Below are 72089 nucleotides of genomic sequence, written 5' to 3'. Positions count from 1 at the left end.
TGCCCCTGGGCCCATGCCTCTCCTGGCCCCAAACTCACACTTCCCTCTACAATCTCTCACCGCTCCTTCGCCCCATTGCTGTGCCTGCCACACTGCAATCAGCGACCTGGCTTCGCAGCCGTCGCCCTCCTGCAGCAGCATGCACTGCTCCCTGCAATGGCCCCAGCCTACATGACAACAGTGACTACATTTGAAAAAGTACTTAATTGGTTGTAAAGTGCTTTGGGACGTCTGGAGGTTGTGAAAGGTGCCATATAAGTGCAAATCCTTTCTTTACTGACTGGGAAACCAGGAGGACAGGACACCGTGAGCATTTCAAGTCTGGCTTATGCATGCGCACTGCGTCACACTGTCTCGATTAAAGAAATACAATGGCGCAGATATGTGTCAAGGCAACAGGCTCATCAATGCACGCTTTTGGTCCAACAGTGAGTGGAATTTTTTCCAACTGACTCTGGAGGAGACATGTCTCAGTTAAAGTGGTGTGAGAGGGTTGTCAGGAATTTTTATGTCATAATAAATATGTTACTGTGAGAACATATGTGCTTAGATTTTCAATGTTATAGAGTACGCTTGTTGTGTATGCATGCCTGTTTACTGTGTGATGTCTGTGACACTGTTATGCCACATTGAATGTACCCTTACACTGTACACACCTTACCTGTACACCAGAGGATGCTGCTGCTGGAGACCTAGGGGTTGCCTGCACACGGCAGGTAACCCAGCATAAAAGGGAACTCACAGCTTGTTGTCATCACTCAGGAGCTGCAAATAAAGGACTACAGGTCTACACAGTTTAAGTATTATACCCTGCCTCGTGGAGTCATTATTAAAGGTGCCTACATACTCAACAACACTGTTGACAGTTTTACAGTTTAATTGCAGTTGTATAGTGCCTTCTATGACCTCAGAACATTCCAAAGCACCAAACAGCCAAGTAGTTACTTTTAAAGTGTAGTCACTATTGTAATGTCGGAAACGCGGCAGCCAATTTGCGCACAGCAAGCTCCCACAAACAATCATGAGATGAATGATCATATTAATTGTTTTTTGGTGGTGCTGGTTGAAAATATGTAAATATTGTCTAGGACACTGGGGATAACTCCCCTGCTCTTCTATGAACAGTGCCATGGGATCTTTTACGCCTTCCTGAGTGTCTCAGAAAGGCTACGGCCTTCTGACATTTAAAATATAGGAGCCCGGCTGCTATGTTAGTACCTTCGAGCTATTCGAATGCTGTGAAGATGCAGATAAAGTTTATATAGCCGGAAATCCGTGGTTTAAAGTCTCATCGGAAAGCTGGCTCCTCTGACAGTGCAGCACTCCCTCAGCACTGCACTGAAGTGTTGACTTAGATTTTTGTGCTCGAGTTTCTGGAGTGGGACTTGAACCCACAACCTTCTGACTCAGATGCCTGAGTGTTACCCAGGATGTCACAGATATAAACAAAATGGCCCTGAAATCCTGGCCTCACAAGAGCCGGTATTTGGTGCGCAATGCGCATGCGCCGAAAACCGTCTTTTCCGATCTGTCAAGATTTCTCTTGACAGATCTTCCGCATTCCCGGGAGAAGGACATCCGCGCAGGGCCATCTCTTGCCCAGCAAATGTTCTTCAAACTCTTACATCTGGTAAAAGCAGGCGCATAGCTTACTTTTACCAGTGTAAAAGTTTTAAAACATAGAAAAATAAAATTTAAATACACATTTTTATAGTAAAAACCCTGTCCACTAAGGTAAGTTTATTTTAAACCCTATTAAAACACATTACAAACAAATCCAAAAAAAAATATTTTTTTCTAAAACATTTAATTAACTTTAATTTCAATTAATTTGAAATATGTGAGGTGTTTTTTTATTATGTTGTGTTTGGGTGTTTTGGGGGGTTATTCTCTTTGATGGTAATGGGAACTGGTAAAATCGGAGTAACTGGTAAAATGAGAATACTGTACCGTGATTGGTTGTCCAGGCCCACGTGACTCCAGCTTTTACTTGCATATCTCCAAGACGGGCGTGCTGCGAAACGTGGGAAACAAAGACCTCCGACCGGAATCAAAGGCACCTCTGGGACCACCAGGTACATTCGTAGAAAAATTTCAGGTCGGAGGCATTCATCCGAAGGAAACCTCCCACCAGAATTTCAGAGCCAATGTCAAAGTTCACAGGGTCAGGAGGTGACCGGCTGAATGGTGCTAGCCACATGCCACTAGGGGCACATCTAGGGTGCTCATCTCCACCAACATGCTCGAAGGTTTGGCGTAACTTGGCGGTTAAAGGCGGTGCGAGGCCACCACCCCTTCCCCCCTGCCCCCACCCCCCCACCCTCCCCTCCCCAGTAGGAACATATAGGTGCCTCCAGTGATCCTCCTTTGTAAGGGGAAATAATTGTAAAATAATTGTTGAAAATCAATATTTTTATTCGGAGGTCTAGGACATGTTTCCGGCCAGGACCCCCAAGAGGACCCCTCTTCTGGGTTCCCCACTGAGGGCTGGGGATGTGGGAATGTCATGCCCGAGGCCCCAGCATTGCTAATGCTGCTGGCTGTGTAAGGGGTGGGTGAAGGGTTAACTTGAAGCTCTACCAGCGACCTCCCACTAGAGTTACACGTCGGGAATTGGGCAGTAGGAGCACAGATTTCTGGCTCTATAGATTTCGGGCTGTAAATGCGCTGGGATAGCCCCCCTTGCGAGGGTTGGAACAGGGGCGGTAAATGTTTGGTGGCCGCGAGTGTCTCTCCGAAACTTCAGCGTGCCGATACTGGCGGTGCCACAGAGTACCGCCCGGGAGCATCGCGCCGGTGTGCCAGGTCCACGGTAACATTCCCGATCTCAAACTTTGTTTCGCGCTGACTCCATAGCGCCCCCTAGTGACCCCGCCAGGGAAAGCGGGCAGTCAGAGGTATACCGGCGGCGGTGGAGGGAAGGAATGTCTGCATGAGGTAAGTGTGATTATTTATTTTTTGTTTTCTTTTTGTGATTTATCTTTATTTGGGATGAGTAATATATTGGGAATGTTGTGTTTATTGTGCTGGTTTTCTTCCCAGCGAGGCCTCTCTTAGGGCGCTACGAATCCGGCTCTTTAGCAACGGATATACAGTTGCTCACCCGGCCTAGCGCCCTGAGATTAGTGAGGAACACTTCGCTTAGTGCCCCGTTGCACTCTCAGGGCGCAGCGGCTGAATTTTGTGGCGCCGATGCAAACCATTTTCCGGCGCTAAATTTATCCCCCGCCCGACATTACCGCCTCTAAAAACCCTCAACCGAATTTCCAGCCTTTCAACTGCATGTTTAAAGCACTCTGATAGTCTGATACTAAAATAGTAGCCAGGCTCCTAACTTTTAAATGTCAGAGGGCCTTTCTGTTTTTCTATGAGGAAACCCTCATTGTGACAAGTAGTGCTTACTCAATATCATCATCATCATCATCGGCAGCCCCTCGTATCGAGGATGACTTGCTTCCACGCCAAAAAAGGATGAGTTCACAGGTGTTTCAATGAAGGACCTAATATTCCAGGTCCTGAACTACATCCTGAAGGGTGGAAGATGCCTGTGCGTGGATTTTTTTAACGTGGGATGGCCGTTGCACACCAGCCACCACACGGGCTTGACAGAGCTAGGTCTTGGTCCAGTGGCAAGGGTTAACCAGGACGACTGGAGACCAGCTCTGTTGCACGGACCTAGTGTGCACACATATTGCAGTGTGGGCTGGCCCGCGCTGCCCCTGTGCCGCTGGTGCTATGATCTGTCGCATTTTTACCTAATAATGTGCTGCGGAGTGTTACATTTTTGTCACATGGGAATGATTACCAAATGATGTTGGACGTTTAGCTGGGCTGCTGAAAGACTTAGATTGATTTTATGGGGCAGTACCAATGTTCTGCACCATCAAGTGTTAGGACATTGGGTCACATCAATGACCTCTTAGCTGAGTTCCCAATCCCAGCTTGGTTGGCTGCAACTCTTCAAATAAACACACAAACATACAAACTTGATGGGCAGGAAAAGACCAGCTGGTCTATCAAAACTCCCCACACTCATGATGTCTGAAGCATTATGAGTAGACTTTCCCTACATCCCCCACCATCCCCCTCCCACCCCCCGTCCCAACCCCACCCCCACAATCCTGTGTCAGCTGTAGTTCAGTGGGCAGCACACTCGCCTCTGAGTCAGAAGGTTGTGGGTTCAAGTCCCCCTCCAGAGACTTGAGTGCAAAAAATCTAGGCTGACACTCCAGTGTAGTGCTGAAGGAGTGCGGTGCTGTCTTTTTGATGAGACATTAAACCGAGGTCCCATCTGTGCTCTCAGTTGGATGTAAAAGATCCCATGGCACTATTTCTAAGAGCAGGAGAGTTATCCCCAGTGTCCGGGCCAATATTTATTCCTCAACCAACATAACCAAAAACAGATTATCTGGTCGTGATCACATTGCTGTATGTGGGAGCTTGCTGTGCGCAAATTGGCTGCTGCGTTTCCCACATTACAACAGTGACTACACTCCAACAGTACTTCATTGGCTGTAAAGTGCTTTGAGATGTTCGGTGGTCGTGAAAGGCGCTATATAAATGCATGTTGTTCTTTCTTTCTTAAACTCCTGGCAAATGCAAGAAACAGAGAAAAGCCCTGGGCCAATAAGGGAAAAATACACTGGAATAAAATCCTGTCCGACCTCCTCAGGTGGTCGAAACAGTGCAGGAGATCGCATGGACCATGCGTTATTGATAACGACACAAACTCTTCTGTACGATGCGGTCTCTGCCTCAATCAGGCTCCTTCTTTATTTTGTAAAGATCTGTTTTCCTTGCAAGTGAACGTGGGGCTATTTTTTGCATTTTCATAGGGCAAGATGTTCTACTATGATTGTTATCGCCCTAAAATGGGTGATATTTCCGGCTTTAGTGATATTTTACTTTTTAGGATCGCTGGAATATCGCCCATTTTTTTTGACCGCTAGTTTTGGCTTTTTATTTTGGGCGATAGCCTTAGCAATGTGAAATGGGCCTTAGCGATATGAAATGGGCCTTAGCGATGTATTCAGTCATGCAAGGCTGGCGTCCATAGCAACGGCCGTTCTGTGCATGCGTTTTTTTTAGCAAATAACTTTCCCCGCGATTCGGGAGGTCAGGGGTCATCTGTGCATGCTCAGCAGCAAAGGGAGGGAGAGAGAGAAGGAAGCTTTTGAAGTATCTAGGCTCGGAGAGGTCACACTGGTAGAATATTAAGCTCATCGGAAAGAAAGAAAGATTTGGATTTATATAGTGCCTTTCATGACCATCGGACGTCTCAAAGCGCTTTTCAGCTAATGAAGTACTTTTTGGAGCGTAGTCACTGTTGTCATGTAGAGTAGAGGACTCTAAGGGAGTGGGGAACTACAAAAGCTGGAAAAAGATAGCATGGGGAGGTGCCACATCCCTGGAGTTACAGATATTGTAGAGAAAGTTCAACCAATTACTGATAAAAAAAGGAACTGATTTCCAAACCTTCTGACTTTTACTCAACACAGTTCTGTTACGGACCACTACATGCTTTATGAGAGATTGTGACACACTTGTTTGATGTCAGTGATGATCTAGAGGTACACTGTATGTTGCCGGGATATTGGATCAGCCTGGCTTGCTGCAGGAGGAGTTGTCAATCTTGTGTGTTTACGTTGATGGGTTTTAATTCAGTGAATCTGTCAGTTTGGAGGTTGATTTTCCAATTTATAGCTGTCCTGTAAATGAGCACAATGCTGTTTGTTTTTCCCACAGTAATGTCACCAGTCCATTGAATGAGAATGAAGCAGCATTAAATCAGTTGGTCCATTCTGATACTTGAATAAATCTCCATGTCATCGAGCTGTCGACTGAGGAGAAGTATTATATATGTGCTCCTGTTACTGACGCTCGAAAATAACTCTTCGAATATCTCTTTTCAAGGACACTCACTCTACACAGTGTTATCGCTGGGGGATCTTCAATTTTACAGCCCCTGCAGAAAGTCTGATATAGATTAATGTGCAGAGTTGTGCTGAAGCACCAAGCTCTGTTCTTACAGCTGGATCTCAGCCAATGGAGCCCAAGAAGGACACAATTGCAGCTCCAGTGGAAAGAAGCTGAGAGCTGGGGGCACTAATAAGTCTCTTGGACATGACAGGCTGTGCAATCGGCTTTGAGCTTTCTGCGAAATGAAATGGTTGCCCCTGGTTAGTTCCTGGCTTCAAAGCGCTGCCCTAAAATGTTTTATTTATGTTCAAAAGGTTTGAGACAAATGACATAAAAGGGATAATGTTCTGAATTCACGCTCCCGGGACAGAGCCTCCCCTCCTGGCTGTGCATAATGAAAGTCCAAGAAGGTGACAGCCTTGAACAGATCTCAGGCTCCATCTCAGACTCTGTCCACCCCCTTTTAACATCCGGCAATTCCGCAATATTTCTCCCTGGCTCCAAAGATAAGCAGGAAAAATCCAAATAGCTATTTAAGGTCTCTGTGACAAAGGTAAACTGCCCCTCCTCGTCCTTCCCGACCTGTCTGCAGGCGAGGGCCCAGGGGCAGCACGGGCCCAGCCCACACTGCGATATGTGTGCACACTAGATCCGTGCAGCAGAGCTGGTCTCCAGCCGTCTTGCTAAACCTTTGACACTGGACCAAGACCTAGCTCTGTCAAGCCCGTGTGGTGGCTGGTGCGCAACGGCCATCACTCGTTAAAAAAATCCACGCACAGGCATCTTCCACCCTTCAGGATGTAGTTCGGGATCTGGAATATTAGGTCCTTCATTGAAACACCTGTGAACTTTTTGGTGTGGAAGCAAGTCATCCTCAACTCAAGGGACTGCCAATGATGATGATGATGATGACGATAATGCAGCCTTTGACACAGTTGACCACTCCATCCTCCTCTAACCCCTCTCCACCGATGTCCAGCTGGGTGGGACTGCACTCGACTGGCTCCATTCTTATCTATCTAATCATAGCCAGGGCATCACCTACAATGGCTCCTCTTCCCGCCCCCGCATCGTTACCTCTGGTGTCCCCCAAGGATCTATCCTTGGGCCCCTCCTATTTCCCATCTACATGCTGCCCCTCGCCGACATCATCTGAAAACACGCCGTCAGTTTCCACATGTACGCTGACGACACCCAGCTCTACCTCACCACCACCTCTCTCGACCCCTCCACTGTCTCTAAATTGTCAGACTGCTTGTCCGACATCCAGAGTCTTCTCCAATTGAATATTGGGAAGACTGAAGCCATTGTTTTCAGTCCCCGCCACAAACTCCGTTCCCTAGCCATCGATCCCATCCCTCTCCCTAACTTCTGTCTGAGGCTGAACCTCACTGTTCACAGCCTTGGTGTCATATTTGACCCGGAAATTAGCTTTCGGCCACATATCCGCAGCATAACTAAGACCGCCTATTTCCACCTTCGTAACATTGCCCTTGCCTCAGTTCATCTGCTGCTGAAACCCTCATTCATGCCTTTGTTACCTCTAGTCTTGACTATTCCAGTGCACTCCTGGCTAGCCTCCCACATTCTACCCTACGTAAGCTAGAGCTGAGCCAAAACTCGGCTGCCCGTGTCCTAACTTGCGCCAAGTCCCACTCACCCATCACCCCTGTGCTCACTGACCTACATTCGTTCCTGGGTAAGCAATGCCTCGATTTCAAAATTCTCATCTGATACATCCTTACTACACAGTATAAATGCACACGAGGCCCATGCTTGAGAGAAGGTCAGTCTGTGACCTGTCCTTTATTCCTTAGCACTCAAGTGATGAAGGTGGGTGGAGCTTCCCCTTTTATACCTGAAGGTCCAGGTTAGGAGTGTCTCCCACCTAGTGGTCAGTGTTCTCACGGTGTACAACTTAGGTCAGTTTATACATGGGTTACAATGCTGGTTGAATACATGACATCACCTCCCCCCCCAAAGTTCTGGTATCACAGATTGAGTCTCTCTGGTGGTTTACGCTCCCTTGTAGAGCGCCTGAGTTGGGGCTCCGGTTGTTGGGCGCTGGCCTGAGTGTCTGCTGTTTGCAGTGCCTCAGGCCTGTCCGGACTGCCCACAGTGACTGGGCTCTCCTCCCTTTGGTTCCGGTGTTCGGTCACCTGTGGTGGAGTGAACTCTATATCGTGTTCTTCCTCTGCTTCTTCTATGGGGTTGCTGAACCTCCTTTTTGTTTGATCCACATGTTTGAGGCAGATTTGTCCATTGGTAAGTTTAACTACCAGAATCCTATTTCCCTCTTTGGCAACCACAGTGCCTGCGAGCCATTTTGGCCCTGCAGCATAGTTGAGGACAAAAACAGGATCATTTACATCAATACATCGCGCCCTCGCATTCCTGTCATGGTAGTGATATTGTGACTGGCGCCTGCTCTCGACAATTTCTTTCATGGTGGGGTGTATAAGGGATAATCGGGTTTTGAGTGTCCTTTTCATTAGTAGCTCTGCGGGTGGAACCCCTGTGAGCGAGTGTGGTCGGGATCTATAGGCCAACAGGAGGCATGATAAGCGGGTTTGTAGGGAACCCCCTTGGAATCTGAGCATCCCCTGTTTGATTATCTGCACTGCTCGTTCTGCCTGGCCGTTTGAGGCCGGCTTGAACGGTGCCGTTCTAACATGGTTAATTCCATTGCCTGCCATGAAGTCCTGGAATTCAGTGCTTGTGAAGCACGGGCCATTGTCGCTGACCAAGATGTCCGGTAGACCGTGGGCGGCGAACATTGCCCGTAGACTTTCTACCGTGGCAGAGGATGTGCTTGAATTTAAAATGTCACACTCGATCCATTTGGAGTAGGCGTCTACTACAACCAAAATCATTTTCCCCATGAAAGGACCTGCGTAGTCCACATGGATGCGTGACCAAGGCTTGGCGGGCCATGGCCAGAGGCTAAGGGGGGCTTCCCTGGGCGCATGGCCCAGCTCGGCACACCTGTTGCATCTGCGAACACAAAGTTCCAGATCTGCGTCTATCCCTGGCCACCAAACGTGTGACCTGGCAATTGCCTTCATCGTGACAATGCCCGGGTGCCCATTGTGGAGTTCTCTGATGCACACCTCTCTGCCCATCTGGGGCATGACTACGCGGTTTCCCCACAGTAGGCAATCGGCCTGAATCGAGAGTTCATCCTTGCGCCTGGGAAATGGTTTAAATTTCTCAGGGCATGCCCTGTACGTGGCTTCCCAGTCCCCATTCAGGACACATTTCTTGACTAGAGACAATAGCGGGTCTCTATTTGTCCAGACTTTAATCTGACGGGCTGTCACGGGTGAGCCTTCGCTTCCGAAAGCTTCAACAGCCATGACCATCTCAGCACCATGCTCGGTAGCCCCCTCAGTGGTGGCTAGTGGGAGCCTGCTGAGTGCATCGGCGCAGTTTTCGGTGCCCGGTCTGTGCCGAATTGTGTAGTCATAGGCGGCTAATGTGAGTGCCCATCTCTGTATGTGGGCCGATGCGTTTGCATTTATGGCCTTGTTGTCGGCCAAAAGGGACATTAGGGGTTTGTGATCTGTCTCCAGCTCAAATTTCCTGCCAAACAGGTACTGGTGCATTTTCTTTACCGCATATACACATGCGAGTGCCTCCTTTTCTACCATCCCGTAGCCCCTTTCTGTCTGGGACAGACTCCTGGAGGCAGAAGCTATTGGCTGTAACTGACCCTTGGCATTGACATGCTGCAACACACACCCGACACCATAGGACGACGCATCGCACATTAACACAAGTTTCTTACATGGGTCATATAGCGTTAACAGATTGTTGGAACATAACAAATTGTGTGCTCTATTAAAAACCCTTTCCTGGCTGTTCCCCCAGACCCATTCGCGACCTTTGCGTAGGAGCACGTGTAGCGGCTCTAGCAGTGTGCTCAATTTGGGAAGAAAGTTACCAAAATAGTTCAGGAGCCCCAGGAACGAACGCAGCTCCGTCGTGTTACAGGGTCTGGGTGCTCTCTGGATCACTTCTGTCTTGGATGCAGTAGGGCTGATCCCGTCTGCTGCTACCCTCATCCCCAGGAATTCTACCTCTGGAGCTAGTAAGATGCACTTCGCCTTTTTCAGTCACAGACCTACCCGGTCCAATCTGCGTAGCACCTCCGCCAGGTTGTGGAGGTGTTCTTCATTATCATAACCCGTAATGAGGATGTCGTCCTGAAAAACCACCGTACCTGGAATCGACTTGAGGAGGCTTTCCATATTTCGTTGGAAGATCGCGGCGGCCGAGCGAATCCCGAACGGACATCTGTTGTACTCAAACAACCCCTTGTGTGTCGTGATGGTGGTCAGCTTCTTCGACTCACTCGCCAGCTCCTGGGTCATGTAAGCTGAGGTCAGGTCCAATTTTGAAAAAAGTTTGCCACCGGATAGCATCGCAAAGAGGTCCTCCACTCTCGGTAGCGGGTACTGGTCTTGGAGTGACACCCGATTGATGGTGGCCTTGTAATCGCCACATATCCTGACCAACCCATCCGCCTTGAGCACCGGCACAATCGGGCTCGCCCAGTCACTGAATTCGACTGGCGAGATGATGCCTTCCCTCAACAGGCGGTCCAATTCACCTTCTATCTTTTCCCACATCACGTATGGCACCGCTCTGGCCTTGTGGTGTACTGGTCTGGCGTCCGGATTTATGTGAATCACTACCTTGGCCCCCATGAAAGTGCCAATGCCGGGTTGAAATAATGAGTCAAATTTGTCCAGGACCTGTGAGCATGATACTCACTCCACAGAGGAAATTGCATTGACATCGCCCCATTTCCAGTTCATGGCAGCAAGCCAACTTCTCCCCAGTAGTGCGGGACCGTCCCCTGGGACAATCCAGAGTGGCAACCTGTTCTCCGAATCTTTGTGGGTCACGACAACTGTGGCGCTGCCTAGCACCGGAATGATCTGCTTTGTGTAAGTCCGTAGCTGTGCGTCAATCGGCGATAATTTTGGCCTCCTGGCCTTGGATGCCCACAACTTTTTGAACTGTTTGATACCCATCAGGGACTGGCTGGCACCCGTGTCTAACTCCATTGATACTGGGATGCCATTGAGGAGCACTTTCATCATTATCGGTGGCGTCCTGGTGTATGAACTGTATACGTGCTCCACATGAACTCGCTGAACTTCAGCTTCCAACGATTTCCCCCAGAGTCCATTTCTGCAATTTCTGCAGGTATTTTGCTCATCTCTGCAAACTCCGGCTGAATGTATGCCTCCACGCCTCCAGCATGAGTTGCGGTTTGAAACAAAAGGTCCCTTGCCAGTCGATCGTCCCTGACTGCCCTTGTTATTGTCCTTGAGTGCACCATTAACAGGCGTTGATGGCCCCATTACTGGCCGCATTGTCCCTTGCAATGGTGTGAATCGCTGTTCAGTTTGCCATTGTCTCTGTCGACTACATGTTGGGGCATGCCTGACTGCCCTTGTCTGCCTGGAGAACTGTGTGCTGCTTTAACAATGTTGAATCTCTGTCTCAACCATTCCTTAACACAGTACCTCTCGTCTGTTCTGCTAGTGGCCATGCTCGCGTGGTTTAAATCCCAGTTTCTTGTCGCTTTGATACGTCCTTACTACACAGTATAAATGCACACGAGGCCCATGCTTGAGAGAAGGTCAGTCTGTGACCTGTCCTGTATTCCTTCGCACTCAAGTGATGAAGGTGGGTGGAGCTTCCCCTTTTATACCTGAAGGTCCAGGTTAGGAGTGTCTCCCACCTAGTGGTCAGTGTTCTCACGGTGTACAACTTAGGTCAGTTTATATATGGGTTACAATGCTGGTTGAATACATGACATCATCCTTGTTGTCAAAACCCTCCATAGCCTCGCCCCTCCCTAACTCTGTAATCTCATTCAGCCCCACAGCCCCCCGAGATGTCTGCGCTCCTCTAATTCTGCCCTCCTGAGCATCCCTGATTATAATCGCTCAACCATTGGTGGCTGTGTCTTCTGTTGCCTGGGTCCCAAGCTCTGGAACTCCCTCCCTAAACCTCTCCGCCTCTCTATCTCTCTTTCCTCCTTCAAGGCGCTCTTTAAAACCTACCTCTTTGACCAAGCTTTGGGTCACCTAATTTCTCCTTATGCGGCTCGGTGCCAATTAAAAAAATCTCATAATACTTAAAGGCGTTATATAAACACAAGTTGCTGTTGTTGTACCTCCCATTGTTCTTTACTGAAGAGAAGGTTATCACAGCGGAGGCGAATCTTGCTAGCAAGGTGAGTAATATTGTGATAGAGAAAAGGGAAATTTAAGGTAAGTTAGTGAAGCTTAAGGGCAGATAAAGAGCCTAACAGGATACATTCTAGGATCCAGAGGGAGATGAGGAAGAAAATTGCAGAGGTGGTAGAAATAATATTCCAGGGCCTCTATTGAATGTGGATGTGTACCGGAGGACGGGAGTGTGGCCAATGTAGTTCCCATTTTTGCCAAGGGAGACCAGAGCTAATCTGGGTAATTAAAAGCCAGTTCATTTAAAACGTGTAAACGGAAAATTTTAGAGTCTATATTAAGGATGAAATTGCCATGTATCGAGAGAAAATAGTTCTCAGCAGCCAGCACAGATTTCAAAAGGGACAATTGTGCTGGTCAAACCTCATAGAATTCTTTGAGGAGGTAACAGACATGGTAGATGAGAGAATGCAGTGGATGTAATGTACATGGACTTCAAGAAAGCCTTTGACAAGGTACTGCACTGGAGATTACTGGAGAAGAATAAAGAGTATGGAATTAGGAGTAAGATAGTAAAATGATTAAAAATTGGTTAGAAGGGAGAAAACAGAGTGTCAGAGTTAAGGACAGCTTTTTTATAATGGTTGGAAGTGGGAACTGGGCTCAGTGCTGGCTCTACTTCTGTTCGTCGTATCTATCATTGATTGGGAAATAGGCCGAGAAGGGGTGGTGTTGACATTTGCAGATGATGCCACAGTAGGAGGTACAGTTAACTCTTTAGTAGATCAAAGAAAACTGGGGCCAAATGGCCTACGCCTGCTCCTATTTCTTATGTTCTTATGCAAGGATAGGGGGTGGGCTAAAATGTGGCAGATGCAATTAAACGTCAGTAAGTGTGAGGTAACACATTTCAGTAAAAAAACAATAATCATATTCTGAATGGAAGCAGGCTCTGTGCTGCGGAACAGCAGAGGGAGTAGGGAGGCAGGTTCACAGGACATTAAAAGGCCACACCTACATAAGAAATAGGAGCAGGAGTAGGCCACCTGGCCCCTTGAGCCTGCTCCACCATTCAATTAGATCATGGCTGATCTGATCATGGACTCAGCTCCACTTCACTGCCCGCACCCCATAACCCTTATTCCCGTATCACTCAAAAATCTGTCTCTCTCCGCCTTAAATATTTCAATGACCCAGCCTCCACAGCTCTCCGGGCAGAAAATTCCAAAGACTCACGACCCTCAGAGAAGAAATTCCTCCTCATCTGAGTTTTAAATGGGCGGTCCCTTATTCTGAGACTATGTCTCCTAGTTTCAGTTTCCCCTATGAGTGAAAATATTCTCTCTGCATCCACCTTGTCGAGCCCCCTCATTATAAGAACATAAGAAATAGGAGCAGGAGTAGATCATACGGCCCCCTCAAGCCTGCTCCGCCATTCAATAAGATCATGGCTGATCTTCTACATCAACTCCAATATCCCGCTCTATCCCCATAGCCCTTGATTCCCTTGACACCCAAAAATCTATCGATCTCTGTCTTGAATAAGCTCAACGACTGAACATCCACAGCCCTCATAGGACAACGCGGCTCCTAGTGTGGGAAGGGATTCACTCAGTCACCCACCCTGCTGAGACACCAGCGAGTTTACAAGTGATTTGGATTCTGCTGTTATTCACATCCGACTGAACTGTTTGTTTCTGCTGATGTTAATAACCCTTCAACTAGGCTGGAGTTTAATATTTTGATATTTCAAATAAAAGTGTGTCGATATTTGATGTCTCCAAGATAAGAGGAGACTAATTGATGTCCTGTTTCTGACTGCTCCATTTTTGATCGGGGCAGAGGAACAGTGAGAGATCGGGGCCCAGGAGCACCGTGATTGGAGCCCAGGAGTGAGGGTTCGGGACTCAGAAGAGGTGAGGGCCCAGGGGTAACACGGGCCAGCCCACACTGCGATCTGTGGATAGCAGGAGCATGTGTGCGCACTAGGTCTGTGCAGCAGAGCTTGGTCTCCAGTCGTCTTGATTAATCCTTGCCACTGGACCAAGACCTAGCTCTGTCAAGCCTGTGTGGTGGCTGGTGTGCAACGGCCACCCCACGTTAAAAAAATCCACGCACAGGCATCTTCAATATGTAGTTCAGGACCTAGAATGTCGGGTCCCTCATTGAAACACCTGTGAACTCATCCCTTTTTTGGTGTGGAAGCAGATCATCCTCGATACAAGGGACTGCCTAATACTATACTACCATACTATGCTATAGGACAACCCTCTTATCCCAGGAATCAATTTAGTGAACCTTCAATGCACCCCCTCTAAGACAAGTATATCCTTCATTAGGGATGGAGAACAAAACTGTGCACAGTACTCCAGGTGTGATCTCACTAAAAGCCCTGTACAATTGCAGCAAGTCTTCCTTATTCCTATACACCAACTCCCTTGCATCAGTTTGCTGGATGCAATGAATTTTGTTGCTGGAAGTTGGGATCGTGTGATGCTGAGCAGCATTGCCAACTATTTTAGCATGCGGGTTTGGTCAGTAAAGGAGCTAACTTGGTGGAGAACTTTGAAGAAATTGAACCTGACCCTGAGCTGCAGAGCGTTTCGGAGCGACTTCAGCAAATAGGACTGATCCATGCTAATGTTCTTCAGTCTGACTGAATCGCCGTTGATGACTCTTTGAGCACCCGAACATCCATTGGAGCTTTCAGCCCACCCGAGCCAGAATTAAATAATGAAATTAGTGAGGATTATCTTACATGTTTTGATATGATCACCTTTCATTCTTCTGAACTGCAATGTGTATAGGCTCAACCTATTCAACCTATCTTCATAAGTCAACTCCCTCATCTCTGGAATCAACCTCGTGAACCTTCTCTGAACAGCGCAAGTATATCCTTCCTTAAATACAGAGACCAAAACTGTACGCAGTACTCCAAGTGTGGTCTCACCAATACCCTGTACAGTTGTAGCAGGACTTCTCTGCTTTTATACTCCATCCCCCTTGCAATAAAGGCCAACATTCCATTTGCCTTCCTGATTACTTGCTGTACCTGCATACTAACTTTTTGTGTTTCATGCACAAGGACTCCCAGGTCCCTCTGTACTGCAGCACTTTGCAATTTTTCTCCATTTAAATTATAATTTGCTTTTCTATTTTTTCTGCCAGGGTGATGAGGTTAGTAAAAAAAGCTAATGGAATTCGAGGCTTTTGTATAGACTACAACAGCCGAGATAATGATGAGCCGATATAAAATCTGAACAAGATCTCAGTTAGAATCCTGCAGTATTGGGCTCCACACTATAGGAAGGACATTGAGGTTTTAGAGAGGTACATCACAGATTCACTCACAGCAAATGCAAATACAAAGAAAGATTTGAAAATGTTTCTTTGTTAGAATGCTGATTCTGGGGTGATCTGATAGAGGTGTTTATAATTAGGAAAGATGGGACAGCGTAGACAGAAGCAACTATTTCCAATAGTTGAGGGGCCGCAGAAACAAGATTCAATGTAAGAGATTTAGAACCGAGAGCAGAAGAGACCTCCTCACACAGAGAGTTGCGAGTTTGTGAAATTCACCTACAGAGTTAGTGGTTGAGCAGAAACGTTAACAACAACACAACTTGCATTTATATAGCACCATTGATAGGGGAGACTAAAACTAGTGGGCATAATCTTAGAATAAGGAGCCGCCCATTTAAAACAGAGATGAGGAGGAATTTCTTTTCTCAGAGAGTTGTAAATCTGTGGAATTCGCTGCCTCAGAGAGCTGTGGAAGCTGGGACATTGAATATATTTAAGACAGAGATAGACAGTTTCTTAACCGATAAGGGATTAAGGGGTTATGGGAGCGGGCAGGGAAGTGGACCTGAGTCCATGATCAAATCAGGCATGATCGTATTAAATGGCGGAGCAGGCTCGAGGGGCCGTATGGCCTACTCCTGCTCCTATTTCTTCTGTTCTTAATGTAGTAAAAAATCCTAAGGCGCTTCACAGGAGCGTTACAAAACAAAATTTGATACCGGTCCGCATAAGGAGATATTGGGACAGATGACCAAAAGCTTGTTCAAAGAAGAAAGGGAGGTAGAGAGGCGAAGAGGTTTAGGGAGGGAATTCCAGAGCTTAGGGCCCAGGCAACTGAAGGCACAGCCGCCAATATATCAACATTCAAGAATAGATTGGATAGGTGGACAAAGAAAAGGGATTGAAAGGATATGGGGAAACCAAAGTTAAATTATAAAAAATGTAAAGAAGAAACTAAAAACTCTGAGATTTGTGTCGTGGACTCATACGCGATCCATTGTTATTGGGCCTATTTTTGGAGTGGACTCTGGCAGTCCCTGGAAGGAACCCTGGTTAGGCTGCTCAAGACCTGGAAATGGCAGTCGAAGTTTGAACATCGCGAACTCCGACTAATGTTAACAAACCGGGGTCAGAAATGAGCGAAGGAACCTTATTTCAGGTCGCAGCTGCCTAAAGCTAAAGGCCCGGACTAAACTATCAGTGGCTCATTGCGCCCATTTTGGGCCGTTTAATAGGTGCAACAATGTTAGATTTCAACCCCGATATTTCATTGATTATGTTTTCACAATACACTCCAGAAAGTCAGTGCTAAATGGAACACTGCAACAGGACATGTGGGCCCACACCTGAGGCTAGTCAGCACAAAGAGCAATATTGGTGCCTGCAGGAAATCCAAACTGAGCTGAGCCAGTCAAGTCAAGTGTGAGCCCATGACACCAAGGTCAGTGTTTGAGGTGCCAATATTTCCAGTTGTTGGATTTTATCATCAAAATGAAACTGAATAGCAAATGTCAGCTGTAGTGCAATGGGTAGCACCCTCATCTCTGAGTCAGAAGATTGTGGGTTCAAGTCCCACTCCAGGGACTTGAGCATAAAAATCTAGGCAGACATTCCAGTGCAGTGCTGAGGGAGTGCTGCACTGTCGGAGGTGCCGTATTTCAGATGTGACGTTAAAACCTCGGCCCCGTCTGCCCTCTCAGGTGGGTGTAAAAGATCCCATGGCGCTATTTTGAAGAAGAGCAGGGGCGTTATCCCCAGTGACCTGACCGATTTTTCTCCCTCAATCAACATAACTAAAAAAACAGATTATCTGGTCATTATCACATTGCTGTTTGTGGGAGCTTGCTGTGCACAAATTGGCTGCTGCATTTCCCACATTACAACAGTGACTGCACCCCAAAAAGTATTTAATTGGGTGTAAAGTGCTTTGGGACGTCCAGTGGTTATGAAAGGCGCTATATAAATGCAAGTCTTTCTTTCTTTAAATGTCTTCCATAGCCGCCCATACCTTGATTTAGGTGATGTTAGATATAAACCACTAAATGCAGAACAAGTCGATTCATCTGTGAAAATCATTAACCTGCCTCTCCCTTCAGTCAGTCATTGTTCTGTGGTCTGTTTTCAGCTATTACTGTTTGTTTCACTGAATTCCCAACGTTGCTGTGTTTAGTTTTGCTCTTTACAATTAATCAGTTTGACCTTGGTCAGCTCCGATTTCATTACAAAATTCCCTGCGATTTCAGCCTAAAACCCGACAGGCAGCCAGAGCACGTTTTCCATCGATTGCCCTCAGATGTATGTGACGTGTATATAATGGGATCTGCTTATAGTGACCTTGGATTGAAGTAAAACTACATTTGTAATGAGAAAATTCAATGTCCCACTTTAAGAATATAATAAAACACAGATGGGCCACTAGACCCAGTCAGTCCACAGACCCTGTGAATTTCTGCTAACATAGAGCACTGGAAATTCGTTTGCGCCTCAGTTGCGCCGGTGTCCCGGGTGGAGTGGTGAATTTTGCGCCTCAGTTGGGCGGTGTCCCGGGTGGAGTGGTGAATTTTGCGCCGGCAAATGGTTTGCGCCTGCCGTCGCAAAATTCATCTCTGGGCCCAGAGTTTGGAGCGGGGCGCTAAGGGAAGTGTTGCACACCTCTTTTAAGGCACTAGGCCGGCCGAGCAAGTGAAAGTCCTGAGCTAAACTGCCCGCCTCGGAGCGCCATAACACAGGCCTGGGGGGTGGGGAATAACCTGAAAAAAACCCACCAAAAACTTTCACTATACATAACTCACGCCACAACAAGATACATCGCAATTTTAAAAAAACAGTCACACTTACTTAAGGTCAGCATTCCTTACCCAACCGCGCCCGCTACAGCTTGGGGCGTCCGTTTTCATACCCATTCGCCCCTCCCGGGCAGTAATGCTCCGCGTCCCGCTGGAACAGGCACCGAAAACCCCGGCAAGGCGCTGGGAGGGGCGGCAGAAGATCAGATTTCCACCCCAGATTGGGGCTGGATCTTCCAGGCAGATGGCCCGTTCCCCGGGGCCCTGCCGGGACTTTAGGCCCAGAAGAGGCGAGCCGGTGTGCAACGCCATCAATTTTTTGGCTGCGGCCCGATCTGTAGCACACTGTACAGTGCAGTGCTGGGGCCGCCTGTGAAAGTGGCCGCAGTGAGGTCAGTAAACTCGACCTCGGGTAAGTGTGATTGGATTTTTTTGTTGTGGTGGCGTGAGGTATTTATTTGGAAGGTTTTTGGTGATTTTCTTCAGGTTTTTTTTCTCCCCAGGCCTCTCTCAGAGCACTCCGAGGCCGGCTGTTTAGCTCGGGATTTTCCCATGCTCAGCTGGCCTAGCACCCTGAAAGATATGTAACGCCCCACACTCAGGGTCCAGCTGCCCAATATTACTTACTGAGGCGCAAACTATTCCCGGGCCCACCGCCATTACCGCCCCGAAATGAGCAAAGCCGAAAATCCAACCTATTGCAACCAGAGCCTCTGCTTCCTCAGGTGCTGAGCGTGTTCTCAGCCCGGATGCGTCACAAAGATGGGATTGTAGACTTGGTAGAATTATTAGAGTCAGTCAATGAGTTATAACTGGGGGCACTGGCTGCCTTTCATCGATGAGGCACATTCCACTGATCTTTATTGGTCAAACAGCAGAAGATTAGTGTGCAAAGGTTAACTATAATTGCTTGGCAACATCCCTGGAATAGGGGTGTAGCGCAAAAGGATGAATAATGTCCGATTGGACAGCAGTTTTACTTGACTTATCTTTTGTGGGAACGAGAAACATACAGAATCATTGGTGCCCTATTCCCTGGGTGAATGAATAGGGCAGGTACAGCTCATCGTACAGCAGATTCACAGGGTCTGTGGGTACAATCCATCGTACAGCAGATTCACAGGGTCTGTGGGTACAGTCCATCGTACAGCAGATTCACAGGGTCTGTGGGTACAGCTCATCGTACAGCAGATTCACAGGGTCTGTGGGTACAGTCCATCGTACAGCAGATTCACAGGGTCTGTGGGTACAGTCCATCGTACAGCAGATTCACAGGGTCTGTGGGTACAGCTCATCGTACAGCAGATTCACAGGGTCTGTGGGTACAGTCCATGGTACAGCAGATTCACAGGGTCTGTGGGTACAGTCCATTGTACAGCAGATTCACAGGGTCTGTGGGTACAGCTCATCGTACAGCAGATTCACAGGGTCTGTGGGTACAGTCCATCGTACAGCAGATTCACAGGGTCTGTGGGTACAGTCCATCGTACAGCAGATTCACAGGGTCTGTGGGTACAGCTCATCGTACAGCAGATTCACAGGGTCTGTGGGTACAGCTCATCGTACAGCAGATTCACAGGGTCTGTGGGTACAGCAGATTCACAGGGTCTGTGGGTACAGCCTATCGTACAGCAGATTCACAGGGTCTGTGGGGACAGCCTATCGTACAGCAGATTCACAGGGTCTGTGGGTACAGTCCATCGTACAGCAGATTCACAGGGTCTTTGGGTACAGCCTATCGTACAGCAGATTCACAGGGTCTGTGGGTACAGTCCATCGTACAGCAGATTCACAGAGTCTGTGGGTACAGTCCATCGTACAGCAGATTCACAGAGTCTGTGGGTACAGTCCATCGTACAGCAGATTCACAGGGGCTGTGGGTACAGCTCATCGTACAGCAGATTCACAGGGTCTGTGTGTACAGTCCATCGTACAGCAGATTCACAGGGTCTGTGGGTACAGCCTATCGTACAGCAGATTCACAGGGTCTTTGGGTACAGTCCATCGTACAGCAGATTCGCAGGGTCTGTGGGTACAGCCTATCGTACAGCAGATTCACAGGGTCTGTGGGTACAATCCATCGTACAGCAGATTCACAGGGTCTGTGGGTACAGTCCATTGTACAGCAGATTCACAGGGTCTGTGGGTACAGCTCATCATACAGCAGATTCAAAGGGTCTATGGGTACAGTCCATCGTACAGCAGATTCACAGGGTCTGTGGGTACAGCTCATCGTACAGCAGATTCACAGGGTCTGTGGGTACAGCCTATCGTACAGCAGATTCACAGGGTCTGTGGGTACACTCCATCGTACAGCAGATTCACAGGGTCTGTGGGTACAGCCTATCGTACAGCAGATTCACAGGGTCCGTGGGAACAGTCAATCGTACAGCAGATTCACAGGGTCTGTGGGTACAGCCTATCGTACAGCAGATTCACAGGGTCTGTGGGTACAGTCCATCGTACAGCAGATTCACAGGGTCTGTCGGTACAGCCTATCGTACAGCAGATTCACAGGGTCTGTGGGTACAGCCTATCGTACAGCAGATTCACAGGGTCTGTGGGTACAGTCCATCATACAGCAGATTCACAGGGTCGGTGGGTACAGTCCATCGTACAGCAGATTCACAGGGTCTGTGGGTGCAGTCCATCGTACAGCAGATTCACAGGGTCTGTGGGTACAGCCTATCGTACAGCAGATTCACAGGGTCTGTGGGTAAAGCTCATCGTACAGCAGATTCACAGGGTCTATGGGTACAGTCCATCGTACAGCAGATTCACAGATTCTGTGCGTTCAGCTCATCGTACAGCAGATTCACAGGGTCTGTGGGTACAGCTCATCGTACAGCAGATTCACAGGGTCTGTGGGTACAGTCCATCGTACAGCAGATTCACAGGGTCTGTGGGTACAGTCCATCGTACAGCAGATTCACAGGGTCTCTGGGTACAGTCCATCGTACAGCAGATTCACAGTGTCTGTGGGTACAGCTCATCATACAGCAGATTCACAGGGTCTGTGGGTACAGCCTATCGTACAGCAGATTCACAGGGTCTGTGGGTACAGTCCATCGTACAGCAGATTCACAGGGTCTGTGGGTACAGCCTATCGTACAGCAGATTCACAGGGTCTGTAGGTACAGCCTATCGTACAGCAGATTCACAGGGTCTGTGGGTACAGCCTATCGTACAGCAGATTCACAGGGTCTGTGGGTACAGTCCATCGTACAGCAGATTCACAGGGTCTGTGGGTACAGCTCATCGTACAGCAGATTCACAGGGTCTCTGGGTACAGTCCATCGTACAGCAGATTCACACGGTCTGTGGGTACAGTCCATCGTACAGCAGATTCACAGGTTCTGTGGGTACAGTCCATCGTACAGCAGATTCACAGGGTCTGTGGGTACAGCTCATCGTACAGCAGATTCACAGGGTCTCTGGGTACAGCTCATCCTACAGCAGATTCACAGGGTCTGTGGGTACAGCTCATCGTACAGCAGATTCACAGGGTCTGTGGGTACAGTCCATCGTACAGCAGATTCACAGGGTCTGTGGGTACAGTCCATCGTACAGCAGATTCACAGGGTCTGTGGGTACAGTCCATCGTACAGCAGATTCACAGGGTTTGTGGGTACAGTCCATCGTACAGCAGATTCAAAGGGTCTGTGGGTACAATCCATCGTACAGCAGATTCACAGGGTCTGTGGGTACAGCCTATCGTACAGCAGATTCACAGGGTCTTTGGGTACAGCTCATCGTACAGCAGACTCACAGGGTCTGTGGGTACAGCAGATTCACAGGGTCTGTGGGTACAGCCTATCGTACAGCAGATTCACAGGGTCTGTGGGTACAGTCCATCGTACAGCAGATTCACAGGGTCTGTGGGTACAATCCATCATACAGCAGATTCACAGGGTCTGTGGGTACAGCTCATCGTACAGCAGATTCACAGGGTCTGTGGGTACAGTCCATCGTACAGCAGATTCACAGGGTCTGTGGGTACAGCCTATCGTACAGCAGATTCACAGGGTCTTTGGGTACAGTCAATCGTACAGCAGATTCACAGGGTCTGTGGGTACAGCCTATCGTACAGCAGATTCGCAGGGTCTGTGGGTACAGTCCATCGTACAGCAGATTCACAGGGTCTGTGGGTACAGCTCATCGTACAGCAGATTCACAGGGTCTGTGGGTACAGCTCATCGTACAGCAGATTCACAGGGTCTGTGGGTACAGCCTATCGTACAGCAGATTCACAGGGTCTGTGGGTACAGCTCATCGTACAGCAGATTCACAGGGTCTGTGGGTACAGTCCATCGTACAGCAGATTCACAGGGTCTGTGGGTACAGTCCATCGTACAGCAGATTCACAGGGTCTCTGGGTACAGTGCATCGTACAGCAGATTCACAGGGTCTCTGGGTACAGTGCATCGTACAGCAGATTTACAGGGTCTGTGGGTACAGCCTATCGTACAGCAGATTCACAGGGTCTGTAGGTACAGTCCATCGTACAGCAGATTCACAGGGTCTGTGGGTACAGTCCATCGTACAGCAGATTCACAGGGTCTGTGGGTACAGTCCATCGTACAGCAGATTCACAGGGTCTGTAGGTACAGCTCATCGTACAGCAGATTCGCAGGGTCTGTGGGTACAGTCCATCGTACAGCAGATTTACAAGGTCTGTGGGTACAGCTCATCGTACAGCAGATTCACAGGGTCTGTGGGTACAGTCCATCGTACAGCAGATTCACAGGGTCTGTGGGTACAGTCCATCGTACAGCAGATTCACAGGGTCTGTGGGTACAGTCCATCGTACAGCGGATTCACAGGGTCTGTGGGTACAGTCCATCGTACAGCAGATTCACAGGGTCTGTGGGTACAGTCCATCATACAGCAGATTCACAGGGTCTGTGGGTACAGTCCATCGTACAGCAGATTCACAGGGTCTGAGGGTACAGTCCATCGTACAGCAGATTCAAAGGGTCTGTGGGTACAATCCATCGTACAGCAGATTCACAGGGTCTGTGGGTACAGCTCATCGTACAGCAGATTCAAAGGGTCTGTGGGTACAGTCCATCGTACAGCAGATTCACAGGGTCTGTGGGTACAGCCTATCGTACAGCAGATTCACAGGGTCTTTGGGTACAGCTCATCGTACAGCAGATTCACAGGGTCTGTGGGTACAGCAGATTCACAGTGTCTGTGGGTACAGCCTATCGTACAGCAGATTCACAGGGTCTGTGGGTACAGTCCAGCGTACAGCAGATTCACAGGGTCTGTGGGTACAATCCATCGTACAGCAGATTCACAGGGTCTGTGGGTACAGTCCATCGTACAGCAGATTCACAGGGTCTGTGGGTGCAGCCTATCGTACAGCAGATTCACAGGGTCTTTGGGTACAGTCCATCGTACAGCAGATTCACAGGGTCTGTGGGTACAGCTCATCGTACAGCAGATTCACAGGGTCTGTGTGTACAGTCCATCGTACAGCAGATTCACAGGGTCTGTGGGTACAGCCTATCGTACAGCAGATTCACAGGGTCTTTGGGTACAGTCCATCGTACAGCAGATTCGCAGGGTCTGTGGGTACAGTCCATTGTACAGCAGATTCACAGGGTCTGTGGGTACAGCCTACCGTACAGCGGATTCGCAGGGTCTGTGGGTACAGTCCATCGTACAGCAGATTCACAGGGTCTGTGGGTACAATCCATCGTACAGCAGATTCACAGGGTCTGTGGGTACAGTCCATTGTACAGCAGATTCACAGGGTCTGTGGGTACAGCTCATCATACAGCAGATTCAAAGGGTCTGTGGGTACAGTCCATCGTACAGCAGATTCACAGGGTCTGTGGGTACAGCTCATCGTACAGCAGATTCACAGGGTCTGTGGGTACAGCCTATCGTACAGCAGATTCACAGGGTCTGTGGGTACACTCCATCGTACAGCAGATTCACAGGGTCTGTGGGTACAGCCTATCGTACAGCAGATTCACAGGGTCTGTGGGTACAGCTCATCGTACAGCAGATTCACAGGGTCCGTGGGAACAGTCAATCGTACAGCAGATTCACAGGGTCTGTGGGTACAGCCTATCGTACAGCAGATTCACAGGGTCTGTGGGTACAGTCCATCGTACAGCAGATTCACAGGGTCTGTGGGTACAGCCTATCGTACAGCAGATTCACCGGGTCTGTCGGTACAGCCTATCGTACAGCAGATTCACAGGGTCTGTGGGTACAGTCCATCGTACAGCAGATTCACAGGGTCGGTGGGTACAGTCCATCGTACAGCAGATTCACAGGGTCTGTGGGTGCAGTCCATCGTACAGCAGATTCACAGATTCTGTGGGTAGAGTCCATCGTACAGCAGATTCACAGGGTCTGTGCGTACAGCTCATCGTACAGCAGATTCACAGGGTCTGTGGGTACAGCTCATCGCACAGCAGATTCACAGGGTCTGTGGGTACAGCTCATCGTACAGCAGATTCACAGGGTCTCTGGGTACAGTCCATCGTACAGCAGATTCACAGTGTCTGTGGGTACAGCTCATCATACAGCAGATTCACAGGGTCTGTGGGTACAGCCTATCGTACAGCAGATTCACAGGGTCTGTGGGTACAGTCCATCGCACAGCAGATTCACAGGGTCTGTGGGTACAGCCTATCGTACAGCAGATTCACAGGGTCTGTAGGTACAGCCTATCGTACAGCAGATTCACAGGGTCTGTGGGTACAGCCTATCGTACAGCAGATTCACAGGGTCTGTGGGTACAGTCCATCGTACAGCAGATTCACAGGGTCTGTGGGTACAGCTCATCGTACAGCAGATTCACAGGGTCTCTGGGTACAGTCCATCGTACAGCAGATTCACACGGTCTGTGGGTACAGTCCATCGTGCAGCAGATTCACAGGGTCTGTGGGTACAGTCCATCGTACAGCAGATTCACAGGGTCTGTGGGTACAGCTCATCGTACAGCAGATTCACAGGGTCTCTGGGTACAGCTCATCCTACAGCAGATTCACAGGGTCTGTGGGTACAGCTCATCGTACAGCAGATTCACAGGGTCTGTGGGTACAGTCCATCGTACAGCAGATTCACAGGGTCTGTGGGTACAGTCCATCGTACAGCAGATTCACAGGGTCTGTGGGTACAGTCCATCGTACAGCAGATTCACAGGGTTTGTGGGTACAGTCCATCGTACAGCAGATTCAAAGGGTCTGTGGGTACAATCCATCGTACAGCAGATTCACAGGGTCTGTGGGTACACCTCATCGTACAGCAGATTCACAGGGTCTGTGGGTACAGTCCATCGTACAGCAGATTCACAGGGTCTGTGGGTACAGCGTATCGTACAGCAGATTCACAGGGTCTTTGGGTACAGCTCATCGTACAGCAGACTCACAGGGTCTGTGGGTACAGCAGATTCACAGGGTCTGTGGGTACAGCCTATCGTACAGCAGATTCACAGGGTCTGTGGGTACAGTCCATCGTACAGCAGATTCACAGGGTCTGTGGGTACAACCCATCATACAGCAGATTCACAGGGTCTGTGGGTACAGCTCATCGTACAGCAGATTCACAGGGTCTGTGGGTACAGTCCATCGTACAGCAGATTCACAGGGTCTGTGGGTACAGCCTATCGTACAGCAGATTCACAGGGTCTTTGGGTACAGTCAATCGTACAGCAGATTCACAGGGTCTGTGGGTACAGCCTATCGTACAGCAGATTCGCAGGGTCTGTGGGTACAGTCCATCGTACAGCAGATTCACAGGGTCTGTGGGTACAGTCCATCGTACAGCAGATTCACAGGGTCTGTGGGTACAATCCATCGTACAGCAGATTCACAGGGTCTATGGGTACAGTCCATTGTACAGCAGATTCACAGGGTCTGTGGGTACAGCTCATCGTACAGCAGATTCACAGGGTCTGTGGGTACAGTCCATCGTACAGCAGATTCACAGGGTCTGTGGGTACAGCTCATCGTACAGCAGATTCACAGGGTCTGTGGGTACAGTCCATCGTACAGCAGATTCACAGGGTCTGTGGGTACAGCCTATCGTACAGCAGATTCACAGGGTCTTTGGGTACAGTCCATCGTACAGCAGATTCACAGGGTCTGTGGGTACAGCCTATCGTACAGCAGATTCACAGGGTCTGTAGGTACAGCCTATCGTACAGCAGATTCACAGGGTCTGTGGGTACAGCCTATCGTCCAGCAGCAGATTCACAGGGTCTGTGGGTACAGTCCATCGTACAGCAGATTCGCAGGGTCTGTGGGTACAGTCCATCGTACAGCAGATTCACAGGGTCTGTGGGGACAGTCCATCGTACAGCAGATTCACAGGGTCTCTGGGTACAGTCCATCGTACAGCAGATTCACAGGGTCTGTGGGTACAGCCTATCGTACACCAGATTCACAGGGTCTTTGGGTACAGCCTATCGTACAGCAGATTCACAGGGTCTTTGGGTACAGCTCATCGTACAGCAGACTCACAGGGTCTGTGGGTACAGCAGATTCACAGGATCTGTGGGTACAGCCTATCGTACAGCAGATTCACAGGGTCTGCGGGTACAGTCCATCGTACAGGAGATTCACAGAGTCTGTGGGTACAGCTCATCGTACAGCAGATTCACAGGGTCTGTGGGTACAGTCCATCGTACAGCAGATTCACAGATTCTGTGGGTACAGTCCATCGTACAGCAGATTCACAGGGTCTGTGGGTACAGCTCATCGTACAGCAGATTCACAGGGTCTGTGGGTACAGTCCATCGGACAGCAGATTCACAGTGTCTGTGGGTACAGCTCATCGTACAGCAGATTCACAGGGTCTGTGGGTACAGTCCATCGTACAGCAGATTCACAGGGTCTGTGGGTACAGCTCATCGTACAGCAGATTCACAGGGTCTGTGGGTACAGCTCATCGTACAGCAGATTCACAGGGTCTGTGGGTACAGCCTATCGTACAGCAGATTCACAGGGTCTGTGGGTACAGCTCATCGTACAGCAGATTCACAGGGTCTGTGGGTACAGTCCATCGTACAGCAGATTCACAGGGTCTGTGGGTACAGTCCATCGTACAGCAGATTCACAGGGTCTCTGGGTACAGTGCATCGTACAGCAGATTCACAGGGTCTCTGGGTACAGTGCATCGTACAGCAGATTTACAGGGTCTGTGGGTACAGCCTATCGTACAGCAGATTCACAGGGTCTGTAGGTACAGTCCATCGTACAGCAGATTCACAGGGTCTGTGGGTACAGTCCATCGTACAGCAGATTCACAGGGTCTGTGGGTACAGTCCATCGTACAGCAGATTCACAGGGTCTGTAGGTACAGCTCATCGTACAGCAGATTCACAGGGTCTGTGGGTACAGTCCATCGTACAGCAGATTCACAGGGTCTGTGGGTACAGTCCATCGTACAGCAGATTCACAGGGTCTGTGGGTACAGTCCATCGTACAGCGGATTCACAGGGTCTGTGGGTACAGTCCATCGTACAGCAGATTCACAGGGTCTGTGGGTACAGTCCATCGTACAACAGATTCACAGGGTCTGTGGGTACAGTCCATCGTACAGCAGATTCACAGGGTCTGAGGGTACAGTCCATCGTACAGCAGATTCAAAGGGTCTGTGGGTACAATCCATCGTACAGCAGATTCAAAGGGTCTGTGGGTACAGCTCATCGTACAGCAGATTCACAGGGTCTGTGGGTACAGTCCATCGTACAGCAGATTCACAGGGTCTGTGGGTACAGCCTATCGTACAGCAGATTCACAGGGTCTTTGGGTACAGCTCATCGTACAGCAGATTCACAGGGTCTGTGGGTACAGCAGATTCACAGTGTCTGTGGGTACAGCCTATCGTACAGCAGATTCACAGGGTCTGTGGGTACAGTCCATCGTACAGCAGATTCACAGGGTCTGTGGGTACAATCCATCGTACAGCAGATTCACAGGGTCTGTGGGTACAGTCCATCGTACAGCAGATTCACAGGGTCTGTGGGTACAGCCTATCGTACAGCAGATTCACAGGGTCTTTGGGTACAGTCCATCGTACAGCAGATTCACAGGGTCTGTGGGTACAGCCTATCGTACAGCAGATTCACAGGGTCTGTGGGTACAGCTCATCGTACAGCAGATTCACAGGGTCTGTGGGTACAGTCCATCGTACAGCAGATTCACAGGGTCTGTGGGTACAGTCCATCGTACAGCAGATTCACAGGGTCTGTGGGTACAGCCTATCGTACAGCAGATTAGCAGGGTCTGTGGGTACAGCTCATCGTACAGCAGATTCACAGGGTCAGTGGGTACAGTCCATTGTACAGCAGATTCACAGGGTCTGTGGGTACAGCTCATCGTACAGCAGATTCACAGGGTCTGTGGGTACAGTCCATCGTACAGCAGATTCACAGGGTCTGTGGGTACAGCCTATCGTACAGCAGATTCACAGGGTCTGTGGGTACAGTCCATCGTACAGCAGATTCACAGGGACTGTGGGTACAGCTCATCGTACAGCAGATTCACAGGGTCTGTGGGTACAGCCTATCGTACAGCAGATTCACAGGGTCTGTGGGTACAGCTCATCGTACAGCAGATTCACAGGGTCTGTGGGTACAGTCCATCGTACAGCAGATTCACAGGGTCTGTGGGTACAGTGCATCGTACAGCAGATTCACAGGGTCTCTGGGTACAGTGCATCGTACAGCAGATTCACAGGGTCTCTGGGTACAGTGCATCATGCAGATTTACAGGGTCTGTGGGTACAGCCTATCGTACAGCAGATTCACAGGGTCTGTAGGTACATTCCATCGTACAGCAGATTCACAGGGTCTGTGGGTACAGTCCATCGTACAGCAGATTCACAGGGTCTGTAGGTACAGCTCATCGTACAGCAGATTCACAGGGTCTGTGGGTACAGCTCATCGTACAGCAGATTCACAGGGTCTGTGGGTACAGTCCATCGTACAGCAGATTCACAGGGTCTGTGGGTACAGTTCATCGTACAGCAGATTCACAGGGTCTGTGGGTACAGCTCATCGTACAGCAGATTCAAAGGGTCTGTGGGTACAGTCCATCGTACAGCAGATTCACATGGTCTGTGGGTACAGCCTATCGTACAGCAGATTCACAGGGTCTTTGGGTACAGCTCATCGTACAGCAGACTCACAGGGTCTGTGGGTACAGCAGATTCACAGGGTCTGTGGGTACAGCCTATCGTACAGCAGATTCACAGGGTCTGTGGGTACAATTCATCGTACAGCAGATTGACAGGGTCTGTGGGTACAGCTCATCGTACAGCAGATTCACAGGGTCTGTGGGTACAGTCCATCGTACAGCAGATTCACAGGGTCTGTGGGTACAGTCCATCGTACAGCAGATTCACAGGGTCTGTGGGTACAGTCCATCGTACAGCAGATTCACAGTGTCTGTGGGTACAGCCTATCGTACAGCAGATTCACAGGGTCTGTGGGTACAGTCCATCGCACAGCAGATTCACAGGGTCTGTGGGTACAATCCATCGTACAGCAGATTCACAGGGTCTGTGGGTACAGCTCATCGTACAGCAGATTCACAGGGTCTGTGGGTACAGTCCATCGTGCAGCAGATTCACAGGGTCTGTGGGTACAGCTCATCGTACAGCAGATTCGCAGGGTCTGTGGGTACAGCCTATCGTACAGCAGATTCACAGGGTCTGTGGGTACAGTCCATTGTACAGCAGATTCACAGGGTCTGTGGGTACAGCTCATCGTACAGCAGATTCACAGGGTCTGTGGGTACAGCAGATTCACAGGGTCTGTGGGTATAGCCTATCGTACAGCAGATTCACCGGGTCTGTGGGTACAGTCCATCGTACAGCAGATTCACAGGGTCTGTGGGTACAGTCCATCGTACAGCAGATTCACAGGGTCTGTGGGTACAGCTCATCGTACAGCAGATTCACAGCGTCTGTGGGTACAGTCCATCGTACAGCAGATTCACAGGGTCTGTGGGTACAGCCTATCGTACAGCAGATTCACCGGGTCTGTGGGTACAGTCCATCGTACAGCAGATTCACAGGGTCTGTGGGTACAGTCCATCGTACAGCAGATTCAAAGGGTCTGTGGGTACAATCCATCGTACAGCAGATTCACAGGGTCTGTGGGTACAGTCCATCGTACAGCATATTCACAGAGTCTGTGGGTACAGTCCATCGTACAGCAGATTCACAGGGTCTGTGGGTACAGCTCATTGTACAGCAGATTCACAGGGTCTGTGGGTACAGTCCATCGTACAGCAGATTCATAGGGTCTGTGGGTACAGCCTATCGTACAGCAGATTCACAGGGTCTTTGGGTACAGCCTATCGTACAGCAGATTCACAGGGTCTTTGGGTACAGCCTATCGTACAGCAGACTCACAGGGTCTGTGGGGACAGCAGATTCACAGGATCTGTGGGTACAGCCTATCGTACAGCAGATTCACAGGGTCTGTGGGTACAGTCCATCGTACAGCAGATTCACAGGGTCTGTGGGTACAGTCCATCGTACAGCAGATTCACATGGTCTATGGGTACAATCCATCATACAGCAGATTCACAGGGTCTGTGGGTACAGCTCATCGTACAGCAGATTCACAGGGTCTGTGTGTACAGCCTATCGTACAGCAGATTCACAGGGTCTGTGGGTACAGCTCATCGTACAGCAGATTCACAGGGTCTGTGGGTACAGCTCATCGTACAGCAGATTCACAGGGTCTGTGGGTACAGCCTATCATACAGCAGATTCACAGGGTCTGTGGGTACAGTCCATCGTACAGCAGATTCACAGGGTCTGTGGGTACAGTCCATTGTACAGCAGATTCACAGGGTCTGTGGGTACAGCTCATCGTACAGCAGATTCACAGGGTCTGTGGGTACAATCCATCGTACAGCAGATTCACAGGGTCTGTGGGTACAGCTCATCGTACAGCAGATTCACAGCGTCTGTGGGTACAGTCCATCGTACAGCAGATTCACAGGGTCTGTGGGTACAGCCTATCGTACAGCAGATTCACAGGGTCTGTGGGTACAGTCCATCGTACAGCAGATTCACAGGGTCTGTGGGTACAGTCCATCGTACAGCAGATTCAAAGGGTCTGTGGGTACAATCCATCGTACAGCAGATTGAAAGGGTCTGTGGGTACAGTCCATCGTACAGCATATTCACAGAGTCTGTGGGTACAGTCCATCGTACAGCAGATTCACAGGGTCTGTGGGTACAGCTCATCGTACAGCAGATTCACAGGGTCTGTGGGTACAGTCCATCGTACAGCAGATTCACAGGGTCTGTGTGTACAGCCTATCGTACAGCAGATTCACAGGGTCTTTGGGTACAGCCTATCGTACAGCAGATTCACAGGGTCTTAGGGTACAGCTCATCGTACAGCAGACTCACAGGGTCTGTGGGGACAGCAGATTCACAGGATCTGTGGGTACAGCCTATCGTACAGCAGATTCACAGGGTCTGTGGGTACAGTCCATCGTACAGCAGATTCACAGGGTCTGTGGGTACAGTCCATCGTACAGCAGATTCACATGGTCTATGGGTACAATCCATCATACAGCAGATTCACAGGGTCTGTGGGTACAGCTCATCGTACAGCAGATTCACAGGGTCTGTGGGTACAGCCTATCGTACAGCAGATTCACAGGGTCTGTGGGTACAGCTTATCGTACAGCAGATTCACAGGGTCTGTGGGTACAGTCCATCGTACAGCAGATTCACAGGGTCTGTGGGTACAGCTCATCGTACAGCAGATTCACAGGGTCTGTGGGTACAGCTCATCGTACAGCAGATTCACAGGGTCTGTGGGTACAGCCTATCATACAGCAGATTCACAGGGTCTGTGGGTACAGTCCATCGTACAGCAGATTCACAGGGTCTGTGGGTACAGTCCATCGCACAGCAGATTCACAGGGTCTGTGGGTACAATCCATCGTACAGCAGATTCACAGGGTCTGTGGGTACAGCTCATCGTACAGCAGATTCACAGGGTCTGTGGGTACAGTCCATCGTACAGCAGATTCACAGGGTCTGTGGGTACAGCCTATCGTACAGCAGATTCACAGGGTCTGTGGGTACAGTCCATTGTACAGCAGATTCACAGGGTCTGTGGGTACAGCTCATCGTACAGCAGATTCACAAGGTCTGTGGGTACAGCCTATCGTACAGCAGATTCACAGGGTCTGTGGGTACAGTCCATCGTACAGCAGATTCACAGGGTCTGTGGGTACAGTCCATCGTACAGCAGATTGAAAGGGTCTGTGGGTACACTCCATCGTACAGCAGATTCACAGGGTCTGTGGGTACAATCCATCATACAGCAGATTCACAGGGTCTGTGGGTACAGTCTATCGTACAGCAGATTCACAGGGTCTGTGGGTACAGCCTATCGTACAGCAGATTCACAGGGTCTGTGGGTACAGTCCATCGTACAGCAGATTCACAGGGTCTGTGGGTACAGCTCATCGTACAGCAGATTCACAGGGTCTCTGGGTACAGTCAATCGTACAGCAGATTCACAGGGTCTGTGGGTACAGTCCATCGTACAGCAGATTCACAGGGTCTGTGGGTACAGCCTATCGTACAGCAGATTCACAGGGTCTGTGGGTACAGTCCATCGTACAGCAGATTCACAGGGTCTGTGGGTACAGTCCATCGTACAGCAGATTCACAGGGTCTGTGGGTACAGTCCATCGTACAGCAGATTCACAGGGTCTGTGGGTACAGCTCATCGTACAGCAGATTCACAGGGTCTGTGGGTACAGTCCATCGTACAGCAGATTCACAGGGTCTGTGGGTACAGTCCATCGTACAGCAGATTCACAGGGTCTGTGGGTACAATCCATCGTACAGCAGATTCACAGGGTCTGTGGGTACAATCCATCGTACAGCAGATTCACAGGGTCTGTGGGTACAGTCCATCGTACAGCAGATTCACAGGGTCTGTGGGTACAATCCATCGTGCAGCAGATTCACAGGGTCTGTGGGTACAATCCATCGTACAGCAGATTCACAGGGACTGTGGGTACAATCTATCATACAGCAGATTCACAGGGTCTGTGGGTACAGCCTATCGTACAGCCGATTCACAGGGTCTGTGGGTACAGTCCATCGTACAGCAGATTCACAGGGTCTGTGGGTACAATCCATCGTAGAGCAGATTCACAGGGTCTGTGGGTACAGATCATCGTACAGCAGATTCACAGGGTCTGTGGGTACAGTCCATCGTACAGCAGATTCACAGGGTCTGTGGGTACAATCCATCGTACAGCAGATTCACAGGGTCTGTGGGTACAGTCCATAGTACAGCAGATTCACAGGGTCTGTGGGTACAGCTCATCGCACAGCAGATTCACAGGGTCTGTGGGTACAGTCCATCGTACAGCAGATTCACAGGGTCTGTTGGTACAGCTCATCGTACAGCAGATTCACAGGGTCTGTGGGTACAGCCTATCGTACAGAAGATTCACAGGGTCTGTGGGTACAGTCCATCGTACAGCAGATTCACAGGGTCTGTGGGTACAGTCCATCGTACAGCAGATTCACAGGGTCTATGGGTACAGTCCATCGTACAGCAGATTCACAGGGTCTGTGGGTACAGTCCATCGTACAGCAGATTCACAGGGTCTGTGGGTACAGTCCATTGTACAGCAGATTCACAGGGTCTGTGGGTACAGTCCATCGTACAGCAGATTCACAGGGTCTGTGGGTACAATCCATCGTACAGCAGATTCACAGGGTCTGTGGGTACAGTCCATTGTACAGCATTTTCACAGGGTCTGTGGGTACAGCTCATCGCACAGCAGATTCACAGGGTCTGTGGGTACAGTCCATCGTACAGCAGATTCACAGGGTCTGTGGGTACAGCTCATCGTACAGCAGATTCACAGGGTCTGTGGGTACAGCCTATCGTACAGCAGATTCACAGGGTTTTTGGGTACAGTCCATCGTACAGCAGATTCACAGGGTCTGTGGGTACAGTCCATCGTACAGCAGATTCACAGGGTCTATGGGTACAGTCCATCGTACAGCAGATTCACAGGGTCTGTGGGTACAGTCCATCGTACAGCAGATTCACAGGGTCTGTGGGTACAGTCCATCGTACAGCAGATTCACAGGGTCTGTGGGTACAGCCCATCGTACAGCAGATTCACAGGGTCTGTGGGTACAATCTATCGTACAGCAGATTCACAGGGTCTGTGGGTACAGCCTATCGTACAGCAGATTCACAGGATCTGTGGGTACAGTCCATCGTACAGCAGATTCACAGGGTCTGTGGGTACAATCCATCGTACAGCAGATTCACAGGGTCTGTGGGTACAGTCCATCGTACAGCAGATTCACAGGGTCTGTGGGTACAATCCATCGTACAGCAGATTCACAGGGTCTGTGGGTACAGTCCATTGTACAGCAGATTCACAGGGTCTGTGGGTACAGCTCATCACACAGCAGATTCACAGGGTCTGTGGGTACAGTCCATCGTACAGCAGATTCACAGGGTCTGTGGGTACAGCTCATCGTACAGCAGATTCACAGGGTCTGTGGGTACAGCCTATAGTACAACAGATTCACAGGGTCTGTGGGTACAGTCCATCGTACAGCAGATTCACAGGGTCTGTGGGTACAGTCCATCGTACAGCAGATTCACAGGGTCTATGGGTACAGTCCATCGTACAGCAGATTCACAGGGTCTGTGGGTACAATCCATCGTACAGCAGATTCACAGGGTCTGTGGGTACAGTCCATCGTACAGCAGATTCACAGGGTCTGTGGGTACAGTCCATCGTACAGCAGATTCACAGGGTCTGTGGGTACAGTCCATCGTACAGCAGATTCACAGGGTCTGTGGGTATAGCCTATCGTACAGCAGATTCACAGGGTCTGTGGGTACAGTCCATCGTACAGCAGATTCACAGGGTCTGTGGGTACAATCCATCGTACAGCAGATTCACAGGGTCTGTGGGTACAGCTCATCGTACAGCACATTCACAGGGTCTGTGGGTACAGCCTATCGTACAGCAGATTCACAGGGTCTGTGGGTACAGCCTATCGTACAGCAGATTCACCGGGTCTGTGGGTACAGTCCATCGTACAGCAGATTCACAGGGTCTGTGGGTACAGTCCATCGTACAGCAGATTCAAAGGGTCTGTGGGTACAATCCATCGTACAGCAGATTCACAGGGTCTGTGGGTACAGTCCATCGTACAGCATATTCACAGAGTCTGTGGGTACAGTCCATCGTACAGCAGATTCACAGGGTCTGTGGGTACAGCTCATCGTACAGCAGATTCACAGGGTCTGTGGGTACAGTCCATCGTACAGCAGATTCACAGGGTCTGTGGGTACAGCCTATCGTACAGCAGATTCACAGGGTCTTTGGGTACAGCCTATCGTACAGCAGATTCACAGGGTCTTTGGGTACAGCTCATCGTACAGCAGACTCACAGGGTCTGTGGGGACAGCAGATTCACAGGATCTGTGGGTACAGCCTATCGTACAGCAGATTCACAGGGTCTGTGGGTACAGTCCATCGTACAGCAGATTCACAGGGTCTGTGGGTACAGTCCATCGTACAGCAGATTCACATGGTCTATGGGTACAATCCATCATACAGCAGATTCACAGGGTCTGTGGGTACAGCTCATCGTACAGCAGATTCACAGGGTCTGTGGGTACAGCCTATCGTACAGCAGATTCACAGGGTCTGTGGGTACAGCTCATCGTACAGCAGATTCACAGGGTCTGTGGGTACAGTCCATCGTACAGCAGATTCACAGGGTCTGTGGGTACAGCTCATCGTACAGCAGATTCACAGGGTCTGTGGGTACAGCTCATCGTACAGCAGATTCACAGGGTCTGTGGGTACAGCCTATCATACAGCAGATTCACAGGGTCTGTGGGTACAGTCCATCGTACAGCAGATTCACAGGGTCTGTGGGTACAGTCCATCGCACAGCAGATTCACAGGGTCTGTGGGTACAATCCATCGTACAGCAGATTCACAGGGTCTGTGGGTACAGCTCATCGTACAGCAGATTCACAGGGTCTGTGGGTACAGTCCATCGTACAGCAGATTCACAGGGTCTGTGGGTACAGCCTATCGTACAGCAGATTCACAGGGTCTGTGGGTACAGTCCATTGTACAGCAGATTCACAGGGTCTGTGGGTACAGCTCATCGTACAGCAGATTCACAAGGTCTGTGGGTACAGCCTATCGTACAGCAGATTCACAGGGTCTGTGGGTACAGTCCATCGTACAGCAGATTCACAGGGTCTGTGGGTACAGTCCATCGTACAGCAGATTGAAAGGGTCTGTGGGTACACTCCATCGTACAGCAGATTCACAGGGTCTGTGGGTACAATCCATCATACAGCAGATTCACAGGGTCTGTGGGTACAGTCTATCGTACAGCAGATTCACAGGGTCTGTGGGTACAGCCTATCGTACAGCAGATTCACAGGGTCTGTGGGTACAGTCCATCGTACAGCAGATTCACAGGGTCTGTGGGTACAGCTCATCGTACAGCAGATTCACAGGGTCTCTGGGTACAGTCAATCGTACAGCAGATTCACAGGGTCTGTGGGTACAGTCCATCGTACAGCAGATTCACAGGGTCTGTGGGTACAGCCTATCGTACAGCAGATTCACAGGGTCTGTGGGTACAGTCCATCGTACAGCAGATTCACAGGGTCTGTGGGTACAGTCCATCGTACAGCAGATTCACAGGGTCTGTGGGTACAGTCCATCGTACAGCAGATTCACAGGGTCTGTGGGTACAGCTCATCGTACAGCAGATTCACAGGGTCTGTGGGTACAGTCCATCGTACAGCAGATTCACAGGGTCTGTGGGTACAGTCCATCGTACAGCAGATTCACAGGGTCTGTGGGTACAATCCATCGTACAGCAGATTCACAGGGTCTGTGGGTACAATCCATCGTACAGCAGATTCACAGGGTCTGTGGGTACAGTCCATCGTACAGCAGATTCACAGGGTCTGTGGGTACAATCCATCGTGCAGCAGATTCACAGGGTCTGTGGGTACAATCCATCGTACAGCAGATTCACAGGGACTGTGGGTACAATCTATCATACAGCAGATTCACAGGGTCTGTGGGTACAGCCTATCGTACAGCCGATTCACAGGGTCTGTGGGTACAGTCCATCGTACAGCAGATTCACAGGGTCTGTGGGTACAATCCATCGTAGAGCAGATTCACAGGGTCTGTGGGTACAGATCATCGTACAGCAGATTCACAGGGTCTGTGGGTACAGTCCATCGTACAGCAGATTCACAGGGTCTGTGGGTACAATCCATCGTACAGCAGATTCACAGGGTCTGTGGGTACAGTCCATAGTACAGCAGATTCACAGGGTCTGTGGGTACAGCTCATCGCACAGCAGATTCACAGGGTCTGTGGGTACAGTCCATCGTACAGCAGATTCACAGGGTCTGTGGGTACAGCTCATCGTACAGCAGATTCACAGGGTCTGTGGGTACAGCCTATCGTACAGAAGATTCACAGGGTCTGTGGGTACAGTCCATCGTACAGCAGATTCACAGGGTCTGTGGGTACAGTCCATCGTACAGCAGATTCACAGGGTCTATGGGTACAGTCCATCGTACAGCAGATTCACAGGGTCTGTGGGTACAGTCCATCGTACAGCAGATTCACAGGGTCTGTGGGTACAGTCCATCGTACAGCAGATTCACAGGGTCTGTGCGTACAGTCCATCGTACAGCAGATTCACAGGGTCTGTGGGTACAATCCATCGTACAGCAGATTCACAGGGTCTGTGGGTACAGTCCATTGTACAGCATTTTCACAGGGTCTGTGGGTACAGCTCATCGCACAGCAGATTCACAGGGTCTGTGGGTACAGTCCATCGTACAGCAGATTCACAGGGTCTGTGGGTACAGCTCATCGTACAGCAGATTCACAGGGTCTGTGGGTACAGCCTATCGTACAGCAGATTCACAGGGTTTTTGGGTACAGACCATCGTACAGCAGATTCACAGGGTCTGTGGGTACAGTCCATCGTACAGCAGATTCACAGGGTCTATGGGTACAGTCCATCGTACAGCAGATTCACAGGGTCTGTGGGTACAGTCCATCGTACAGCAGATTCACAGGGTCTGTGGGTACAGTCCATCGTACAGCAGATTCACAGGGTCTGTGGGTACAGCCCATCGTACAGCAGATTCACAGGGTCTGTGGGTACAATCTATCGTACAGCAGATTCACAGGGTCTGTGGGTACAGCCTATCGTACAGCAGATTCACAGGATCTGTGGGTACAGTCCATCGTACAGCAGATTCACAGGGTCTGTGGGTACAATCCATCGTACAGCAGATTCACAGGGTCTGTGGGTACAGTCCATCGTACAGCAGATTCACAGGGTCTGTGGGTACAATCCATCGTACAGCAGATTCACAGGGTCTGTGGGTACAGTCCATTGTACAGCAGATTCACAGGGTCTGTGGGTACAGCTCATCACACAGCAGATTCACAGGGTCTGTGGGTACAGTCCATCGTACAGCAGATTCACAGGGTCTGTGGGTACAGCTCATCGTACAGCAGATTCACAGGGTCTGTGGGTACAGCCTATAGTACAACAGATTCACAGGGTCTGTGGGTACAGTCCATCGTACAGCAGATTCACAGGGTCTGTGGGTACAGTCCATCGTACAGCAGATTCACAGGTCTATGGGTACAGTCCATCGTACAGCAGATTCACAGGGTCTGTGGGTACAATCCATCGTACAGCAGATTCACAGGGTCTGTGGGTACAGTCCATCGTACAGCAGATTCACAGGGTCTGTGGGTACAGTCCATCGTACAGCAGATTCACAGGGTCTGTGGGTACAGTCCATCGTACAGCAGATTCACAGGGTCTGTGGGTACAGTCAAGTGTACAGCAGATTCACAGGGTCTGTGGGTACAGCTCATCGCACAGCAGATTCACAGGGTCTGTGGGTACAGTCCATCGTACAGCAGATTCACAGGGTCTGTGGGTACAGCTCATCGTACAGCACATTCACAGGGTCTGTGGGTACAGCCTATCGTACAGCAGATTCACAGGGTTTTTGGGTACAGTCCATCGTACAGCAGATTCACAGGGTCTGTGGGTACAGTCCATCGTACAGCAGATTCACAGGGTCTATGGGTACAGTCCATCGTACAGCAGATTCACAGGGTCTGTGGGTACAGTCCATCGTACAGCAGATTCACAGGGTCTGTGGGTACAGTCCATCGTACAGCAGATTCACAGGGTCTGTGGGTACAGCCTATCGTACAGCAGATTCACAGGGTCTGTGGGTACAGTCCATCGTACAGCAGATTCACAGGGTCTGTGGGTACAGCCTATCGTACAGCAGATTCACAGGGTCTGTGGGTACAGTCCATCGTACAGCAGATTCACAGGGTCTGTTGGTACAGCCTATCGTACAGCAGATTCACAGGGTCTGTGGGCACAGCTCATCGTACAGCAGATTCACAGGGTCCGTGGGTACAGTCCATCGTACAGCAGATTCACAGGGTTTGTGGGTACAGCCTATCGTACAGCAGATTCACAGGATCTGTGGGTACAGTCCATCATACAGCAGATTCACAGGGTCTGTGGGTACAGTCCATCATACAGCAGATTCACAGGGTCTTTGGTACAGCCTATCGTACAGCAGATTCACAGGGTCTGTGGGTACAGCCTATCGTACAGCAGATTCACAGGGTCTGTGAGTACAGTCCATCGTACAGCAGATTCACAGGGTCGGTGGGTACAGTCCATCGTACAGCAGATTCACAGGGTCTGTGGGTACAGTCCATCGCACAGCAGATTCAAAGGGTCTGTGGGTACAATCCATCGTACAGCAGATTCACAGGGTCTGTGGGTACAGTGCATCGTACAGCAGATTCACAGGGTCTGTGGGTACAGCTCATCGTACAGGAGATTCACAGGGTCTGTGGGTACAGTCCATCGTACAGCAGATTCACAGGCTCTGTGGGTACAGCCTATCGTACAGCAGATTCACAGGGTCTGTGGGTACAATCCATCGTACAGCAGATTCACAGGGTCTGTGGGTACAATCCATCGTACAGCAGATTCACAGGGTCTGTGGGTACAGTCCATCGTACAGCAGATTCACAGGGTCTGTGGGTACAGCTCATCGTACAGCAGATTCACAGGGTCTGTGGGGACAGCAGATTCACAGGGTCTGTGGGTACAGCCTATCGTACAGCAGATTCACAGGGTCTGTGGATACAGCTCATCGTACAGCAGATTCACAGGGTCTGTGGGTACAGCCTATCGTACAGCAGATTCACAGGGTCTGTGGGTACAGTCCATCGTACAGCAGATTCACAGGGTCTGTGGGTACAATCCATCGTACAGCAGATTCACAGGGTCTGTGGGTACAGTCCATCGTACAGCAGATTCACAGGGTCTGTGGGTACAGTCCATCGTACAGCAGATTCACAGGGTCTATGGGTACAGTCCATCGTACAGCAGATTCACAGGGTCTGTGGGTACAGTCCATCGTACAGCAGATTCACAGGGTCTGTGGGTACAGTCCATCGTACAGCAGATTCACAGGGTCTGTGGGTACAGTCCATCGTACAGCAGATTCACTGGGTCTGTGGGTACAGTCCATCGTACAGCAGATTCACAGGGTCTTGGGTACAGTCCATCGTACAGCAGATTCACAGGGTCTGTGGGTACAGCCCATCGTACAGCAGATTCACAGGGTCTGTGGGTACAGCCTATCGTACAGCAGATTCACAGGGTCTGTGGGTACAGTCCATCGTACAGCAGATTCACAGGGTCTGTGGGTACAGCCTATCGTACAGCAGATTCACAGGGTCTGTGGGTACAGTCCATCGTACAGCAGATTCACAGGGTCTGTTGGTACAGCCTATCGTACAGCAGATTCACAGGATCTGTGGGTACAGTCCATCGTACAGCAGATTCACAGGATCTGTGGGTACAATCCATCGTACAGCAGATTCACAGGGTCTGTGGGTACAGTCCATCGTACAGCAGATTCACAGGGTCTGTGGGTACAGTGCATCGTACAGCAGATTCACAGGGTCTGTGGGTCCAATCCATCGTACAGCAGATTCACAGGGTCTGTGGGTACAGTCCATTGTACAGCAGATTCACAGGGTCTGTGGGTACAGCTCATCACACAGCAGATTCACAGGGTCTGTGGGTACAGTCCATCGTACAGCAGATTCACAGGGTCTGTGGGTACAGCTCATCGTACAGCAGATTCACAGGGTCTGTGGGTACAGCCTATAGTACAGCAGATTCACAGGGTCTGTGGGTACAGTCCATCGTACAGCAGATTCACAGGGTCTGTGGGTACAGTCCATCATACAGCAGATTCACAGGGTCTATGGGTACAGTCCATCGTACAGCAGATTCACAGGGTCTGTGGGTACAATCCATCGTACAGCAGATTCACAGGGTCTGTGGGTACAGTCCATCGTACAGCAGATTCACAGGGTCTGTGGGTACAGTCCATCGTACAGCAGATTCACAGGGTCTGTGGGTGCAGCCTATCGTACAGCAGATTCACAGGGTCTGTGGGTACAGTCAAGTGTACAGCAGATTCACAGGGTCTGTGGGTACAGCTCATCGCACAGCAGATTCACAGGGTCTGTGGGTACAGTCCATCGTACAGCAGATTCACAGGGTCTGTGGGTACAGCTCATCGCACAGCAGATTCACAGGGTCTGTGGGTACAGTCCATCGCACAGCAGATTCACAGGGTCTGTGGGTACAGTCCATCGTACAGCAGATTCACAGGGTCTGTGGGTACAGCTCATCGTACAGCACATTCACAGGGTCTGTGGTTACAGCCTATCGTACAGCAGATTCACAGGGTTTTTGGGTACAGTCCATCGTACAGCAGATTCACAGGGTCTGTGGGTACAGTCCATCGTACAGCAGATTCACAGGGTCTATGGGTACAGTCCATCGTACAGCAGATTCACAGGGTCTGTGGGTACAGTCCATCGTACAGCAGATTCACAGGGTCTGTGGGTACAGTCCATCGTACAGCAGATTCACAGGGTCTGTGGGTACAGTCCATCGTACAGCAGATTCACAGGGTCTGTGGGTACAGCCTATCGTACAGCAGATTCACAGGGTCTGTGGGTACAGTCCATCGTACAGCAGATTCACAGGGTCTGTGGGTACAGCCTATCGTACAGCAGATTCACAGGGTCTGTGGGTACAGTCCATCGTACAGCAGATTCACAGGGTCTGTTGGTACAGCCTATCGTACAGCAGATTCACAGGGTCTGTGGGTACAGCTCATCGTACAGCAGATTCACATGGTCCGTGGGTACAGTCCATCGTACAGCAGATTCACAGGGTTTGTGGGTACAGCCTATCGTACAGCAGATTCACAGGGTCTGTGGGTACAGTCCATCATACAGCAGATTCACAGGGTCTGTGGGTACAGCCTATCGTACAGCAGATTCACAGGGTCTGTGGGTACAGCCTATCGTACAGCAGATTCACAGGGTCTGTGAGTACAGTCCATCGTACAGCAGATTCACAGGGTCGGTGGGTACAGTCCATCGTACAGCAGATTCACAGGGTCTGTGGGTACAGTCCATCGTACAGCAGATTCAAAGGGTCTGTGGGTACAATCCATCGTACAGCAGATTCACAGGGTCTGTGGGTACAGTGCATCGTACAGCAGATTCACAGGGTCTGTGGGTACAGCTCATCGTACAGGAGATTCACAGGGTCTGTGGGTACAGTCCTTCGTACAGCAGATTCACAGGCTCTGTGGGTACAGGCTATCGTACAGCAGATTCACAGGGTCTGTGGGTACAGTCCATCGTACAGCAGATTCACAGGGTCTGTGGGTACAATCCATCGTACAGCAGATTCACAGGGTCTGTGGGTACAGTCCATCGTACAGCAGATTCACAGGGTCTGTGGGTACAGTCCATCGTACAGCAGATTCACAGGGTCTATGGGTACAGTCCATCGTACAGCAGATTCACAGGGTCTGTGGGTACAGTCCATCGTACAGCAGATTCACAGGGTCTGTGGGTACAGTCCATCGTACAGCAGATTCACAGGGTCTGTGGGTACAGTCCATCGTACAGCAGATTCACTGGGTCTGTGGGTACAGTCCATCGTACAGCAGATTCACAGGGTCTTGGGTACAGTCCATCGTACAGCAGATTCACAGGGTCTGTGGGTACAGCCCATCGTACAGCAGATTCACAGGGTCTGTGGGTACAGCCTATCGTACAGCAGATTCACAGGGTCTGTGGGTACAATCCATCGTACAGCAGATTCACAGGGTCTGTGGGTACAGCCTATCGTACAGCAGATTCACAGGGTCTGTGGGTACAGTCCATCGTACAGCAGGTTCACAGGGTCTGTGGGTACAGCCTATCGTACAGCAGATTCACAGGGTCTGTGGGTACAGCTCATCGTACAGCAGATTCACAGGGTCCGTGGGTACAGTCCATCGTACAGCAGATTCACAGGGTTTGTGGGTACAGCCTATCGTACAGCAGATTCACAGGGTCTGTGGGTACAGTCCATCATACAGCAGATTCACAGGGTCTGTGGGTACAGCCTATCATACAGCAGATTCACAGGGTCTGTGGGTACAGCCTATCGTACAGCAGATTCACAGGGTCTGTGAGTACAGTCCATCGTACAGCAGATTCACAGGGTCGGTGGGTACAGTCCATCGTACAGCAGATTCACAGGGTCTGTGGGTACAGTCCATCGTACAGCAGATTCAAAGGGTCTGTGGGTACAATCCATCGTACAGCAGATTCACAGGGTCTGTGGGTACAGTGCATCGTACAGCAGATTCACAGGGTCTGTGGGTACAGCCTATCGTACAGCAGATTCACAGGGTCTGTGGGTACAGTCCATCGTACAGCAGATTCACAGGGTCTGTGGGTACAGTCCATCGTACAGCAGATTCACAGGGTCTGTGGGTACAATCCATCGTACAGCAGATTCACAGGGTCTGTGGGTACAGTCCATTGTACAGCAGATTCACAGGGTCTGTGGGTACAGCTCATCGCACAGCAGATTCACAGGGTCTGTGGGTACAGTCCATCGTACAGCAGATTCACTGGGTCTGTGGGTACAGTCCATCGTACAGCAGATTCACAGGGTCTTGGGTACAGTCCATCGTACAGCAGATTCACAGGGTCTGTGGGTACAGCTCATCGTACAGCAGATTCACAGGGTCTGTGGGTACAGTCCATCGTACAGCAGATTCACAGGGTCTGTGGGTACAGCCTATCGTACAGCAGATTCACAGGGTCTGTGGGTACAGTCCATCGTACAGCAGATTCACAGGGTCTGTGGGTACAGCCTATCTACAGCAGATTCACAGGGTCTGTGGGTACAGTCCATCGAACAGCAGATTCACAGGGTCTGTGGGTACAGTCCATCGTACAGCAGATTCAAAGGGTCTGTGGGTACAGCTCATCGTACAGCAGATTCACAGGGTCCGTGGGTACAGTCCATCGTACAGCAGATTCACAGGGTTTGTGGGTACAGCCTATCGTACAGCAGATTCACAGGGTCTGTGGGTACAGCCTATCGTACAGCAGATTCACAGGGTCTGTGAGTACAGTCCATCGTACAGCAGATTCACAGGGTCGGTGGCTACAGTCCATCGTACAGCAGATTCACAGGGTCTGTGGGTACAGTCCATCGTACAGCAGATTCAAAGGGTCTGTGGGTACAATCCATCGTACAGAAGATTCACAGGGTCTGTGGGTACAGTGCATCGTACAGCAGATTCACAGGGTCTGTGGGTACAGCTCATCGTACAGCACATTCACAGGGTCTGTGGGTACAGCCTATCGTACAGCAGATTCACAGGGTTTTTGGGTACAGTCCATCGTACAGCAGATTCACAGGGTCTGTGGGTACAGTCCATCGTACAGCAGATTCACAGGGTCTATGGGTACAGTCCATCATACAGCAGATTCACAGGGTCTGTGGGTACAGTCCATCGTACAGCAGATTCACAGGGTCTGTGGGTACAGTCCATCGTACAGCAGATTCAAAGGGTCTGTGGGTACAGTCCATCGTACAGCAGATTCACAGGGTCTGTGGGTACAGTCCATCGTACAGCAGATTCACAGGGTCTGTGGGTACAGTCCATCGTACAGCAGATTCACTGGGTCTGTGGGTACAGTCCATCGTACAGCAGATTCACAGGGTCTTGGGTACAGTCCATCGCACAGCAGATTCACAGGGTCTGTGGTACAGCCCATCGTACAGCAGATTCACAGGGTCTGTGGGTACAGCCTATCGTACAGCAGATTCACAGGGTCTGTGGGTACAGTCCATCGTACAGCAGATTCACAGGGTCTGTGGGTACAGCCTATCGTATAGCAGATTCACAGGGTCTGTGGGTACAGTCCATCGTACAGCAGATTCACAGGGTCTGTTGGTACAGCCTATCGTACAGCAGATTCACAGGGTCTGTGGGTACAGCTCATCGTACAGCAGATTCACAGGGTCCGTGGATACAGTCCATCGTACAGCAGATTCACAGGGTTTGTGGGTACAGCCTATCGTACAGCAGATTCACAGGGTCTGTGGGTACAGTCCATCATACAGCAGATTCACAGGGTCTGTGGGTACAGCCTATCGTACAGCAGATTCACAGGGTCTGTGGGTACAGCCTATCGTACAGCAGATTCACAGGGTCTGTGAGTACAGTCCATCGTACAGCAGATTTACAGGGTCGGTGGGTACAGTCCATCGTACAGCAGATTCACAGGGTCTGTGGGTACAGTCCATCGTACAGCAGATTCAAAGGGTCTGTGGGTACAATCCATCGTACAGCAGATTCACAGGGTCTGTGGGTACAGTGCATCGTACAGCAGATTCACAGGGTCTGTGGGTACAGCTCATCGTACAGGAGATTCACAGGGTCTGTGGGTACAGTCCATCGTACAGCAGATTCACAGGGTCTGTGGGTACAGCCTATCGTACAGCAGATTCACAGGGTCTGTGGGTACAGCTCATCGTACAGCAGATTCACAGGGTCTGTGGGTACAGCCTATCGTACAGCAGATTCACAGGGTCTGTGGGTACAGTCCATCGTACAGCAGATTCACAGGGTCTGTGGGTACAGTCCATCGTACAGCAGATTCACAGGGTCTGTGGGTACAATCCATCGGACAGCAGATTCACAGGGTCTGTGGGTACAGTCCATTGTACAGCAGATTCACAGGGTCTGTGGGTACAGCTCATCGCACAGCAGATTCACAGGGTCTGTGGGTACAGTCCATCGTACAGCAGATTCACTGGGTCTGTGGGTACAGTCCATCGTACAGCAGATTCACAAGCTCTTGGGTACAGTCCATCGTGCAGCAGATTCACAGGATCTGTGGGTACAGCTCATCGTACAGCAGATTCACAGGGTCTGTGGGTACAGTCCATCGTACAGCAGATTCACAGGGTCTGTGGGTACAGCCTATCGTACAGCAGATTCACAGGGTCTGTGGGTACAGTCCATCGTACAGCAGATTCACAGGGTCTGTGGGTACAGCCTATCGTACAGCAGATTCACAGGGTCTGTGGGTACAGTCCATCGTACAGCAGATTCACAGGGTCTGTTGGTACAGCCTATCGTACAGCAGATTCACAGGGTCGGTGGGTACAGTCCACCGTACAGCAGATTCACAGGGTCTGTGGGTACAGTCCATCGTACAGCAGATTCAAAGGGTCTGTGGGTACAATCCATCGTACAGCAGATTCACAGGGTCTGTGGGTACAGTGCATCGTACAGCAGATTCACAGGGTCTGTGGGTACAGCTCATCGTACAGGAGATTCACAGGGTCTGTGGGTACAGTCCATCGTACAGCAGATTCACAGGCTCTGTGGGTACAGCCTATCGTACAGCAGATTCACAGGGTCTGTGGGTACAGTCCATCGTACAGCAGATTCACAGGGTCTGTGGGTACAATCCATCGTACAGCAGATTCACAGGGTCTGTGGGTACACTCCATCATACAGCAGATTCACAGGGTCTGTGGGTACAGCCTATCGTACAGCAGATTCACAGGGTCTGTGGGTACAGTCCATCGTACAGCAGATTCACAGGGTCTGTTGGTACAGCCTATCGTACAGCAGATTCACAGGGTCTGTGGGTACAGCTCATCGTACAGCAGATTCACAGGGTCCGTGGGTACAGTCCATCGTACAGCAGATTCACAGGGTTTGTGGGTACAGCCTATCGTACAGCAGATTCACAGGGTCTGTGGGTACAGTCCATCATACAGCAGATTCACAGGGTCTGTGGGTACAGCCTATCGTACAGCAGATTCACAGGGTCTGTGGGTACAGCCTATCGTACAGCAGATTCACAGGGTCTGTGGGTACAGCCTATCGTACAGCAGATTCACAGGGTCTGTGAGTACAGTCCATCGTACAGCAGATTCACAGGGTCGGTGGGTACAGTCCATCGTACAGCAGATTCACAGGGTCTGTGGGTACAGTCCATCGTACAGCAGATTCAAAGGGTCTGTGGGTACAATCCATCGTACAGCAGATTCACAGGGTCTGTGGGTACAGTGCATCGTACAGCAGATTCACAGGGTCTGTGGGTACAGCTCATCGTACAGGAGATTCACAGGGTCTGTGGGTACAGTCCATCGTACAGCAGATTCACAGGCTCTGTGGGTACAGCCTATCGTACAGCAGATTCACAGGGTCTGTGGGTACAGTCCATCGTACAGCAGATTCAAAGGGTCTGTGGGTACAGTCCATCGTACAGCAGATTCACAGTGTCTGTGGGTACAGTCCATCGTACAGCAGATTCACAGGGTCTGTGGGTACAGTCCATCGTACAGCAGATTCACTGGGTCTGTGGGTACAGTCCATCGTACAGCAGATTCACAGGGTCTTGGGTACAGTCCATCGCACAGCAGATTCACAGGGTCTGTGGGTACAGCCCATCGTACAGCAGATTCACAGGGTCTGTGGGTACAGCCTATCGTACAGCAGATTCACAGGGTCTGTGGGTACAGTCCATCGTACAGCAGATTCACAGGGTCTGTGGGTACAGCCTATCGTACAGCAGATTCACAGGGTCTGTGGGTACAGTCCATCGTACAGCAGATTCACAGGGTCTGTTGGTACAGCCTATCGTACAGCAGATTCACAGGGTCTGTGGGTACAGCTCATCGTACAGCAGATTCACAGGGTCCGTGGGTACAGTCCATCGTACAGCAGATTCACAGGGTTTGTGGGTACAGCCTATCGTACAGCAGATTCACAGGGTCTGTGGGTACAGTCCATCATACAGCAGATTCACAGGGTCTGTGGGTACAGCCTATCGTACAGCAGATTCACAGGGTCTGTGGGTACAGCCTATCGTACAGCAGATTCACAGGGTCTGTGAGTACAGTCCATCGTACAGCAGATTCACAGGGTCGGTGGGTACAGTCCATCGTACAGCAGATTCACAGGGTCTGTGGGAACAGTCCATCGTACAGCAGATTCAAAGGGTCTGTGGGTACAATCCATCGTACAGCAGATTCACAGGGTCTGTGGTTACAGTGCATCGTACAGCAGATTCACAGGGTCTGTGGGTACAGCTCATCGTACAGGAGATTCACAGGGTCTGTGGGTACAGTCCATCGTACAGCAGATTCACAGGGTCTGTGGGTACAGCCTATCGTACAGCAGATTCACAGGGTCTGTGGGTACAGCTCATCGTACAGCAGATTCACAGGGTCTGTGGGTACAGCCTATCGTACAGCAGATTCACAGGGTCTGTGGGTACAGTCCATCATACAGCAGATTCACAGGGTCTGTGGGTACAGTCCATCGTACAGCAGATTCACAGGGTCTGTGGGTACAATCCATCGGACAGCAGATTCACAGGGTCTGTGGGTACAGTCCATTGTACAGCAGATTCACAGGGTCTGTGGGTACAGCTCATCGCACAGCAGATTCACAGGGTCTGTGGGTACAGTCCATCGTACAGCAGATTCACTGGGTCTGTGGGTACAGTCCATCGTACAGCAGATTCACAAGCTCTTGGGTACAGTCCATCGTACAGCAGATTCACAGGGTCTGTGGGTACAGCTCATCGTACAGCAGATTCACAGGGTCTGTGGGTACAGTCCATCGTACAGCAGATTCACAGGGTCTGTGGGTACAGCCTATCGTACAGCAGATTCACAGGGTCTGTGGGTACAGTCCATCGTACAGCAGATTCACAGGGTCTGTGGGTACAGCCTATCGTACAGCAGATTCACAGGGTCTGTGGGTACAGTCCATCGTACAGCAGATTCACAGGGTCTGTTGGTACAGCCTATCGTACAGCAGATTCACAGGGTCGGTGGGTACAGTCCACCGTACAGCAGATTCACAGGGTCTGTGGGTACAGTCCATCGTACAGCAGATTCACAGGGTCTGTGGGTACAATCCATCGTACAGCAGATTCACAGGGTCTGTGGGTACAGTGCATCGTACAGCAGATTCACAGGGTCTGTGGGTACAGCTCATCGTACAGGAGATTCACAGGGTCTGTGGGTACAGTCCATCGTACAGCAGATTCACAGGCTCTGTGGGTACAGCCCATCGTACAGCAGATTCACAGGGTCTGTGGGTACAGTCCATCGTACAGCAGATTCACAGGGTCTGTGGGTACAATCCATCGTACAGCAGATTCACAGGGTCTGTGGGTACACTCCATCGTACAGCAGATTCACAGGGTCTGTGGGTACAGCCTATCGTACAGCAGATTCACAGGGTCTGTGGGTACAGTCCATCGTACAGCAGATTCACAGGGTCTGTTGGTACAGCCTATCGTACAGCAGATTCACAGGGTCTGTGGGTACAGCTCATCGTACAGCAGATTCACAGGGTCCGTGGGTACAGTCCATCATACAGCAGATTCACAGGGTCTGTGGGTACAGCCTATCGTACAGCAGATTCACAGGGTCTGTGGGTACAGCCTATCGTACAGCAGATTCACAGGGTCTGTGAGTACAGTCCATCGTACAGCAGATTCACAGGGTCGGTGGGTACAGTCCATCGTACAGCAGATTCACAGGGTCTGTGGGTACAGTCCATCGTACAGCAGATTCAAAGGGTCTGTGGGTACAATCCATCGTACAGCAGATTCACAGGGTCTGTGGGTACAGTGCATCGTACAGCAGATTCACAGGGTCTGTGGGTACAGCTCATCGTACAGGAGATTCACAGGGTCTGTGGGTACAGTCCATCGTACAGCAGATTCACAGGCTCTGTGGGTACAGCCTATCGTACAGCAGATTCACAGGGTCTGTGGGTACAGTCCATCGTACAGCAGATTCACAGGGTCTGTGGGTACAATCCATCGTACAGCAGATTCACAGGGTCTGTGGGTACAGTCCATCGTACAGCAGATTCACAGGGTCTGTGGGTACAGTCCATCGTACAGCAGATTCACAGGGTCTATGGGTACAGTCCATCGTACAGCAGATTCACAGGGTCTGTGGGTACAGTCCATCGTACAGCAGATTCACAGGGTCTGTGGGTACAGTCCATCGTACAGCAGATTCACAGGGTCTGTGGGTACAGTCCATCGTACAACAGATTCACTGGGTCTGTGGGTACAGTCCATCGTACAGCAGATTCACAGGGTCTTGGGTACAGTCCATCGTACAGCAGATTCACAGGGTCTGTGGGTACAGCCCATCGTACAGCAGATTCACAGGGTCTGTGGGTTCAGCCTATCGTACAGCAGATTCACAGGGTCTGTGGGTACAGTCCATCGTACAGCAGATTCACAGGGTCTGTGGGTACAGCCTATCGTACAGCAGATTCACAGGGTCTGTGGGTACAGTCCATCGTACAGCAGATTCACAGGGTCTGTTGGTACAGCCTATCGTACAGCAGATTCACAGGGTCTGTGGGTACAGCCTATCGTACAGCAGATTCACAGGGTCTGTGGGTACAGTCCATCATACAGCAGATTCACAGGGTCTGTGGCTACAGCCTATCGTACAGCAGATTCACAGGGTCTGTGGGTACAGCCTATCGTACAGCAGATTCACAGGGTCTGTGAGTACAGTCCATCGTACAGCAGATTCACAGGGTCGGTGGGTACAGTCCATCGTACAGCAGATTCACAGGGTCTGTGGGTACAGCCTATCGTACAGCAGATTCACAGGGTCTGTGGGTACAGCTCATCGTACAGCAGATTCACAGGGTCTGTGGGTACAGCCTATCGTACAGCAGATTCACAGGGTCTGTGGGTACAGTCCATCGTACAGCAGATTCACAGGGTCTGTGGGTACAGTCCATCGTACAGCAGATTCACAGGGTCTGTGGGTACAATCCATCGGACAGCAGATTCACAGGGTCTGTGGGTACAGTCCATTGTACAGCAGATTCACAGGGTCTGTGGGTACAGCTCATCGCACAGCAGATTCACAGGGTCTGTGGGTACAGTCCATCGTACAGCAGATTCACTGGGTCTGTGGGTACAGTCCATCGTACAGCAGATTCACAAGCTCTTGGGTACAGTCCATCGTACAGCAGATTCACAGGGTCTGTGGGTGCAGCTCATCGTACAGCAGATTCACAGGGTCTGTGGGTACAGTCCATCGTACAGCAGATTCACAGGGTCTGTGGGTACAGCCTATCGTACAGCAGATTCACAGGGTCGGTGGGTACAGTCCACCGTACAGCAGATTCACAGGGTCTGTGGGTACAGTCCATCGTACAGCAGATTCAAAGGGTCTGTGGGTACAATCCATCGTACAGCAGATTCACAGGGTCTGTGGGTACAGTGCATCGTACAGCAGATTCACAGGGTCTGTGGGTACAGCTCATCGTACAGGAGATTCACAGGGTCTGTGGGTACAGTCCATCGTACAGCAGATTCACAGGCTCTGTGGGTACAGCCTATCGTACAGCAGATTCACAGGGTCTGTGGGTACAGTCCATCGTACAGCAGATTCACAGGGTCTGTGGGTACAATCCATCGTACAGCAGATTCACAGGGTCTGTGGGTACAGTCCATCGTACAGCAGATTCACAGGGTCTGTGGGTACAGTGCATCGTACAGCAGAATCACAGGGTCTATGGGTACAGTCCATCGTACAGCAGATTCACAGGGTCTGTGGGTACAGTCCATCGTACAGCAGATTCACAGGGTCTGTGGGTACAGTCCATCGTACAGCAGATTCACAGGGTCTGTGGGTACAGTCCATCGTACAGCAGATTCACAGGGTCTGTGGGTACAATCCATCGTACAGCAGATTCACAGCGTCTGTGGGTACAGTCCATCGTACAGCAGATTCACAGGGTCTGTGGGTACAGTCCATCGTACAGCAGATTCACAGGGTCTATGGGTACAGTCCATCGTACAGCAGATTCACAGGGTCTGTGGGTACAGTCCATCGTACAGCAGATTCACAGGGTCTGTGGGTACAGTCCATCGTACAGCAGATTCACAGGGTCTGTGGGTACAGCTGATCGTACAGCAGATTCACAGGGTCTGTGGGTTCAGCCTATCGTACAGCAGATTCACAGGGTCTGTGGGTACAGTCCATCGTACAGCAGATTCACAGGGTCTGTGGGTACAGCCTATCGTACAGCAGATTCACAGGGTCTGTGGGTACAGTCCATCGTACAGCAGATTCACAGGGTCTGTTGGTACAGCCTATCGTACAGCAGATTCACAGGGTCTGTGGGTACAGCCTATCGTACAGCAGATTCACAGGGTCTGTGGGTACAGTCCATCATCCAGCAGATTCACAGGGTCTGTGGGTACAGCCTATCGTACAGCAGATTCACAGGGTCTGTGGGTACAGCCTATCGTACAGCAGATTCACAGGGTCTGTGAGTACAGTCCATCGTACAGCAGATTCACAGGGTCGGTGGGTACAGTCCATCGTACAGCAGATTCACAGGGTCTGTGGGTACAGCCTATCGTACAGCAGATTCACAGGGTCTGTGGGTACAGCTCATCGTACAGCAGATTCACAGGGTCTGTGGGTACAATCCATCGGACAGCAGATTCACAGGGTCTGTGGGTACAGTCCATTGTACAGCAGATTCACAGGGTCTGTGGGTACAGCTCATCGCACAGCAGATTCACAGGGTCTGTGGGTACAGTCCATCGTACAGCAGATTCACTGGGTCTGTGGGTACAGTCCATCGTACAGCAGATTCACAAGCTCTTGGGTACAGTCCATCGTACAGCAGATTCACAGGGTCTGTGGGTACAGCTCATCGTACAGCAGATTCACAGGGTCTGTGGGTACAGTCCATCGTACAGCAGATTCACAGGGTCTGTGGGTACAGCCTATCGTACAGCAGATTCACAGGGTCTGTGGGTACAGTCCATCGTACAGCAGATTCACAGGGTCTGTTGGTACAGCCTATCGTACAGCAGATTCACAGGGTCGGTGGGTACAGTCCACCGTACAGCAGATTCACAGGGTCTGTGGGTACAGTCCATCGTACAGCAGATTCAAAGGGTCTGTGGGTACAATCCATCGTACAGCAGATTCACAGGGTCTGTGGGTACAGTGCATCGTACAGCAGATTCACAGGGTCTGTGGGTGCAGCTCATCGTACAGGAGATTCACAGGGTCTGTGGGTACAGTCCATCGTACAGCAGATTCACAGGCTCTGTGGGTACAGCCTATCGTACAGCAGATTCACAGGGTCTGTGGGTACAGTCCATCGTACAGCAGATTCACAGGGTCTGTGGGTACAGTCCATCGTGCAGCAGATTCACAGGGTCTGTGGGTACAGCCTATCGTACAGCAGATTCACAGGGTCTGTGGGTACAGTCCATCGTACAGCAGATTCACAGGGTCTGTTGGTACAGCCTATCGTACAGCAGATTCACAGGGTCGGTGGGTACAGTCCACTGTACAGCAGATTCACAGGGTCTGTGGGTACAGTCCATCGTACAGCAGATTCAAAGGGTCTGTGGGTACAATCCATCGTACAGCAGATTCACAGGGTCTGTGGGTACAGTGCATCGTACAGCAGATTCACAGGGTCTGTGGGTGCAGCTCATCGTACAGGAGATTCACAGGGTCTGTGGGTACAGTCCATCGTACAGCAGATTCACAGGCTCTGTGGGTACAGCCTATCGTACAGCAGATTCACAGGGTCTGTGGGTACAGTCCATCGTACAGCAGATTCACAGGGTCTGTGGGTACAATCCATCGTACAGCAGATTCACAGGGTCTGTGGGTACAGTCCATCGTACAGCAGATTCACAGGGTCTGTGGGTACAGTCCATCGTACAGCAGATTCACAGGGTCTTTGGGTACAGTCCATCGTACAGCAGATTCACAGGGTCTGTGGGTACAGTCCATCGTACAGCAGATTCACAGGGTCTGTGGGTACAGTCCATCGTACAGCAGATTCACAGGGTCTGTGTGTACAGTCCATCGTACAGCAGATTCACTGGGTCTGTGGGTACAGTCCATCGTACAGCAGATTCACAGGGTCTTGGGTACAGTCCATCGTACAGCAGATTCACAGGGTCTGTGGGTACAGCCCATCGTACAGCAGATTCACAGGGTCTGTGGGTACAGCCTATCGTACAGCAGATTCACAGGGTCTGTGGGTACAGTCCATCGTACAGCAGATTCACAGGGTCTGTGGGTACAGCCTATCGTACAGCAGATTCACAGGGTCTGTGGGTACAGTCCATCGTACAGAAGATTCACAGGGTCTGTTGGTACAGCCTATCGTACAGCAGATTCACAGGGTCTGTGGGTACAGCTCATCGTACAGCAGATTCACAGGGTCCGTGGGTACAGTCCATCGTACAACAGATTCACAGGGTTTGTGGGTACAGCCTATCGTACAGCAGATTCACAGGGTCTGTGGGTACAGTCCATCATACAGCAGATTCACAGGGTCTGTGGGTACAGCTCATCGCACAGCAGATTCACAGGGTCTGTGGGTACAGCTCATCGCACAGCAGATTCACAGGGTCTGTGGGTACAGTCCATCGTACAGCAGATTCACAGGGTCTGTGGGTACAGCTCATCGTACAGCAGATTCACAGGGTCTGTGGGTACAGCCTATCGTACAGCAGATTCACAGGGTCTGTGGGTACAGTCCATCGTACAGCAGATTCACAGGGTCTGTGGGTACAGTCCATCGTACAGCAAATTCACAGGGTCTATGGGTACAGTCCATCGTACAGCAGATTCACAGGTTCTGTGGGTACAGTCCATCGTACAGCAGATTCACAGGGTCTGTGGGTACAGTCCATCGTATAGCAGATTCACAGGGTCTGTGGGTGCAGTCCATCGTACAGCAGATTCACTGGGTCTGTGGGTACAGTCCATCGTACAGCAGATTCACAGGGTCTTGGGTACAGTCCATCGTACAGCAGATTCACAGGGTCTGTGGGTACAGCTCATCGTACAGCAGATTCACAGGGTCTGTGGGTACAGTCCATCATACAGCAGATTCACAGGGTCTGTGGGTACAGCCTATCGTACAGCAGATTCACAGGGTCTGTGGGTACAGTCCATCGTACAGCAGATTCACAGGGTCTGTGGGTACAGCCTATCGTACAGCAGATTCACAGGGTCTGTGGGTACAGTCCATCGTACAGCAGATTCACAGGGTCTGTAGGTACAGCCTATCGTACAGCAGATTCACAGGGTCTGTGGGTACAGCTCATCGTACAGCAGATTCACAGGGTTCGTGGGTACAGTCCATCGTACAGCAGATTCACAGAGTCTGTGGGTACAGCCTATCGTACAGCAGATTCACAGGGTCTGTGGGTACAGTCCATCATACAGCAGATTCACAGGGTCTGTCGGTACAATCCATCGTACAGCAGCTTCACAGGGTCTGTGGGTACAGTGCATCGTACAGCAGATTCACAGGGTCTGTGGGTACAGCCTATCGTACAGCAGATTCACAGGGTCTGTGGGTACAGTCCATCGTACAGCAGATTCACAGGGTCTGTGGGTACAGCCTATCGTACAGCAGATTCACAGGGTCTGTGGGTACAGCTCATCGTACAGCAGATTCACAGGGTCTGTGGGTACAGTCCATCGTACAGCAGATTCACAGGGTCTGTGGGTACAATCCATCGTACAGCAGATTCACAGGGTCTGTGGGTACAGCTCATCGTACAGCAGATTCACAGGGTCTGTGGGTACAGTCCATCGTACAGCAGATACACAGGGTCTGTGGGTACAGTCCATCATACAGCAGATTCACAGGGTCTGTGGGTACAGCCTATCGTACAGCAGATTCACAGGGTCTGTGGGTACAGCCTATCGTACAGCAGATTCACAGGGTCTGTGAGTACAGTCCATCGTACAGCAGATTCACAGGGTCGGTGGGTACAGTCCATCGTACAGCAGATTCACAGGGTCTGTGGGTACAGTCCATCGTACAGCAGATTCAAAGGGTCTGTGGGTACAATCCATCGTACAGCAGATTCACAGGGTCTGTGGGTACAGTGCATCGTACAGCAGATTCACAGGGTCTGTGGGTACAGCTCATCGTACAGGAGATTCACAGGGTCTGTGGGTACAGTCCATCGTACAGCAGATTCACAGGGTCTGTGGGTACAGCCTATCGTACAGCAGATTCACAGGGTCTGTGGGTACAGCTCATCGTACAGCAGATTCACAGGGTCTGTGGGTACAGCCTATCGTACAGCAGATTCACAGGGTCTGTGGGTACAGCCTATCGTACAGCAGATTCACAGGGTCTGTGGGTACAGTCCATCGTACAGCAGATTCACAGGGTCTGTGGGTACAGTCCATCGTACAGCAGATTCACAGGGTCTATGGGTACAGTACATCGTACAGCAGATTCACAGGGTCTGTGGGTACAATCCATCGTACAGCTGATTCACAGGGTCTGTGGGTACAGTCCATCGTACAGCAGATTCACAGGGTCTGTGGGTACAGTCCATCGTACAGCAGATTCACAGGGTCTGTGGGTACAGCCTATCGTACAGCAGATTCACAGGGTCTGTGGGTACAGTACATTGTACAGCAGATTCACAGGGTCTGTGGGTACAGCTCATCGCACAGCAGATTCACAGGGTCTGTGGGTACAGTCCATCGTACAGCAGATTCACAGGGTCTGTGGGTACAGCTCATCGTACAGCAGATTCACAGGGTCTGTGGGTACAGCCTATCGTACAGCAGATTCACAGGGTTTTTGGGTACAGTCCATCGTACAGCAGATTCACAGGGTCTGTGGGTACAGTCCATCGTACAGCAGATTCACAGGGTCTATGGGTACAGTCCATCGTACAGCAGATTCACAGGGTCTGTGGGTACAGTCCATCGTACAGCAGATTCACAGGGTCTGTGGGTACAGTCCATCGTACAGCAGATTCACCGGGTCTGTGGGTACAGTCCATCGTACAGCAGATTCACTGGGTCTGTGGGTACAGTCCATCGTACAGCAGATTCACAGGGTCTTGGGTACAGTCCATCGTACAGCAGATTCACAGGGTCTGTGGGTACAGCTCATCGTACAGCAGATTCACAGGGTCTGTGGGTACAGTCCATCGTACAGCAGATTCACAGGGTCTGTGGGTACAGCCTATCGTACAGCAGATTCACAGGGTCTGTGGGTACAGTCCATCGTACAGCAGATTCACAGGGTCTGTGGGTACAGCCTATCGTACAGCAGATTCACAGGGTCTGTGGGTACAGTCCATCGTACAGCAGATTCGCAGGGTCTGTAGGTACAGCCTATTGTACAGCAGATTCACAGGGTCTGTGGGTACAGCTCATCGTACAGCAGATTCACAGGGTCCGTGGGTACAGTCCATCGTACAGCAGATTCTCAGGGTTTGTGGGTACAGCCTATCGTACAGCAGATTCACAGGGTCTGTGGGTACAGTCCATCATACAGCAGATTCACAGGGTCTGTGGGTACAGCCTATCGTACAGCAGATTCACAGGGTCTGTGGGTACCGGCTATCGTACAGCAGATTCACAGGGTCTGTGAGTACAGTCCATCGTACAGCAGATTCACAGGGTCTGTGGGTACAGTCCATCGTACAGCAGATTCAAAGGGTCTGTGGGTACAATCCATCGAACAGCAGATTCACAGGGTCTGTGGGTACAGTCCATTGTACAGCAGATTCACAGGGTCTGTGGGTACAGCTCATCGCACAGCAGATTCACAGGGTCTGTGGGTACAGCTCATCGCACAGCAGATTCACAGGGTCTGTGGGTACAGTCCATCGTACAGCAGATTCACAGGGTCTGTGGGTACAGCTCATCGTACAGCAGATTCACAGGGTCTGTGGGTACAGCCTATCGTACAGCAGATTCACAGGGTCTGTGGGTACAGTCCATCGTACAGCAGATTCACAGGGTCTGTGGGTACAGTCCATCGTACAGCAAGTTCACAGTGTCTATGGGTACAGTCCATCGTACAGCAGATTCACAGGTTCTGTGGGTACAGTCCATCGTACAGCAGATTCACAGGGTCTGTGGGTACAGTCCATCGTATAGCAGATTCACAGGGTCTGTGGGTGCAGTCCATCGTACAGCAGATTCACTGGGTCTGTGGGTACAGTCCATCGTACAGCAGATTCACAGGGTCTTGGGTACAGTCCATCGTACAGCAGATTCACAGGGTCTGTGGGTACAGCTCATCGTACAGCAGATTCACAGGGTCTGTGGGTACAGTCCATCATACAGCAGATTCACAGGATCTGTGGGTACAGCCTATTGTACAGCAGATTCACAGGGTCTGTGGGTACAGTCCATCGTACAGCAGATTCACAGGGTCTGTGGGTACAGCCTATCGTACAGCAGATTCACAGGGTCTGTGGGTACAGTCCATCGTACAGCAGATTCACAGGGTCTGTAGGTACAGCCTATCGTACAGCAGATTCACAGGGTCTGTGGGTACAGCTCATCGTACAGCAGATTCACAGGGTTCGTGGGTACAGTCCATCGTACAGCAGATTCACAGAGTCTGTGGGTACAGCCTATCGTACAGCAGATTCACAGGGTCTGTGGGTACAGTCCATCATACAGCAGATTCACAGGGTCTGTGGTTACAGCCTATCGTACAGCAGATTCACAGGGTCTGTGGGTACAGTCCATCGTACAGCAGATTCACAGGGTCGGTGGGTACAGTCCATCGTACAGCAGATTCACAGGGTCTGTGGGTACAATCCATCGTACAGCAGATTCACAGGGTCTGTGGGTACAGCTCATCGTACAGCAGATTCACAGGGTCTGTGGGTACAGTCCATCGTACAGCAGATACACAGGGTCTGTGGGTACAGCCTATCGTACAGCAGATTCACAGGGTCTTTGGGTACAGTCCATCGTACAGCAGATTCACAGGGTCTGTGGGTACAGCCTATCGTACAGCAGATTCACAGGGTCTTTGGGTACAGTCCATCGTACAGCAGATTCACAGGGTCTGTGGGTACAGTCCATCGTACATCAGATTCACAGGGTCTGTGGGTACAGTCCATCAAACAGCAGATTCACAGGGTCTGTGGGTACAATCCATCGTACAGCAGATTCACAGGGTCTGTGGGTACAGTCCATCGTACAGCAGATTCACAGGGTCTGTGGGTACAGCTCATCGTACAGCAGATTCACAGGGTCTGTGGGTACAGCTCATCGTACAGCAGATTCACAGGTTCTGTGGGTACAGCCTATCGTACAGCAGATTCACAGGGTCTGTGGGTACAGCTCATCGTACAGCAGATTCACAGGGTCTGTGGGTACAGTCCATCGTACAGCAGATTCACAGGGTCTGTGGGTACAGCCCATCGTACAGCAGATTCACAGGGTCTGTGGGTACAGTCCATCGTACAGCAGATTCACAGGGTCTGTGGGTACAGTCCATCGTACAGCAGATTCAAAGGGTCTGTGGGTACAGTCCATCGTACAGCAGATTCACAGGGTCTGTGGGTACAGCCTATCGTACAGCAGATTCACAGGGTCTGTGGGTACAGTCCATCGTACAGCAGATTCACAGGGTCTGTGGGTACAGCCTATCATACAGCAGATTCACTTTTTGACTCATTGCAACATATGGGCTGGAAATTCAGGAATGGACAGTATAATTAGAAAAATTGGAGAATTAGCTCCTGGCACTAGTGCTTTAGACTGCAGACAAAATTCGTGCTCAATCCTCAAAGAAATGATTGGAATTCTAATTCAAGTCTTTCAGCCCAAATTCACTGGCGTTACACTCAAAGGGTGGACCAATATCAGGTGCAGTCTCATTGCAAGTTATGATTGCCACAGGCTTTTTTCAGTACTTAAAGGGGCGTTCATTGATGTTGCAGCACCTCAGTCTCAGCATTGCTGACTGTGCAGCTGCCTCAGCAAGCAGCAGCAGGACAAGGAGAACGGGCTGGAGGACTGAACCAGGTGTGCTCATTGCAGATCCACGCCCCAGGGAGACAGCCCGCATATTCTGCCATCAAGCATTGGAGGTGTTGATTGTTCGCTGTGGAGAGACGGAGGGCGGTGCTCCACCCAGCAAAGGGCAGGAGGCCCTCACCGCAAGTCTGCCGCACCTTGTGGGGGGAGGGAGCGCAGCACATCTCGGGCCGCACGTCCGGGGCAGCGCGTCCGGGGCAACGTGTCTTGGGCCCTCGGGCAGCGCGTCCGGGGCAACGTGTCTTGGGCCCTCGGGCAGCGCGTCCGGGGCAACGTGTCTTGGGCGGTGTGTCTTGGGCCGTCGGGCAGCGTGTCTCGGGCAGTGTGCCTCGGGTGGTCCCCAGAATCCACACGTTGTGCAGGAAAAAATTTAACGACCTCACTCTGGTGGTCAAATGCTACGTACCATCATCTGAAACACAATCGTCACACACTGCCCAAAGCACCCCACCCCCAGCACTCACCCACCAACAATCTCTCCCGACCAACACTCACACCCACATCTCACACCCTGCACACAATGACAGCTATTCAACTGTGGCAGGCACATCACCCAAACACATTGCTGCACACTTACTCACACACTTTCCTTTCTCTCGCAGGCCAAGGTGGCTCACAGGCGGAGAGAGTGGGAGCGCACAGGCAGGGGACAAGCCGACACACAACCACTGCGCTGGAACATCGAGTGCTGCAGATTATTGGGCGTGGTCACCGGCAGCGTTGACCCCCTTGGGGACAACAACGTTATGTTCATCCCTACTCCTCCTTCTCACATCCCACTTCCCCCTTACCCCACAAGCGTTTCACACCGTTCCGCTAACCATGCTGTATTTCCCCCTCCTGCCCCCTCCCCTCACCTTAACCCCATTCTTGTGCCTTTAAGCTGTCAGACAATGAGCAAGCCCCTGAGCAGCTTGTCCCTGAGGGCACAGAGAGCGCGAGTGAAGAGGAGGTGGAATAACACACCACTTCACTGCAGGTCTCACCCGCAGGCACCCGCTCAGACACTGGCACTACGTGGTTTTTAGAGGCTGGTGTAGTGGTGGGATCTGTACAGGGCGAGGCACCGGGCACGAGGGGGCTGCAGCAAGGCCAGGGGAAAGGGTATCTCAGGGGCCAGCTCCCCGGAGGGTGAGTTCACGCGTGAGTTCTGCTGCACAGGACTAGATGAGGACCTCGATGGGGAGGTGTTTAGAAGAAGGGTGATGGGCAGCACACGGAGATGATGGCTGCAATGGCAAGGGTGCCCGAGAGCCTCTTGGCAATGGTAAGGAGCGTGGAGGAGTCCACCTCCAACATTGCACAGCCCTCTGCGCACACCATGGAGCCCATTGTTGCCAGTCTGCAAAGGATGGTGGACTCCCAGTGAGACCGTGGTCACCCAGACCTGATGCCGCCTGTGATGGGCGATCTGACAGCTTCCATTGCAGCACAGGCAGAGGCGACATAACGTCTTGGTGCTGTAAGGCAGTTTATGTTTGGTGGCATCCAATTTCAGACTGCTCTCGTGCAGTCTCAGCTTGATGCCACGCAAGCTCTGACTGCTGCCATCGTGGCTGGGTCTACCACCATCGACCGGGGCTTTCACGGTGTCGCAGCAGGCCAGCAATCTGTGCTGCAACAGACTGGTGGGGATGCTGAGGTGCTGCCCTGGGGCAGTGGCAGTCAAGCAGGAATCTGCTGTCCTCTCTCAGGATGACAGCATTCCTGCTCCCACCATTGCCACTCCACCATTGCCCATGTCACTGCCTGTCATCCAGCCGGCCCAGACTCCTGCCATCCAATGTGAGGTGGTGCAGTCCGCAGCCGGGCCTTCCAGGCCCAGAGCTGGTCGAGGGCATCCTGCAGGTCCATCTGACCTCTCCCACACGGACACTCAGCAGCCTTCCAGCAGCCTTGCTGCAGCCACTGGGCCAACACTTTGCAGGAGCACTAGGGTAGGCAAAGGCACAGTAACGAGAGGCACTGAGAGATTGCACAAGGGTGAATAGTTAATATTGTTAATTGATCACTGTTCACTGATTATTGATATATTTATTAATTCAGTTTGAATTCTTTTGTGGTGTCTCATTTCAGCCCTGTGACAGGGATAGAATGATGGAGATGTGGTGAGCTTCGAGGATCTGCGGTTTCATTCATTACATGTCAGATGAAGCAATCACGGACTGCCTTTCATAAGCCGATTGAGTGGCTACCTCCTCCTCCTCGTCTTCTCCTTCTTCCTCCTCAGGTGGTCCCACAATCCCTGGTGGCAAGGACGGGCCCTCACGATGGTCAAGTTGTGGAGCATGCAGCAGACCACCATGAAATGGGACACCCACTCAGCCGAGTACTGGAGGACTCCTCCCGAGTGGTCAAGGCAGCGGAACCGTTGCTTGAGCACTTTAATGGACTGCTCGATGCTGTTCCTGGTGGCGGCATGGCTCTCATTATATAAGTGCTGGGTAGGAGTGTTGGGGTTGTGGAGGGGAGTCATGAGCCAGGTGGAGAGCAGACAGCCCTTGTCTCCGAGCAGCCAGCCATGGAGCTTCATGTAGGGGCTGGAACAGAGCTGGCACATCAATCTGGCGCAGGATGAAGCCATCATGACTACTGCCAGGAGAGCGGGCATTGACATTGACCATTCGATGGTCGCACACTAGCTGAGCATTCAGTGAGTGGTAGCCGTTGCAGTTGTGGAATACCTCAGCATTGTTATGCGGTGCCCGTGAAGCAACGTGGGTGCAGTCAATGGTGCCTTGGACCATGGGGAAGCCCACTATTCTGGCAAAGCTCACGGACGTCACAATCAACCTGGCATTGAGGCTCCTGGCAATAGCTGTTAGTGACAATGCTGCGGGGCTGGGAGGGATTTGGCGTGTGGCGCTGGGTTCGGCTCGCCCCAGCGATAATGCTCTAGCCCCATCGTTAGCGCTTTCTGCTGCCGCTAACGGGAGGTACTAAAGTAACACATTTTTCCCCCATAAACTTAGAAACATAGAAAATAGATGCAGGAGTAGGCCATTCGGCCCTTCGAGCCTGCACCACCATTCAATAAGATCATGGCTGACAGGACTTGACAGGGTAGATGCAGGGAGGATATTTCCTCTGGCTGGGGCGTCTAGAACCAGGGGTCACAGTCTCAGAATAAGGGGTCAGCCATTTAGGACTGATGAGGAGAAACGTCTTTTCCTCAGAGGGTGGTGAATCTTTGGAATTCTCTACCCCAGAGGGCTGTGGACGCTGAGTCCTTGAGTATCTTCACGACTGAAATCGATAGATTTTTGGATACAATGGAATCAAAGGATATGGGGACCGGCAGGGAAGTGGAGTTAAAGACGCTATATAAATACACATTCTTGGTGTTGTTATTCATTGTTGTCATGTAGAAAATCAATTTGCGCACAGCAAAGTTCCCCAAACAGTAATGAGATAATGACCAAATAATCTATTTTTTTTTTGTGACATTGGTTGAGGGATAAATATTGACTAGGACACCGGGGAGAATTCCCCTGCTCTTCTTTCAAATTGTGTCATTGGATCTTGTACATGCTCCTGAGAGGGCACACGGGGCTTCCGTTTAAGGTCTCATCCTGAAGTTGGCACCTCCAACAGTGCAGCACTCCCTCAGCACTGTACTGGAGTGTCAGCTCAAATCTCTGGAGTGTGACTTGACCCACGATACTCTGACCCAGAGGTGAGAGTACTACCAACTGCTCCATGGCTAACACCGTATCAGGTAATGGATGAGTTGAGGATGTTTAAGCCTCTTTTCTCTCTTTGCTGGTACAGATATCATCAATTCTAGATGAATGTGTCGTATGGAATGCAAAAAGTTTGGTGAGCCCATACTTCATAAATGGTGATTTGTCTCCTCAATCATATTTTTTATCACCTTTATGGCTTCATTTTCCCATCCTACTGGATCATGGACTGATGTGGGACATCCAGGTCACACACGGTTCAACCTTGGACTTTCCAATTTCATCCTGAGTTTGTTCTGTGTGGAAAAGTAAGGAATATATTTTGAAAAATATGATCATCCTGTATCCTGTAGGAATGTCTCCTTGCTCACTGATACTGCAATACTTTTAACACTGAGTTGATCGCCTTCTCCCTCCCTGTTACCTCTAGACTTGACTATTCCAACGCACTCCTGACTGGCCTCCCACATTCTACCCGACATAAACTAGAGGTGATCCAAAATTCAGCAGCCCGTATCCTAACTCGCACCAAGTCCCACTCACCCATCACCCCCGTGCTCACCGACCTACATTGGCTTCCGGTTAAGCAACGCCTCGATTTCAAAATTCTCATCCTAGTTTTCAAATCCCTCCATGGCCTCGCCCCTCCCTATCTCTGTAATCTCCTCCAGCCCCACGACCCTCCGAGATGTCTACGCTCCTCTAATTCTGCCTTCCTGAGCATCCCTGATTATAATCGCTGAGCCATTGGTGGCCATGCCTTCTGTTGCCTGGGCCCCAAGCTCTGGGACTCCCTCCCTAAACCTCTCCACCTCGCTCTCCTCCTTCAAGACGCTCCTTAAAACCTGTCCTGATTTCTCCTTGTGCGGCTCGGTGTCAAACTTTTTTAATCTCATAATACTCCTGTGAAGCGCCTTGGGACGTTTCACTACGTTAAAGGCGCTATATAAATGCAAGTTGTTGTTGTTGTTCCCCTCAGCCCGCCGTTGTAGGTGTTGAGCCCTGAAATATTGATAAATATCTGCCAGAATCTAAAGCTATCACGCCGCAGTAAAAACGATTAATCCCAGCCAGCTTAATGCTCCACAGAAATTCAGGGGCTCGAAATGCATTTTCTTACCACCACTCCATAGAGCCAGGAAATGGAGTAAAAATGGCAGCGGCCACTCTTTCTCCAGTTAGCAGCAGGTCCCGCAAACTCCGTGCCAGCAGACTGACAGTGGCGATGTCAGCACCTCTTAAAGGGACACGCACATCTTTCAGGCATGTTTGCATTTAAGATTTTGGACTGGGTTTTTGTTTATTTTTATTGAAATAGTGGGTTGCTGCAATAGATGTTAAATGTTTTTTAAGTATGTAAGGAGTGCTGCTGGATGCATGCAAGGCCTCAGATGGTAAAGGAAGGCCTCTGAGAAAACAGAAAATGCTGCAAATACTCAACAGGTCAGGCAACATCCGTGGAGAGAGAATCAGAGTTCACGTCTCAGGGGGCGATGCTGCCCAACCCGCTGAGTATTTCCAGCGTTTTCTGCTGTCATTTCAGATTTACAGCATCCACTCGCAGAGGGATGCATCCCAGACAGCCCCTTTCTAGCTGGGATATCCGGGATGAGATCATCCGCCTGCGGACCCAGTGATCACAACCCCAATCCCCCTTTCATCATTAGTCCCACACCTTACCTTCCCTCTGTTACTGACCATCGCAGCGTCCTCTTGGCCATGATGCTGAAATAAAAGCCACCACAAAGCAAACTTTCCAATCCAACTTTATACATCTATCCATCCAATATGACATCAAGAAATCACACTATGCATTCCCTTAGTGAGTGCCTTGTGTATGACTTTGCCTTTCCTACTGATGTCACGCAGTGGCTGCAGCACAGCTGGTGGAAGGCTTTCAGTGGGGGACACTGCAAATGGCTCCTCTATATCCTTCCCACTAGTTGGCACCCTATAGAACACACCTCGTACTGTAATGGCACCTCTATTATGTCTCAACTCTAACCAAATAGATTCTGTCCTTGACCCCTGCAGGAAATCCTCTCTCTCCAGCACTGTAACATTCTCCTTAATCAATACTGTCACCCCACCTCCTCTCGTTCCTTCCCTACCTTTCCTGAACGCCTTGGGGCGGAAATTGCCCCCTCTTTAAGGCCCATCAATAATGGGGCGGTAATAGGGTGGTAAGGCCTTTCCGATCGGGGACAAGCGGATGGGCCGACCCATCAGTTATTGCCGGGCTGGGGACGGCAGAAACGGGTTTCCGTCCCACCAGGCTTGCCCGCCCCATCGGGCAGGAGCCGATCCCTTACCATCCGGCGGCGACCCCTTTCCGCCCCGCGAAGGAAATTGCCCCACGGGAGCGGAGCAGCCGCCGGTCGGTGCCCTAAACAGATTTCCCCGGCAGGAAGCTGCCAGTGGCTGGGCCTTAAAGGGGAGGGCGCGTCGCCTCGGCCGCCATTTTATTTTGCTTGTCGGCTGACTCTGAAGCCAGCCCAACAATGGCGGCCACGGGTTCAGCCGGGCCGCCAACAGACAGCCTGGCACCCCCTCTTGGGTACCGGACCGCTGGCCAGGCTGAAGCCCTCCCTTTTGGCCCAGTGGGTGCCACTAAAGTGGCTGCAGAGCTCGCAGCGGCCCTCCCCTTTAAGTGAAGGTGAGGGACGTTGCTACGCGTCAGCGATGACATCGCCCATCGTCCGCCCGCTCCCGACGCACTTCTGCCCCTCAGCCTCCCTCAAACACCGCCTGGACAATTTGAAAAAGTTTAAGATGCTAAAAACCCTCTATTCTTCACCCCAAGGATTCGGCGGAAAATAATCATTTAATTCGCACGGAGGGCAAATTCGCCCCCCATTATGTCCAGGAATATTTAGAACCCAATCCTGCCCTTTTTTGAGCCAGGTCTTTGTTATTGCCACAACATCATATTCCCATGTGACTATCTGTGCCTGCAGCTCACCAACCTTACTTACAACACTTCGTGCATTCACACACATGCTCTGTAAACCTCTCTTAGACCTTCTTGTATTCTCTCTTAGTCTGACCCCACCTAATACCGTATGAGTTCTTACTCTAGTGCTATCTGTCTTGCCAAATCCTGTGTGCACTTTGTCATTTCTTTCTAACGCTACATCCTGGTCTTCATCCCCCAACCAAATTAGTTTAAACCCTCCCCAACAACACTAACAAACCCCCTACGTGAGGATATTGGTCCTGGCTCTGTTGAGGTGCAACCCGTCCGGCCTGTACAGGTCCCACCTCCCCCAGAACCAGTCTCAATGGCCCAGGAATCTAAAGCCCTCCCTCCTGCACCTTCTCTCCAGCCATGCATTCATCTGCTCTATCCTCCTATTTCTATACTCACTAACACGTTGCACCTGGAGTAATCCGGAGATTACTACCTTTGAGGTCCTGCTTTTTAATCTCTTTTCTAGCTCCCTAAAATCTGCCTGCAGGACCTCATCCCTCTTTCTATCTATGTCTTTTGTACCAATATGGACCATGACCTCTGGCTGTTCACCCTCCTCCCCCTCAGAATGTTCTGCAGCCGCTCAGTGACATCCTTGACCCTGGCACCAGAGGCAACATACCATCCTGGAGTCACGTCTGCAGCTTCAGAAATGCCTGTCTGTTCCCCTAACTATCCAATCTCCTGTCACTATTGCTTTCCTGATCTTCCTCCTCCCCCCGTCCCATCTCCCCACAGCCCCCCGCCCCCGACCCTGTACAGCTGAGCCACTCATAGTGCCATAGACTTGGCTCTGGCTGCACTCCCCAGAGGAACCCATCACCCACACTGGTACTCAGAACAGAATACTGGTTGGAGAGCGAGATGCACTCAGGGACTCCTTGTCTGTCTTGTGGTCACCCATTCCTTCTCTGCCTGCACATTCTTAAGCTGCGGGGTGACCACCTCCTGAAACATGCTATCCACGTAGCTCTCAGCCTCGCGGATGCATTGCAGTGACGCCAGCGGCTGCTCAAGCTGCAACACCTGGAGCTTGAGCTCTTCCAGCTGATGGCACTTTCTGCACATGTGGTTGTCCAGGACACAGGAAGCATCCTGAAGTTCCCACATGACACTTGATGTGCATTCTACTGGACCGAGGTGCCCTGCCATGCTGCGCCTTAATAGACTATTAAGTAACTTAACAGAAATAAACTTAAGACTTAAAAAAACCCAATCAGCTCCTTCCCTTGCGCTGATGTCACTTACCTCGCTCCTCTATCCGAGCCCTTGGGCCTACCTCTTTGTGGCCGCTCCTCTCGTTGTCCCGCAGGTTTGTTCTCATGTCCATTAACTTAGAGACCTTGGGTTCTGTGGCTGCACGCCTCCTTTTCAGTCAGACGTCTCCACCATCTTTCCCCTCTCCACCAATTCCTGTGCCCACAAAATTCCCCACTCTGTTTGGGATTCACTCAGTTTGTGTTCTCCCAGCTCTGTCTCCAAGCTCATACATGTCCAGTTCAAAACTATACTGAAACATATCGATGGCATTCTGCTAAGTTGAGCTGACTGGATATGGACTGGAATTTTAACCCACCCGGTTGCTCAGGAATGGAGCAGGCGTGAGGTTAAGGAGTTGTGCAAAGACTAGCTGCCTCACTCATGCCCGCTGTCACCTCCACTAGTCCTTTTCTTTAAGTCAGCCAAAGTGCCCGCCTATCTCATTAGAACCCCAATGGTGTGCTGAGCGAGTGCCAGAGTGGGAACCACACTCAGTAATACCTAGCGGGAAAGAGGAGCTTAGAAATGTTCCTTAGTGATCTCATCATCATCATCATCATCATAGGCAGTACCTCGAAACGAGGATGACTTGTTTCCACACCAAAAAAAAGGATGAATTCATAGGTGTTTCGAATGAAGAACCCAAACTATATCCTCAAGGGTGGAAGATGCCTGTGTGTGGATTTTTTTAACATGTGGTGGCCGTTGCACACCAGCCACCACATGGGCTTGACAGAGCTAGGTCTTGGTCCAGTGGCAAGGATTACCCAAAACAACTGGAGACCTGCTCTGCTGCACGGACCCAGTGTGCACACATCGCAGTGTGGGCTGGCCAATGCTGCACCTGGGCCCCTGGCCCCGAACTCACGCCTCTCCTGGACCCCGATCACATCCCTCCACAGTCTCTCGCCACTCCTGCTGTATCTGCCCACGCTCCAATCACTGACTTGGACCTTGTTGACGTCACTCTTCGCAGCTGTTGCCCTCCTGCACCAGCTCGCGCTGTACCCCGAAGTGGCATGCCTCCACACTGCTCCGTGGGCTGCATGCCGCTCCTTATGTAGGTACAGCAAGTATTCAGGAAGATAAATGGAATGCTGGCCTTTATTGCAAGGGGGATAGAGTATAAAATCAGAGAATTCCTGCTACAACTGGGCCCTACAAGGAAGGTCGGGGCCTAATCCCCAACAACTTACTTTGGTGCCCTATCCCCCTTCCCCCACCCCACTCGATTTTGGCCCGCCTGGTCTGGGCGGGTCGCTCCTCGAGGGAGTGGGGGGGCTGTGACCTGGGAGTTAGCACAGCCTGGGGCCTCAAACTGATGATGATCGGATGGTTTGACACTCGTCCCACCCCCTGCCCACCCGAAAGCCGCTCCTAGTTAAAATCCTCCGCTCCACCCTCTGGCTCAGCTTTGGGAGGATCATACGTAGGTGTGATATCTTCACAGAGCACAGCACGCACAGCTTCCTAACATGCAGGCTGCTCTCTCGGAACTCTCTGGAAAGCTGCCTGTTGTTTAATGATTAACTATGCAGCTGCAGTACACAATACGTCCACATCCACAGTGTGGAGCTACAAGCATTACAAGCTTACAGACATTACACTTCTCCCTCCTTAATGAAAAAGCCATCATAACAAATATCATAAATAACTTGCATTTTTATACATGTTTACAAATTTAACTTTACCTCTTGTTTTCTATTTCGAAGAGGATACCTTCTCTCTCGAACAGAACCTTCCAAACATGGTGTTGATTTTACACTCATTTGAGGCTCATCCTGAGGAACATTTTCCTCCACAGAATTTCCTTGATTTTCATTTGAACTCACTCTAACTTCAGGCTCTTTGTTTTCCTGACTCGGACTCAGACTTTCATTCTGATTCTCTCCTGGATTTGTTTCCAGTACATTGGATTTAGGATTTGCTACTGGTATATCAAAACTATCTGATGAGTCAGAAATAATTGAATCATTCCCACCTTCAACTCCTTCCATGTCTATAGATAAAATATGATCAATATGGACAAACCTAACCTGTCCATTATCAAACATCTTTACCAAATATATGCGAGGACCACATATCTTCACCACTCTTCCGGGTAACCACTTTAACCATTTATGGTGATGGTTCTTCACTCTCACTTTCTGGTTTAATTTCACACTTCTCTCTTTTACTCTCCCTTTTGTCATGGTTCTCTTTTTATCTTAATTGTGTCTCTTCAGCTGTGACTGGCAGTTCATCAATGTATGGAAAATAAAACACTTCTTCCCTATCGGGTGTAACTTGTGATGGGGAAGGCAATCTAGACATTGCATCAGCATTACTATGATCAGCTGATCGTCTGTATTCAATATCATATGTATATGCTGACAAAATCAAAACCCATCTCTGCTTTCGGGCTGCAGCTAATGTTGGAACTGGGGACTTTGGATGGAGGATTGCTGTTCAGGGCTTATGGTCTGTAACGATGGTAAATTTACGACCATACAAGTATTTGTGAAACTTCTTGACCCCAAAAATTAATGCCAAAGCTTCCCTTTCAATTTGAGCATAATTTCTCTCACTGGCACTGAGAGTGCGTGAAGCAAAAGCAATTGGTCTCTCCTCCCCACTACTTAATACATGAGAGATTACTGCTCCAACTCCATACGGAGAGGCATCACATGCGAGCTTAATTTCTTTAGATATGTCGTTGTGAACTAACATGGTGCTCTCTACCCATTTGTTTTTACACTCCTTGAATGCTGTTTCGCATTCTTTTGACCACTTTTTTTCAAAAGTTCATTCAGTGGATGTAATACTGTAGCCAAATTTGGTAGGAACTTCCCATAATAGTTCAAAAGTCTCAAGAATAAACTAAGTTCAGTGATATTCCTGGGAGTGGGTGCATTTCTAATTGCATCCAATTTTTCCATGGTTGGATGTAAACCATCTTTGTCTACTCTGTACCCTAAGTACTCCACTGAGTTTTTAAATAACTCACACTTACGACACTCGTACTCTGTGCTTCTCTAGCCGTTTGAGGACTTCATTCAATATTTTATTATGAATTTGCCTATTTGGTGCTGAAATTAGTATGTTATCCAAATAACATACTACCCCTTCAATACCTTGCAAAATCTGGTTCATCACCCCTTGGAATATGGCAGGGGCGGAAGATACTCCAAACGGTAGCCTATTAAATTGATATAGGCCTAGATTAGTATTTAGTCAAACATGACTTGGACGCCTCATCTAGTTCAAGCTGTAAGTAGGCATTCGTAAGATCCAGTTTTGAGAAGATCTGACCACCTGTCAGTGTTGTGAACAAATCTTCTATATTCGGCAATGTATTTGGGACATTACCCTCTAGAACCTGGTTTACGGTTACCTTATAATCACCACACAATCTTACCTTACCATCAGACTTAGGTACAACAACAATGGGTGTAGCCCAATTACATCGATCTCTCTTACAAATAATGTTCTCAGTATCTAGTCTTTTGAGTTCTTGCTCAACTTTCTCCTTGAGTGCATATGGTACAGAACGTGGCTTGTAGTAAACCGA

Source organism: Pristiophorus japonicus, chromosome 16 (genome assembly GCF_044704955.1).
Source record: "Pristiophorus japonicus isolate sPriJap1 chromosome 16, sPriJap1.hap1, whole genome shotgun sequence".
In the NCBI taxonomy this organism is placed as follows: domain Eukaryota; kingdom Metazoa; phylum Chordata; class Chondrichthyes; family Pristiophoridae; genus Pristiophorus; species Pristiophorus japonicus.
This window is presented reverse-complemented; position numbering follows the sequence as displayed.